At 42.1% G+C, this 65998-nt stretch overlaps 4 protein-coding genes and 1 long non-coding RNA gene across 16 annotated transcripts in view; 2 read left to right on the top strand and 3 right to left on the bottom strand.

Moving 5' to 3' along the window:
- Positions 1-12020, bottom strand: part of zgc:123258 (uncharacterized protein LOC641502 homolog) — a 12516-nt gene extending 496 nt beyond the window's left edge. Inside the window, exons 1-18 of one of the 4 annotated variants that reach the window (XR_005074865.1) lie at positions 11802-12019; positions 10699-10809; positions 9891-10070; positions 9417-9506; positions 9144-9277; positions 8776-8921; positions 8571-8667; positions 7443-7544; positions 6302-6383; positions 6013-6087; positions 5619-5675; positions 4983-5036; positions 3059-3158; positions 2759-2839; positions 2133-2293; positions 1557-1672; positions 735-768; positions 1-46 (exon numbers count right to left, since the gene is read on the bottom strand). The exon at positions 1-46 is cut by the window's left edge and continues 496 nt beyond it. Coding sequence is in view for 2 of the 4 variants with exons in the window: in XM_037096762.1 (XP_036952657.1) it covers positions 6-46; positions 735-768; positions 2133-2293; positions 2759-2839; positions 3059-3158; positions 4983-5036; positions 5619-5675; positions 6013-6087; positions 6302-6383; positions 7443-7544; positions 8571-8667; positions 8776-8921; positions 9144-9277; positions 9417-9506; positions 9891-10070; positions 10699-10809; positions 11802-11855 (1599 nt within the window). In the remaining 2 variants the exon portion in view is untranslated. Of the gene's footprint in view, positions 47-734; positions 769-1556; positions 1673-2132; positions 2294-2758; positions 2840-3058; positions 3159-4982; positions 5037-5618; positions 5676-6012; positions 6088-6301; positions 6384-7442; positions 7545-8570; positions 8668-8775; positions 8922-9143; positions 9278-9416; positions 9507-9890; positions 10071-10698; positions 10810-11801 lie in introns of all 4 variants that reach the window. The other 3 variants (XR_005074866.1, XM_037096762.1, XM_037096764.1) reach the window with 3 other exon arrangements.
- Positions 12021-22475: 10455 nt separating this feature from the next.
- LOC119018794 (putative gonadotropin-releasing hormone II receptor) lies at positions 22476-29723 on the top strand. Of its 4 annotated transcripts, XM_037096767.1 has the most exons (5): positions 22476-22716; positions 24031-24119; positions 24477-25392; positions 26661-26865; positions 28378-29723. In XM_037096767.1, exons 3-5 carry the CDS (start codon positions 24844-24846, stop codon positions 28902-28904), a joined length of 1281 nt encoding a protein of 426 aa, XP_036952662.1. In that variant the 5' UTR covers positions 22476-22716; positions 24031-24119; positions 24477-24843; the 3' UTR covers positions 28905-29723. The 4 variants fall into 4 exon arrangements, with proteins under 4 accessions (XP_036952662.1, XP_036952661.1, XP_036952663.1 ...); XM_037096766.1 differs by lacking the exon at positions 24031-24119 and having other exon boundaries at positions 24789-25392; XM_037096768.1 differs by lacking the exon at positions 24031-24119 and having other exon boundaries at positions 24565-25392.
- On the bottom strand, positions 26929-38230 carry wdr93 (WD repeat domain 93). Of its 5 annotated transcripts, none has more exons than XM_037096759.1 (17): positions 38098-38230; positions 36596-36692; positions 36308-36509; positions 35941-36005; positions 35666-35744; positions 35496-35581; positions 34705-34789; positions 34371-34515; positions 34177-34247; positions 33852-33941; positions 33628-33759; positions 32980-33187; positions 32796-32856; positions 32537-32693; positions 32188-32377; positions 31897-32004; positions 26929-27331 (listed from the first exon to the last, which is right to left on the bottom strand). In XM_037096759.1, exons 2-16 carry the CDS (start codon positions 36689-36691, stop codon positions 31908-31910), a joined length of 1764 nt encoding a protein of 587 aa, XP_036952654.1. In that variant the 5' UTR covers position 36692; positions 38098-38230; the 3' UTR covers positions 26929-27331; positions 31897-31907. The 5 variants fall into 5 exon arrangements, with proteins under 5 accessions (XP_036952654.1, XP_036952653.1, XP_036952652.1 ...); XM_037096758.1 differs by lacking the exon at positions 26929-27331 and adding an exon at positions 27727-28004; XM_037096757.1 differs by lacking the exon at positions 26929-27331 and having other exon boundaries at positions 30778-32004.
- An 846-nt stretch (positions 38231-39076) lies between these two features.
- On the bottom strand, positions 39077-65589 carry LOC119018790 (RNA polymerase II elongation factor ELL2-like). 2 transcript variants are annotated; one of them, XM_037096755.1, is made up of 12 exons: positions 65401-65589; positions 64735-64782; positions 51247-51374; positions 49492-49655; positions 47472-47716; positions 45909-46033; positions 45330-45432; positions 44670-45153; positions 43772-43823; positions 43088-43259; positions 42941-42985; positions 39077-42556 (listed from the first exon to the last, which is right to left on the bottom strand). In XM_037096755.1, exons 1-12 carry the CDS (start codon positions 65536-65538, stop codon positions 42446-42448), a joined length of 1815 nt encoding a protein of 604 aa, XP_036952650.1. In that variant the 5' UTR covers positions 65539-65589; the 3' UTR covers positions 39077-42445. The 2 variants fall into 2 exon arrangements, with proteins under 2 accessions (XP_036952650.1, XP_036952651.1); XM_037096756.1 differs by lacking the exons at positions 64735-64782; positions 65401-65589 and adding an exon at positions 54044-54179.
- LOC119018795 lies at positions 42070-44668 on the top strand. The gene is made up of 2 exons (XR_005074867.1): positions 42070-42201; positions 43963-44668. It is a non-coding gene; the product is annotated as an uncharacterized LOC119018795 (long non-coding RNA).
- Positions 65590-65998: the final 409 nt, after the last annotated feature.

Genomic DNA, 65998 nt, shown 5'->3' with positions numbered 1-65998 from the left:
GTAAGTCAGCATTTCTCTCTGTCTATGGAGCAGTCAGTTCTTCCCTCTGGAGGAAAAAGGAAAGAAAAAGTTTTAAAATTCTTCTATTTAACATTTTGGTTCACCATTTACCAGTGATAAATGAAGGGAGATTGGTTAAACGTACTGCACATACAACAACAGACAAGGGACACCTTCCACAAATGAAAAAATCAGAGCGATAACACATCCCAACATCCATGCCACAGCCCTCACAGGTAAACTGCAAGCAACAACATGCAGAGGGCAACATGAACATGTTGGCGACTGCATGAGACGAGAAGTTCCCGTTGCTTGGAAAAGATGGATGAGTGGGGAAAGAGAATGATAAACACAAACTGCAGAAATAAAGAGGTGAAGTTAATGCTATTCCAGGGCCATGGCTTTAACGCAAGTGCACGTTCAAGTAAAGCTGAGAAGCTCTTCTGACGTGTGAAAGGATTATATTCAATCATATAGAGACACCTAGTGGTCAGTTAATGCAAGACACTGTACAGTCCAAAACTAAGGTCCTCCAAAGATCTTTGTATTTCAGAAAGGTATACCATATTGAAATAACACACTGACCCTGGAAATCAAGGGTTAAAATCAAAAGGACAACAGAAAAAAAGGGGACAACAAGAAGTTGGTGAGGAAAGATAAGGCACTGCAGTAAGCGACAATGTAAAATGGCAGGAGAGATGCAGGGGAGGGGTCTGAGTCTGAGGGAGTCACACCTGGCAGCAAAGGTTCCCTGGATGAGTCCAAGACCTGGTGAAGATGAAGCAGGTTAGAATTACATCCAATCCCTTCGTCCTTCTCGCCTCTCGCATACGTTTCACATGAACTACAAATCTCAACTTTGAAGCAGACCACGCTGGCTCAATTTCATCACGTCCAAGCTGCATTTGATTCACTTTGTACCAGTTGGGTTTGTAAGCTTAAAGAGATGTGAAAAAAAAGACTAGAACCAGCTAGACTGTGCTTAAGGAAATTAAACTACATGATGTGCAGCTACAGTTGTGTGACTTTGACTGTGACGGAATCAGCGTCCAAGGACATTTCTAGTCGGGGCAACTTGATGAATGGCTGGAAAATGTGAATAGAATCTGAAGTCTTGAAGAATGATTTGAAAAATGAGCAAAAGAAAAAGGCATGCTTTGTTTTTCAATTAATGCTTTGGCAAAAAAAGGTTTCTAAGTTGTCTCCATGGCAACCAAAGACCCCCTGCGATTTTTACACTCCGAGCGTCGTTCAGTCTCCTTTAGTGAAGAGAAATCTGCACGGACGACTGTTTAAATCACACAAATATATCGCTGTTTTAACTTATTCACTACTTTGACTGGCTGTCTCCCAGCCTGTCTGAGAAGCAGATTCCCCTCACTCACTATAGTAGGTCGGGGAATAAAATCTATTTCTAAATAAAAGTCAGAAAACAAACTACACATCAGAAACTGAAAGCGCAGATTCTACTCTACGTGAAAAAAGAAAAACGTATCCGTCTTGTGCCTGCAGATCATTCAAGAGAGCAGCACCTGCACCAAGTTTTTAACACTCACAGTCATAACTGAGTTCAACTGCACTAACATCTCTTGACGCTGCCATTAAATTCATGAACCCCTTCCTCGCAGGAGCCTCGGGTGGGGTCTGGTGCGACCTCCGTCCTCTCAGTTACCTTAAATGACAAGACAGTTTCTTGACAAATTGGGGATGATTCAAAGCTACGTAGCTGCAGCAGGGGCAGCAAATGTTACAGAAACTAGGAGAAAGAAAATCTGAAGGCAAAAAACAACTTTATTGACCTTGTGGCGATGCAGCAAAACCTTGGGGCTGATCAGGATATGTTTTTTTTTTTTTACCATTTTATGTTTATGTTATTTAGAATATCCTCCACGTGACTAGTTATGAGCGTTGGTCTTGGCAAAATGCCTTGGTGTGTACTTCAGTCCCTGGAATAGTGCTGTGCTGAAGTTCCAAGAACTGGTGGTTGACAAACTTACTTAACAGAAGGCAGAAACAAAAAGTGTGGAGTTCTTCAGGAATACAATGAAACCTGTTTGAAAGCACAAAGGAAGCTACCAACACAGCTGCCACATGTCAACACTGCGCCAAACTGGTTTAGAAGCACCCCTCACCTCATAGGTGGTTCCTGCCCAGAACTGCCTCATCTCACCCCTGCACCCAGCCACCACGGCGGAGGTTATCAGGGTGAATGGCACCAGGTAGAGTAGGGCAGGTTGGCCCATCCCTGACAGCAGCATCACAGCAAATGTCATTATCATTCCCAGCAGATAGGCTACAGGGAATGAGAGAGGTGGACAAAAACAAAACAGAAAGAGAGAGACAAAGACAATCAGAACTTGAATCCAGTAAAAGGCGGTGAACTGGTTAATCTGGGGAATAAACAAGACCAGAGACACTTGGTGGTCAGAAAAATCAGTATCAGCATTTCACTAAGCAGAAGTATTACAACGACTCACACGGTCGACTAAATATTTCTACACCGATGAATAAGGAAGCGTATGAAATTCAGTGTGAAGAATGTGTGAGCAGCAAAACTGATGTGAATACAGGGAATTCATACAAAACATCATACATATGCAACAATAAAATGGAGAGTATTTTAAAATATAAAGAAAAAAAATTGTGAAATACTGTGAACCTACTTCTACAATATAAACAATACTATGAAACACACATACAAAACCTTCAAAGCGTTACTACATATGAATAAGAAAACAACAGTTAAGTAGTGATGTACCTATGCAGCAGCTGACGAAGTAGATCTTCTTCCTGCTGTTGATCCAAACATCAAACCTGCTGCAGTAGGCCACCAGGAGACCTGTTGAACCAAAGAGGATGCAAAGGGTGAGTGACACACTGGAGATGCTGTCATAACATATATTACAAACACATACCTCAACAAACGAGTGTTTTTCTGACTTATGAAAAAAAGAGCATCGTGTGTTAGGTTTAATCTGACTTTTCGTCTATGGGCTCATATGTGTTTGATACGCTGTGGTTAAACCAGCTGCCACAGTTGCCATGTCAACGTCCTCACCTGGAACAATGATATCTCCATAACCAAGAATGGAGAACTGTATCCCACACAGGTTCTGAGCCCAAGCTGAGAACCGGGGGACACGCATCACCACTGGCAGCTGAGGAAATAAAACACGTTATACATTAAGTGTGATAGCACAACGGTCATGTTGTGTGCAGCCACATACAGTGAAATGTAGACTCTTTCCTTCACATTCATTTGTCAAAGCTGTTGCAGACACATTAATGTACATTGCATGAGAATCTGAAGCTGTAATGTCTAAATGCCACATCAGCTATGCAGTGGCTTTCCCAATTTGGCAGAATCTGCACAATAAGGAGGCAGTTGATGCACAAATTCAGATTGTTTGAAGTTACAAATTACTGGATGCAATTCCGATAAGAGGGACAGCTCTCAATGTCTTGCTGCTCTCAAAACTAATATAACACCAGGAGATTTTTTTTTCAGTAAGGGTGTCAGTAACCGATGAACAAGTTCTGTTCTCAGACTTTTGGGTGTTTTCTTGAGGTTTGATTACTGGCATTTATTCAACTGCAGAAGTTTCAAATTAGTTTTGCTTTCAGCGTTACTTGAGACTGTAGAAACAAACCGCTGGTCCCAGAAATGCTCACAAACACTATGCATATCCAAGAGAAAAACTGAAAATCCATGAACATAAGCTCTGCTGCAGGAGGAATCCTGGGTGAAACACTATCAGCTATAAGCGGTCCTGCAATGGCTTAACATTCCTCACTGAATTCTCGGGGCTCCTCTAACTGCAGAGCAAAAAAGAACCTGATAGCAATCATGCTAAAACAATGTTTTTCTGAAATGGAATATAAAAACTTTTCCACACACAAAATGCAAAATGGAACACCCTGGGGGCCAAATCCATTAATAAGATCACTTATAAATAAAACACTGCTCATAAAACTGATTCAGCTGAAGCAGAACTGCAATGTTCAAACTCAAGTGACTTCTCAGAACATACCACCTGACATTCACGTGAGATTCTTGGTGTGTGTTTCTTTCCCTGACTTCACATTTCATTATTTTTTTAAGGATTAGGAAAAACCATTCATCAGTACCTTGTTTTCAAGGTTACAGATAGAAAAAAAAAAATGTAATGAACAACTTAGACACACAGGAACTAGATGGGGACCACAAAAAATAAGAGGTACAAACAACTGATTCAGTGAATAATTATATAGAGTATATTATTTTAGTTCAAATAATGTATTTTAGTTATCACCACAGAAAGACAGTTTTTAACTTGTCTGAATGTTTTGTGGGTTTCTTTTTCATGTTTTCCTTTAAAAGGTCGAGTGTGTAGGGTTTCTGGGGTATTCTACTGGTAGAAATTGACTATAATATCCATAAGTATGTGTATAATCAGCTGATATTAAGAATAATTGTGTTTTTTCATTAGCTTAGAATTAACTTTTTATACCTACAGAGTAGTGCTGGACAACATATATGTGATATATACTCTATATCATCTTTGATTTTGGAAATTGTTATATTGTGATATGGCATAACTGTTGTCTTTTCCTGGTTTTAAAGGCTGCATTACAGTAAAGTGATTACATTTTCTAAACTTATAAGCGCAAGTAGTCATTATACTCTCTTTACTGATGTTTATTTCTCAGAAATTCTACATCATACCTACAATAATGTTGTACCATCGATACTTGTTTTTGTTCCAGATGCTCCGTGCAAAGTAGAAATAGAAATATAGCATGAATGCATGCATGTCTATATAGAAGAGTAAACAAAAAAAAGACAAACATCTTCTTCATATTTTTATCAAATATTTGTCTGAGAGAAGTGTGAAAGTGGGACTCTATCTAAGACCATGGAACTACAACCCCAAACCCTTCCCATACACCCAAGGATGTAGCATTACAAAAAGGAGAGGATGCGTAAACATGTCAAGCCTTACTTTCTCGGAGGGAATCTGGGGTTCAGCAGGGACCTCCACCATGTTACCTTGTGTCTACGACAGAGCCCACCCAACCCCAGCGCACAGTTAGTCAATCAGTCCATCATTCCCCTCATGGCATCAAGAGCAAGCAATGCAAATCAGCAGGAATGTTAATAAAGCCAGGGCAAACTTAACAGGGAATTCCACCAAGCTCTGCTGTTAACTCGTACAGGACTTGTGTGAAAAACTCCAGAACTCTTTTTCAGATCAAAATCTGCTGCACACCACTCTTCTTGAACGCAAAGTTACTCCTCAGATTAAATTTATTCACAGACCAACATAAATGTCTTGAACGCAAATTTTCCCACAGGAAAAAAAAAATAAAATCCTTGGATAGTATAAAGTGTTTTACAGGAAGTGTTTTAACAGTGATGTTTCTCAGGTGTAAAAGCAATAATTTCTTTGTCATAATTCTAGATATTAAGAGGTTGTCCTTAATTTTGTTTCTTCAACCATTCCAAATCTTAAAACTCACAAAAACTGTGAAACAAGTGAATGTGGAATCTGCTGCTAGAGCAAATATTTAGAAAATGCCTCGAAAGACAATTTGGTGGAGTTCCCCTTCAAGGCAGGTTGTAAAGCAGAGAGACTTACCTTCTCTCCAGATGCATCCGGGCCCAGGGCAACCTGCACCATAATGCTTACTCCATTCTGTTGACCGAGAGCGAGAGGTACCAAGCTATTATATCGTGTTACCTGTCAGTTTGTAAAAATGCACTATACTGCAACACTAGAGCTGCAAATACATCTCTTATTGTATAAAATGGGGTGCCTGTCTGCACACCTTGAGTTGCAAATAAGAACATGATATTTTTAATTATTGTGCATCAATAAAATATGTTTACTGGATGCCATGACACTTTACACTTTTGGGCTACAAAGGGTTGAACGTAAAAGCACGAAATACTAATATCAGCAACAGTTAGGTTTGTGGAACCCTATCACTCAAAAACAAACAAAACCATTAAATAAATACATATACACATACCTTTGTGAAGAATGGAGTGATGAAGACAAAGAAGACATCATACACAAGCAGGAGGGTCAGCAGAATCACGCAGATCTATAAGATAATGGAAGAAAATTCAAAGCTGAGGAAAAAGATCTAGATCTGGTACAATGTGGTGTACTGATGGCAGAGGACCATAAATATAATAATGATAGCACAAGAAGTCCTTATGCCTGACAAAGCAAGAGAAAGGAGCCCCTGTTTAGGCAAAGGCACATGAGCAAAGGGAAAAAATGTGATTCTCAAAGGACAGTGACTGCAGTGGTACCTTGAAGTTGGACAGTGAGATGGTCTTCATGAAGTTGAGGCAGAAAGCAATGCCAAGAAGGTCCTGAAGGATCCAGATCCATCTACAAGGACACGAGGAGATCTATTACCTTGTGTTTCAATTTAAGCCTGTGCTTTTCACTTTTATGCGAGCAGGTTCTGCTCTATCCTTCCTATTTAAAGAGAAAGCAAGGTTTAACAGCTTCCTTGCCATTACATTGCAAGAACATTTGGCCTCTTATATTTTCCCATTTATAAACTCAGACTAAGCTGTCTGAAAAAGATCATAAAAACAACACAAACAAGTTATGTTCATGGTGGTGTGTCAGGGAAGATGAGAATACCAGAAGTACTATTCTTGGAATACTGACCAACATCTAAATATAACTGCACAGTGCAGGGACAACTGCATACAGAGACACTTAAGCTGTAACAACATCAGAGAGTGATTTTATTATCCAAGATGATCCATTTATCATCATGTATATACTTTAGCTGACACTAAAGGCCATTTATGTCTCACAATACATCACCATGGCACCATTGAGAAATAATGTCTTTCTTACCATGTACAATGGTGAATAAAAAATGAATGAATAAAAAGCCCAGCAATCATCTTTCTGGCTATAATGAGTTTACAGTTGGAGATAAACATTTAACATAGGGCTGCATTTTTTATTTTTTTTGGCTGTATTGCGATTCAATTTCATATTATTTATTGATATGACTGTTGGTGCTTTTACAAAACAGCAACACAATGAGATTTTTGATAAATAATCACTAGTACTGTGGATATAAGTGCAAGTATTGGAACAAGTAGATCAGAATGCATCTATTTAATGTAATGTAGTCTTTACAATCAGGACATAAGATAACAATATCCAAAATTTAAGAGGAAATGTAGTCTCTTAACAAGATATAATACTGATAAAGTGCCCAGCCCTAATGTAACACCAGTGTGGAAGGCTGGAGACACTACCTTTACTGTCAAAAGCACTGCTGCTGCCATGTGGCCAGATTATTATTAGCAATAAGCACTTCCTGCTTCACCACAAAAGCAGTGGCAGCCATGTTAGAGTGAAGTGAAATAGACAGACGGACTAAGGTTGTGTGTTTTGTGTTAATGTGTCCTCTCACAGTACCTGTCTTCATTCCTGTAGACTCCCCAGATCACAGCAATGGTAATGCACACACTAGCCAGTATGATAGACCTCACTGAAAGCTTCCAACTTCGGACAGAGAAGCTAGACAGAGACAGAGACACAGACATTTAAATAAACTCAGCAGTTGAGGCTCGTCTGCCAGGATGTGTGATTCACAGACACACATGTTAGGAGAAGGAAGTAACACACAGAGCTCTGTTTCACATCTTCACACTGTGACCACAAGTCCATCTTGTTTAGATGGAAAAAAAAGCGGTGGTTCGCCAATTCTCCACTGTTTGTTTGTTCACACAGAGCCAAGCAACTCCGGCGTAAAGACACCCCAATATGTAATTTACACAACAAGCTGGCGCTGCAGATCCATAAGAGGTGTGATGGTATCTGTCATGATGAAGATGTCTGTGTGTCCTCCTCTTAATCTAAACATATACCTGCTAAATGTTTATCATCATATATATGCTGTTATACTGTGTTGTGATTGAGATCCTGACCCACCATGAATCATGGAAAGTGACAAAGTTACGTTTTTTGCGCTAAATAACATAATTACATCAATAGGATGCTGTCTGACTCTCACTCGCGGGGAGGGGGGCTGTTTTCTTGGGGAAAGTTCACTGAAGTTTCGGTCGGGCAGGGAATGACCGTTGCAGTGATTTTTTCAAGACAGTGACTACAACAACACAGAAGTGAAGGAAACAAACACTTGGTGAGTTAAAAGATTTTCGCTGGGGACAGACGCTGTTTTTCAGGCAGAAATGTGATGAAAAGTTGGTGGGACGGACAGAAGGACAGACAGGAGGACAGACACTTCTCCACGTATAACTGCTGTATTTTTCTTCCTCATATAAGTTGCCAAAGACACAACCAGTTAGTATGTTACTTTTATTTGGTTCTGTAACGTTGCTTTGGGTCATTTCTCTTCATACTCTTGAGTGAAGGATCTGTTTAATTATCACAAACTAAAGGGTGTGGAGAATTGGTGAAGGATCCCCGCACTCAAAGAGCAGTATGAGTGGGGCTACTGTTTATCTAGATACCTGTTCTGTTTAGATTTACCCAACTCAAGTGGAATATGTGTGTGTAGCTGTGACAGACAGATTCTCATACCTCACAGTGCCACAACCAATTTTTTCCATCACTGCATCGAAACAGCTGAACAGTGCAGAGGCAGATGCCAGGCAGAATATGGCAATAATGACGTAAACTGGGTAAAACAAACAAACAAAAAAAATAAATAAATACATATCACATCAACAAAACACCCGATATTATGACTTCTTCATAGTACTGCTTTGTTTTTTGCCCCACTCACCAAGGACGTTATAGAAGAAGTACATGAGGACCAGCATCCCACACATCAGGGCAACAAAGAAAACTATTTTGAGAGGAGAGTAGAGGAAAATCTCAGCTTTGTTGCCTCCCACTTCTCCCGCGTCTGCACCCCCATTCAACCGGTCCCTACCACACAGACAGAAAAAAAAAAAATTTGTTTGTGTTTCAAGCCAATTGTTTACTATACTGTACAATTTAATGCAATAAACAAGACAAAAAATTAGACCTTTGGGAAAGTACATAATGCTTTTTCACAATGCATTCTATCAAAACTAAATGTTCTTGTAACATCTGCTCTAGTTTGACTGTATAAAGTACAAATCCGGCTCTGTATGTGCATCGTCTAACCTCTCGCATGCTCCACTCCAGAGGCCGCCCAAGGCAACCGTGACAATAGCAATCAGTAGCATGACTGCTATGCTTGGATCAAGCTTTGACTGAGGTGGAGCATAAAGCTTCACCTCCATATTTTCGCCAAACACCTGAGGAGACACACGAAGATTCAAAATTCAAAGAGCACCTTTGCATCGGGTTCCAGCTTCTTCGTCCAATCAACCTTTACAAAAGAATCGGTACGTAACAAGAATTCAGTAGCAGCAGAAAGAGAAAAGACTGTCTGACCTTCTGTGCTTCCAGGAAGTCCCTGTACCTCATGAGAGCAAGAGGAATGTGGACCTTTGCATACTCGGAGTCATTGGCTGATGGAGTGATCTGTAGGTAAAACAGATATAAATATTTGGATTTGCCTTTTCTACAGTTAGACTTGGGAGCATGTCTTATCTGGCTTTTGGTGAGTCATTTTTGCATTTTGTATACTGTCAAAATGTAAACGATGACATAGAAAATACCTATATTCACATGGAAACTCCACCTGTATCACTTGTATGTCACTTCCTTATTTCTGTATCACTTCTGCATGCACATCTTACATGGCACATTTATACACCTGACATGAGCATTATGATCAGGAACAACAAATAATATTAAGTTCTGCATTTGATTTAAAAGTAAAAATAACATCACAAGGAAAATATCAAATCACACCTCTTAGTTCTTAATCCACTAACAAAATACAGATTTATGTTAATGTCCCACCAATGTTTTGTTGCTGGCAAGGAGCAAAGCTGTTGCGCCGAGGCTCTGAGCAAGGAGAGCTTTCTGGCTGAAATCACAGTCTCCCCTCATCACCACCAACGCTTTGCCCTTGACATCCGGAAAGACCGTTGAGTTGTTACACAGCATAGTGGAGGTCATATTCACCAGTGGGTACTGCAACTGGAAAAGTGAAGAAGATAAATGGTTTAACAATTAGGATAGGAGAAATATTTTCTGTTATTCAGAAAACATAATAAAGTTTGACTTTAACACGACTTATAAGATATGAAATACAAGTCTGATCGGAAGCTTGCAAAGTATTCTAAGCTGAACTGGGATCGTAACATTTTTTGCCTATCAATGAGCGTTAAGGTTTTTACTTTGTATTTTGAAGCTGCCCCGTTAAAATCAGAGAGCTCTCTCAGTGAACACAGTGAGAGATCCTCCAGTCTGACTCTTGACAGAGAGTCAATTTTAGAGTACAGTTTATCCCACGCCAACTGTATTGCACACACACATTGTTAGACACACTTAAGTCCTGAAATACGAGTTTAAATGACAACTTTATGATTAAAGAGGCTAATTTTTGACACAATTTATTAACCTAGGTCAGTTTAGGACAGCCTTGACTTGGTTTTACATATCAGGAGAGGGATCTGATTATTCATTACTTTGAATACCATTTCTATATATGCAAATGTATCAAATAGACACAACTGACTTAAACGCTTGAGAAGTTAATGAAAGGCAGACTTATTTTTGTGTTCTGATACGTCACAATATAATAATGTTTGAAAATAAAACTTACAGCAGCATCAAGGCTTTGTGACAGGGGGGTCCAGGAGTGATTGTGGACAATGCAGTACTCCCTCTCTGTGTTTCCATTTGAAATGTGCAGGATCGCCTCTTGGCAGTTTATCTGTTGGGAAAGAAATGTTAATCTTGAAAAAACGTTCTTTATTCAAAGTGTTGAATAAAATATGCTGAAAGCAGTAGATGAACTATCACTGGCCCGATGTACAGCTTAATATACGCTGCATACCAGTGGGTGTGTACTGGGTGCTTTGAGTGTCAAATGTCATTCAAATAGAACCACACCTTGATACCATTATGTCATTCACAATCAGGCACTGCTTTTATTTTAACCTGTTACTGATCAACTTTGAAACCAACTTATATTCACTAATTTCAAAGCATTTTAAAGTTGATGCCTCTTTCGACATCATTTCCAGACATCATCTTGACACTGAAACACATTCTCAAATCATGTAACAGCTTTCTCACGTATTTAATTGTAAGTAGTCGCTATCCAAACACCATCAACCTCAAAGCAGTGACAAATACAGATCTGTAGGATCATAAATATCAACCTGTGATCAACAGTCATCTCTGCCCTGCATCATGTAAACGTTTCCTTATTGGTGATGGTGACGTATTCACGGTCGTCGGGGAAATCACCCTTCCTAACCTCCAAGTATCCTAAAATAGATGCTGAAGGTCTCTGCGCGAGTTCTACTTTCGATGTCAGCTTTTTAAACACCGACATTTAGCCACATTAACGCCGTTAGGTAACAATAAAGCGCCGCAATAACACAAGTTTTTTTTCCAGCTTTAACTACACTAGCTGAGGCTAACGGAAGAGACGTTGAAATGCTAACGCTAGCTTCAAGGGACACACGTCGTTTGTCTCGTCGAAAACAGGACAACTCTGTGTTTCCTGTACAAAAGTCAACACCCAGTGTGTCGACAACATACTAAAAATACAAGTCAGAGGGTTAAAAGTAGTAACAAGTGGCGGTGCTTTTCTCTCGGAGGGTGAGTTCAGCTACCGGGGCCCCTCCGCGGCAGCAGCAGCAGCTAACGCGCACACACACGGAGTCCAGTTTCTGTCGTTAGGGTCCGTAAACTCACCTGCGATGCCAAGAAGACGAGCGACAAAATGACGACTGTGACAGCTCTTTCCATCTCGGTAACATTCGTTTTTTGGCACAGGCTGGAGGCATCAACATTGGTTGACTCGTGTACGGCACGGAGACTCTCTAGGTTCGCCCAGTTACTCGTATCTTCATCGCTGTTGTTGTGGCCAGGTACTTCCTGGATTGGCTCGTGACACCGTGACGCGCCGCCGGTCCACTGCTTTCTGTTTCACCTCGCGGCGTCTCAAACACACACACACACACACACACACACACACACACACACACACACACACACACACACACACACACACACACACCACATTACAATGAGTACTAATGATTTAATTAATAGAATAAGTAAAAGTAGCAGCACCACAATGTAGATATAGTCATGCAGTGGAAAAACTTTTAGCATAATGAACTTTAATGATTGTACACAGGCTGTAAGTTCACCTGTCAGGTTACTGTAAGTGTGCACTGGTGCTGCTGACATTAACTTTGGCTCTGCTCCATTCAAACATAACAGTAAGACCCCGGTCATTTTTTTTTTTTTTTTCCTGTGGATGGAAGTTTTCAGGTTTGAAATTGGATCCTTCTTTGGAACTGATTCATTTATTTCTTTTCTCCTCCATCACCCTCCTCCTGACTTCTCACTGCACTTTCTTTTCTTTTCTTTTTTTTTTTTTTTTGGCTGATTTCCTTCTCTCCTCTTACTCCTCTTCATCCTCCTCCTCCCTCCTGTCTTCGCCCTGCTTTTCTTTCTCTCTTCCCATATATATCCTGTACTTCCTCCCTCCTCCTCTTTCTGTTTCCACTGTGTCTTGTCATAACAGAGACTCTTCTTACTCTACCTTTATACGCTTCCACAGCATTGTAGCTAAGGAGGTAGAGCAGGTCATCCAGTAATCGGAAGGTTGCTGGTTTGAATCTCTGACTCCCCCGGCTGCATGTTGAAGTATCCCTGATGCATGCACCATCAGAGTATGAATGTGTGTGTGTGATTGGGTGAACGTGACAAGTGTCGTTAAGCAGTTTGAGCGGTCAGTAGCTTTGAAAAGTGATCGAGAAATGAAAGTCCTTTTGATCTTGCTTGGGTCCGCGACTAAGGCGTGTCAGGGCAGATTCCTTGTGACTTTGTTGGTATGTTTCATCCAAGTATCACCAGGGTTCCCACACGTTCTCACACACCCGATTCAGGCACTTTACAAGGACCTTCCAGGCCACATTCCCTCAGATTCAAGGACCATTGTTAAGATTTACACATTTTCATTTCAGCCGCCAAAGTACCGTCTGACCACTGTGACGTATTACTATGCATCTGTGACCCCCCTGCCTACTAAATACTGTGCATTTATCTATACCAGTCATAAATACCGTCATCCACATCATCCATATGTCAGATTTATGTATCTGTTTTGCAGTCTTGAACACTGTGCCTAACACTGTCATGTACCAGCAGGATCTCCTCACACCCATGAACTTGCACACTGTGATTCAGTTGCTATGATACAATAAACTGAACTATTGATTGTCTTTTCCCACTATCCCACATTATTAAAAGAGTTGTACATATCCTGTTGACAAATGAGATAGGTCAGAAGCGTTAGTCCTTTTTATGAGGGGCTAAGACGTAGGAGAGCAAAGCCAGGATATGAGAGAGAACACATTCGCACATTTCACACATCCACAGCAGAGGCTTCAAGGTCAGAGACACATAACACTTGCTTTTCCCAAAACCAGTGAGGTGTGTGTGTCAGGGAGTGAGCCATGAAAATTTAAACAAAGTGCAGATGTGCAGAAAGACAGGACAGGGACGTTTTTTTCTCCAACAGGTCACTGTCTCCAGGGGATCAGGTTTCCTGCTGCCAAGGAAATGGGACCAGTTTGTGCACCAGCATTGGCAGGGCTAAATCTAAACCACAGTTCCTCCCCACCTTTTTATGACCTGTTTGCCCAATGAAAGTTATTCACCTTATCTATTTGCTTTAATCAATGAGAAATTCTACATCTTATGTAACTGAAAAGATAAAAAACATTGCAGACTGGAATTGTGCATCTTTTTCTGGGCAATTGGTTGCAGTTAACAGCTTTGCTGCCTGCAATCTTTAAAACAGAGAAAGTCCTTGATATCAAGCTTTACTTAATGATACAATTCTACATAAATGGTAAAAGATATGTTGTGGTTCGTCTTCTCTCAAATAAACAAATACGCCTGACGCCAACATGGGGTCAACACTTAGATTTTATAGTGAGAACAAACAGGCTTTACTAAAAACACATTTCAAATGAACACTTTCTATTCCGCACCAGATAAATAAATTCAAACACTTACAATGATCCATGTCCATTTATGTATATTTTCAAGAGCTTTCAAAGCCTTGATTCCCTACACCCTACCCTTAATTTCACAACCTTTTAAAGGATACATGCAAACCCTATATCACATGCTGTCTCTGATGGTCAGGAAGAATGAAAGAGAGCAAGAGTTACGAATGTAACAAAGGTTCAATGAATTTTGGAGGACTGGACAACTGGATGCTGGGTATCAGGCCACATGTTGATATTACTCACATGGCCCGATCCGTACCGGAAACCTGATCTGCTCCACGCACCTTTAAGGGTTCTGTAGCTTGGTACGTATTTGGCACCATCAAATGGTTCTCTGCGGCTAGACAAAAAGGTTCTATATAGAACCATTTTATTTGGCCACAAAGAACCATTGGGGATCTTTGTGGCCAAACAAAATGGCTCTATATAGAACCTTTTAAAGGTTCAAACAATATCCCAAACGTTTTATTCCCTTACTGCTTTGGTTGGTCACAGTTTTGTTAAAAAATTCTGCATATGAAGTTAATTTACTACTACTACTAGTACAACTAATTTAGATAATGCATCATGTCATCACAATCTAAAAAAGGGTTCAATAAATGTAAACTGCTCATTGTTTTTATAAATGTCTGATATGAATCACGTCAACAGATTGCTCTTACATGTTCTATATGACATGTTTTACGAACTGTCCTCGAACTGTCACAGATTATGCTCTCTCGCTGAATACTCTTCGTTCTGCCCTTTTGTCCCTTTAGCTCTGCTCGAGTAGCCTTATACGTGTGACTCATGCTCATCATGTTCTCCACGGCGATGGACCCTCGCATGATGTACAATCCCCAGCACCAATTAGTTAATAGCCAGTACGGCCGTTTGTCAGGATGTAATCAGACGCTTGCTGAACGTGACTCTTCAGATTCATCAGTTTTTAACCAGCTCTCCAAAGGCAGATGGACAATTAGTGAAGAATCCTTTTGACAATTACTATCAGTGCTGCCAGGTTTTGCAGGACGAGATCATTTGGCTGATAAACGTGTTGGTCTTTAACATGAAGTAATGGGCTGGATATAGCTAGTTACCTAAGTAACCGTGGCAATGACAATGTATGTGGATGTGAAGTTCTCACGTTAATATGCATTCCTGTGTTACCACATGCAGATTGCTTTGAATACTGTGTGTTTCTTTTTTTTCTCCATTTTTCCACCTGCATTGCTGAAGAATATCTCATCTGTAATGGAGTCGTGCGATCTCGCAACAGTCGCTGCATGGCAGAGAAAGGCTGAGGAGCTGAAGCTGACCATATGGTGATGGATTTTTAAGTGTTCATCCTTCCTGGCTCAGCCCTGAAGCTGCACAGCGCCAAAACTTGAGTCAAACACAGCAGCTGCTTCGCCTTGTGTGACCCTGAGCCGAGTACCCGGCTGCTGGAACTGCTGCTCGGGATCTGTGCTGTGAGTGTGCACGCCAGCTGCCTGGCTGCTGCACATTTACTTTGCAAAACAATGTCATGTTGCTTTCTATGCATTTTGAGTGCACAATATTGATCTGTGCATAGATGTCATAATTTATGTCTATTTAAATGCTATCTGTATGCAAATCTATGTTGCACAAATGATGGTGCTCACTGTCAGAGCGGGAATTTCTGACATTAAGGAGTGTAGACTGCACACACACACACACACACACACATCCATCCAGCTGAAATGTTTAGGAGCCATGTGGTGCAGATTTACTTACGCTCAGTCCCTCTGGGCGTAGCTTCAGGGGGTCTAAAAATATTCTACCGGGGAAAAAAATCAACACACCAATCACTTTGCCTCTGCTTTGCATATTATTCATTAAATGTTATTAATGGGAGTAACGACAGGAGGGACAAACAGCAGAATTTTAGACGGCAAGTTGTTGCAGAGAGATGCTGACTGAATCATATAAGTTTCTTAAAGATCTCCATCAGATGTGTCAGTCACATATGCTTCACTGCACAACTGACTAAGCAGATGTGTGTCATTTCACAAGCTGAACTACCTGCTGATCAATCGCTCAAACTTTATCTGAATAGCACCTTTCAAACAAATTAAAATGCAACTCAGAGTGGAAAAGAGACCTTTAGGAAACGAAAGTGGATTTAGAGTCTAATGCACGCCAACAGCAACAAAAGGAATATTTAAAAGAATGAAATATAAAGAATGAAAGATAAAAACAAGAAAAACAAACACTGATGAAGATAAAATGTTATATTGCAGGTTAAAAAGTGATTATAAAATCTAAAAGTTAATGTAATGTAACAAAAATAATTAAAATAAGATATTTGAATAAGACTATTTCTAAAGTATAGATATAAAGAGGAATATAAATAAATTCAAATCAGTATAAACATTAAAACCAAACAATTATAAGACTCTACATCAAAGCCAGGCTGAATACATGGGATTTTAGTTTACAATTAAAGATATGACTATTTCCAGCTCCTCTCTGATCCTCCATGAGGCTGTTCCAGCGTCTGGGAGCGTTCTGGCTGAAAGCAGCATTACCAAATGTTTTAGTTCTGCTCTGTGGAACAGAGACGAGTCGGAGGATCTGAGGGACCTTCCTGGCTCGTAAACTGAAAGCATTTGTGTGACGTAGTCTGGCACAAGGTCATGTGGTGTCTCATGGCAAATACAATCATTTTATTAGTAAAATCATTTAAAAATCAATGTGAGAACCAACAGGCAATCAAGAGGAAGACTTTTGCCTCATACCTCTACGTAAAGTCCATCTCTGTGTTTGGGACATCTTCGGAAAAGCCTAAATGATTTCAGCATCATTTTTATTTTGTGGCTTCTGAGCAACTTGGAATTAGACACCAACCATATAAATCACCAACAGAGAGAATAAGAGAAAATAAAGCACCAGCCAACAGCAAAGGAAGTGCACGTCACTACTTTCCAGTGATCAATGGCGGCCACAGCCTTGACCGTGTCTCAGCTCTGCGCTGAAGTGCTCCTTTTAAGCTAATTGTCAAACGTTTCTCTGCTGTATGCTTTCTACACAGTGAGATAGGACATCAATTTGACTGTGATGAAGGTGAAACGCTCCAGTTCAGGAAATGACATGCTGCTCCAGTCGAGAGCGTTACATGTGCAGCTAGAGTTTCACTCTGCACCTGCATGCTGGTTTAAGGTACTGATTGTCCGTTCGTGGCCTGTGAAATCAGTCCAACCATGCAGCTTGCATGTAGAGATGCCTATAATGAATTTATGTTCCTATTTCGGCAACTAAATATATAATCATGCCAACAGGATCAGTCTATTTCATTCACTGTGATGATGTCAAACAACACTTGACATGTGAAACAGAATAAAATACTGTACTTCTGATTACTGATTCTGCATCAACATAGTGAAACTTGTTGGGTTTGTGAACATTTCTTGCTCTACTTTTTAAAAAAAACGTTTTCACTGCTGTTGAATAGTATAAAAATGCACACGCTGTTATCTGATGTGTGACCCTCGGTGAGATCTGAGAACCAAAAGCCAGGTCAGGAGGCTGGAGGAAAGTCTGGAGAAAGTACTCAACCAAACAACCTTCATGTTCCATTTCAATCCTGTTAAAAATGCTGTATCTCCTCATGTGAATCCCCTCAAAAATTCATTTAAATAGAGAACGTTTTCACCAACCGTAAAAGGACTGTCTGAATAATAATCTGAGAGCACAAAGTTTAGCAGTGATATCTGGTTTAAAGGGAGAAAGAGTTGTAGGGAGGCGACGGTCACAACACAAACTCCAATGTTCAAATTCAACTGCTGATTGTGTAGAAAAAAGTGGCCGGCCAGTAGGTTGTTGGGGCTACAGTTTAAGTGCACATTTGCTTCTATTCCATCAAAGTTCAGTCTTCCTCTGTTTCTTTTTTTTTTTTGGGAGCTTAAAAACACGACTGAGTGTAAATTTAAAGCACTGTGTTTTGTTGTGAGGTGATTTTTGGCTCACGACGAGTGGAGCCGGAAGACTGAGGTGACAAATTAACAACGTGTTTTGGGTCAGCGTGTTCTCTTCCTTCCTGACTGCGAGGAACAAACACTGCATGAACGTCTATTTCGAAATTGGAACCAGGGAAAAATAATCCGTCAACAGATCCTGCAACAAGCAGGACAGAGTTTCTAATTATTGAAATGTGTTTCCTAGGCGTCTATAAACTCGACTTATGTATATTCAGCTGTTGTGAACAATCAGAAAGGTTTAATATGATGTCAATAGTAAGTTTAGGTTCAACAGATACATGAATATATTGGCTTATATGGTGTGTTAGAAGGGGAAATGGCTCACACTGTTCGACAGCCTTGACTGTGATGACTCATAGTGACGTTCATCCATTACATCTCTGGACAAACACTGAAGACCGGGTTAAACATAGAGTTGAGAACATTTTCCTGGCTGAGCAAACAGTCATCATACTGTACATATAAGTTATGATCAATATACTGGTGGCGGGTAAGATGAAGACACGTTCTGAGAGGTTGTGAGATGACAGAAGACGTAGAAGAAGCAGAGAAACATACTAATGCAACATGGAAGAAAAGTTTGGATCATTTTCTCTCATAATGGAATCAGGAAGGCACATCAGCTCGGACGCCACTGATTGCATTTCAACAAAATTTCCCTCAAGCGAACCCTTGAGGAGCACCACAAAATCTGTTACATCATCTGACTCTGAATTTACACTGCAGCTAACTGAATATAAACCAGAAGAGCGTCCTGTATGAACTCAGACACGAGCACTTTGCAGTGACAGACTAAGAAACACACAGTTCCTGTTTATGCGCAAGTAACCAATTACTCATCCAAATGAGTTCAATCCAGCACCGGCCAACATCTGTCCTCAATGTAGCACATAAATTCAAAGAAGGGATTCAGGATGATGTACGAATTAAAGATGCTTTAAGAAGATGGTTCAAAATGTTTCTCTCCACACTCCAAAGACTAAAATTGATTGTGGTGTGTCCTTTACACGTGTGGTTCATCACCTCACTGATTTGCAGTTGAAGGTTAACGTACACTTGGAAGGAGAAGATTTAAAGCTGACGAAGATAACTCGTTGTACAAATTGTACAAGACAGAGAAGAGAGTTTCTCATCCAAGATGTGAAATCACATTGTTTCCATTTCTACAGCAGCACCATGTAATGGACATTCGATTATGTAATTACGGCCTGAGGCTGGCCCTCACTCCTCCCTTCAGATTAGAGTGGAGAGGGAAGAGCAATGTGCTGAGAGAGTGGATTAATTATTCCCTGTCAGCCCGCCTCCTTACCTTGACCTGTGTGTACGTTTTAGTAAGACATTACCATGGAAACAGAGCAGCCTAGTTAGCTCCACTCGGATACGTATCTATCAGTTCACTGTAACTGTTTTAATTAGACAAAGTGGAGGGCAAAGCTCTGCTGGTGAACTACGTCAGTGAAGAAATGTCAGATCTACAAGCTACTTGACTGCTGGCGACATGATTTACATGAGGTGTAGGTAAGATAAACAGCACGTTTACCAGCCCATTTATAAACTGATCATTATCAGAGTTATAGTCACGTGATTGTGTAAACAGCATGATGCTTTATCTGATAAAAGCCAGTATAGGATTACGAGAAATCTGATAAAAAGAACTTGTTTTTTGCCCGATAATCTGTTTTATTGGGTGCACGTACTCTGTTAATCCAGTTTATTTCATTCTTTTATATCTGCGCATGTGTGGAAATGTAGAAAAAAAAACCAAAAAAAACCAGATGTTGCTAACAGTTTTATGTCATGTGTTTGGAAAGAAATCCAACTAATTGACTGAATGATCTAAATCCGTTTTTTGTACGGTCGTAAACACGTCAAATGAGATTATTATCATAACCTGATTATTTCCAGTTATCGGATTATTGCGGTCATGTAAACATACTCAGTCAGTGACTAATGGTGAATGAGAAATCACTCATAACATGCTGTTTGGTGATGTCGGGTTTTTTTTTCTCAGATCCAGTCTTAAGCCTCGTGAAACGCTCACGATGACATCAAACATGTTTGATATTCACCATTTAAAATCGGAATGATTAAACTTTCAGGATCAACAAAAATGATGGAGATTTTGTACTGAAATTTTACAGTGAATTACAAAAATTTAACTTGGATAGTTTTGCATCACTGAAAACATCTTGGTGCACTTAAAGTGAACCAAGAAACATGGGAAGACATTCTGCAGCTGCCCTCCAGAATATCTACATGTAAAAGACTCTGAAACATGCAATATAATGTTTTACACAATGTCTACATATCCTCATATATCTACAGAAGGTGGAGCCTCTCCAACCTTTCCCAAATGTAGGATGTAGGAACCAGACTGCACTGTCTTTGGATCCACTTTATGTGCCTACTGGGGACGCACAAAGACCAAGTCCAGCCTCTCCTGATGTTGGAGAGGAAGACTATAATGACAAAGTGGGTTGGGGACGACCCAACTAATGTCCAAATTGTGGAAAATCCCTGGTATCTGATGTCATAACCTTGGAGAGACGGAGGTGTTGTACTGGTGGGACAATTAATCTGCCTTTGGAAAAAAAAAATGGAAATGGCCTCTGGAGCTGTTAGGGATTATGTGTAGCCTGTCATGGAGGAAATGAATGGATTGCTCCACTCATGTGCGTTGCCACCGCTATCTTATGCTTTGATGAGTGCTGTTTGCTACTTCACTGGACCAATAACGTATGCGTGTGTGCTAAAATCAATACAAACCTGAATGATTATGTCGATGCTTTCTGAGCTGGACCATCATGACCAAACGGCAGAGGCATGCCGGAGCAGCTGACGGCGCTGCAAAGCAAACGACAAACATTCCAGCCCTTGAGGCTAACGTTAGCTGGCACGCTGCTGTCGACAGAAACACGCTGCCTCCCTCCACTCATCCAGACTCCTTTAACCCTCTGCTTGAGTTTTTTTCTTTTTTTTTTTTTTCCCCACTACAGTCGTCACACTATGATAACCTCTATTTTGTTCGTGGCCGCTTGCCCATGAAATCACGCGAGAAGGATCACATGTGAGCCGGGCTTCAGTCTACAGAGCCGCGGAGCCAGAGGCGTTGAACTCACACTCCCGCTGCTACACAGGGCGGTGTGTTTGCTGTCTGTTGGAAATGTAGTTTTTAGCGGGTGTTGTGTGTCCAAAATGCACAGAATTTGACGCGGCGCTTACTTGGGTCCCAATTGATAAACCTGCACAGTGTGGAATGGATCGGAATAACAGTTCTTGCAATATGTGAATAGCAGTCAGACAGACAGACGGACAGACAGAACCTGCTAGTTGTTGGGAGTCAGTCAGTGTTTCTCTTAACCAACATGGTTTCCCCTCTTACAGTTTGATTGTCATATTATATCCATATATTTTTTTTAATTCCAGACAAAAACTAAATGATAAATACTTTGGATTTTGGCTGACCAACTATTTCTTAACCAACAAAGTCTTGTTTTTGCACTTTTTGTATGATAAAACACGAGACACATCGTGTTCATGAAATTTAACACTGCTCATAGGTGATTTTATCAAGTATGGGCAGGACCAGTCTAGACATTTCTCCCTGTTTTCAGCCTTTGTGCTAAGATAAGCAATTCGGCTTTAGCTAATATGCACAGATGGTGAGTAAGTGTAATTCCCAAAATGTCCAACCGCTCCTTTAAATACATTCAGCACCAGGACTTCTGGCAAGAAGCTTCAAAGCCCCAAATTTGGACAAAATTCCAACCTTTTCCTCGCTCCATGACCAGATTTTTAGTTTTCTAAGTACAGAAATACCTCCAGATCCATTTGTAATGAAAATAATCTCACATTTTTCTCTTCAGTCTTATTTTTAACATACACATTCTCTTTAATCTTCAGATTTTCATGGTCAGTTAATTATTGTTTTTTTTTCTCCCCCCCAGCAGCTCTGCCTCTCAGCTCATGAATCACGTTTTATGTAATAGAGCAGCTTCCACTGGAGGATCTCACTCAACACAGACTCATCACAAATGATCTTATAATTAAACATTTTAAAAACATTTTTAGTCAAGATTGCGACTTTTTTTGTCTTTCTGGCTTCATTTTGAACTGTGCAGTTTGTGCGTTTTTGCCATGTGGTGATCACCAATCACAGATTACTCGCCCTCGTGTGTGTGTGTGTGTGTGTGTGTGTGTGTGTGTGTGTGTGTGTGTGTGTGTGCCTTTTTCTTTTCTGACACATTCGTCAGGAAATATTGAGTTTCTGCTCAGTGCACTACCCGGGGGGGGGGGGGGGGGGGGTGTTTATTTTGCACGGCTCCGGTTGGTGTGTGGATAAAGCTGGAGCGGCGGGGCAGGAAGCGCGCAGGACGCAGCGGGTGGTGGAGGAGCCGGACATCTGTAGGAGCTGCCAGCGAGACTGCACGCTTACAAAACTTCTCATCTCATCCACGTATGGAAAGCAAACGGACACTCACAGCCAAGACGAAGAGTCCGTCCTGTGTGTGTGTGTGTGTGTGTGTGTGTGTGTTTTAAAATGGGTTCCCAGGAGTGCGCACAGGGCGAAGCGCACCGCACTTCTCACTGCCTGTGAACGTAAGTTTGCTTCTTTGTGTTGTAAAATCATTACAATCAAAGTTGGACTGGATGTGCGTGAGTAGTTTATTTTTTTTTTTTTTAAATGTGGGAACATTCAGCGCGACCAGGCTGCAGGGCGGGAAAAAATGTGTAATACTCCATGTGATATTCTCGATGTTCCTGACGAATCACTGGAGATTTCGTTCGATTCTATGAGTTAATCTTCGCACGGATTTAAATTCACATATATAGAGAGAGGCAGGGAGGCAGGCTGGGTGACTAACAGGGCGTGTGTTCATGTCTGTTTGTTACATTTAACTTAAAGACTGTTTTTTCCTCACCATTTTTTACACAGAACACGTTCACATTAATATTATTCACATGTTTTTGTTTTTATGTCATGATGAGATTTTTTTTTAACATTCAAGCGTTACTGAATCTTTGTGAAACATCACTGTTGTTTTTCCTCACCTAGAATCTATAAATGTTTCCAAAAAGCCCGTCTGGGAGGTGAGAATCTGTCTGAGAGCAGGATGGTTTGATAGTTTGTATTCTTGGAATCAGTCTAAAGCCAGTGATGCAGCTGTGATGCAGCTGTGATGCAGATGTGGGCTGTAGTATGGTGACAGTAAACACACAGTCGGCCATCCAGTTATTAAATGCACCAGGATGCTGAGAGAGGTCGACTGAACTCTGTCTGCGCGCGTCTCCTGTTTGAGATCCAACCAAAAGTCTCAGATGTAAAGATGATTTATTTCTACTTGTTGCAGTTTATCGGGAAATGTTTATTGTTCATTTGGGCTCTCACAACAAATATCAACTCTCGTGTTCCCATTTTTAAAACTGATTTAGAGATCGACATTGTTTTTATTTGAGCTCGCCGATTGTTTTGTCGAGGAAATCGTTGAGTCTGCAAATTGTCAAGAAATTGTGATAAATACTCATCACAAAAAAAAGGCGCCTTTAAAGAAACAATATGTAGATTGTGATGTGGTGCCTCCCATGTACGTGGTTAATACAAATCCTGAGTCTGTCACAACTTATATTTACATTTAGCAGATGCTTTTGCCCAAAGCAACTTAAAGTAGTTCATACATACATTCATACACTGATGGTGGGGCTGCCATGCAAGGTGCCGACCAGCACCAGTATCTTGCCCAAGGCCACTTCAATATGCAGAGCAGGGTAACTGAACCAGCGACCTTCCTATCACAAGACGCTGGTTCTGCCCCTGAGCCACAGCCGTCTGATAGTGATCACGTCGTAACAATGTTGTTTGTTGAAAGCTTGTGTCATGAAGTAAACGTGTGTGTGATTTGATCCGACCCTCAGGAACAAGTGACAGCGAGGCGGAGCGGCTGAGACAGAGACGCTATTCACTGTACCGTCAAAATGATTTAGAAGCTGTTCTGAAGCTGAAGGTGAAAAAGTCAAATAATGTTGCTTTAAATTGCTTCTCAACAGCCCAAAAACCAAAGGACTTTTTACATTTTTGTTGAAAAAAGACAAGGAAAAGCAGCAAATCCTCACATTCAGTAAGCTTAAACCAGCAAGTGTCTCATGTCTCCACTTGAAAAATGACTAAAAACGAACACCTAATGAACAAAACAGCCGTTGATTAATTTCCTTTTTGACTTGACTAATCATTGAAGCTCTAGTATTTTAACATAATAACAGCCTTTGTTTATTACAACCACTACTAAATCAATCCTTCCTGTTGTTGTGCTGTTGTAACTCTGAACAGCACATGACATTTGTAAATTGTCGTCCGTCATCAGCAGGATTACTACGAGCTCGAAGAAAACATGGACTTCCATTTCATTTGAGGTAATCTACTGTCTTCATGATCTCCAACGTCCCTCACAGTTTGTGCGCTCCAGCTTTCCACCACGCTGAGTTGGAACACCAATGAGACTCTTCCTATATGCATATTACTTCCTCTTGATGAGCCGCTGTATTATTCATTCATGGGATGGTTTGTATCCTCTTATTACGCGTGTTTGGATGATCCGGGCCCACTCCCCGGCCCCTGACTCATCCGTCTTGCCCCCTTGCTGATTCCCTCTATTTGCTTTTCCTCTCGTTCCCAGCGCTGATCTTCATGGTGGATGAGCAGAATGTTTCTCCCTCTGCGGGCGTCAGAAAATGAACACCACTCTGTGTGACTCTGCGGCGGCCATGTATCACCTGACGACGGACCACCAGCTGAATGCCAGCTGCAATTACTCCACTCCCCCGTCCAACTGGACGGCGGGGGGTGGCGGCCAGCAGCTGCCCACGTTCACCACGGCCGCCAAAGTCAGAGTGGTCATCACTTGCATACTCTGCGGGGTGTCGGCCTTCTGCAACCTGGCTGTGCTGTGGGCGGCACACAGCGATGGGAAGCGCAAATCCCACGTCCGGGTGCTGATTATCAACCTGACGGTGGCTGATCTGCTAGTGACCTTCATCGTGATGCCCGTGGACGCTGTATGGAACATCACAGTCCAGTGGCTCGCCGGGGACTTTGCCTGCAGGCTGCTGATGTTTCTGAAGCTGCAGGCGATGTACTCCTGCGCATTCGTCACCGTGGTGATCAGTCTGGATAGGCAGTCGGCCATCCTCAACCCTCTGGCTATCAATAAGGCCAGGAAGAGGAACAGAGTCATGCTTACTGTGGCGTGGGGCATGAGTGTGCTCCTGTCGGTCCCTCAGGTAAGGGCAGGTGTTCCCGCTGACCTCACGGGGCCAGAAGTCAGGACTGATTCCCATTAGATTAGACCAGAAACAGGTTTTCATTTAACATGTACTGTCAAGGAGAGCGTGGCCACCTTTGGTACTCTCATAATTCTAACTTTGGTGTAAGTCGTTTACACTGAATGTTGTTGACATTCAGTGTTCTGCTGAGGGGAAGTTCACTTTATTTCCTTTGATATTTTACTTAAATTAGAAATAGTGACACATCACACAGTAAAGATACTATGTTGTAAGTAAAAGCCCCCCGTCGACGTTTTAGCAAGAAATACAACTTAAGTATCAAAAGTAAAAGTACTCACTGGGCAGAAGAACAGTTCTTAATTTAACTTAACAGTTCTTCTTTAATCTGTTAAGTGTTGTAAGAATAACTACAGCTGTCAAGTGAATGTAGTGAAGTATCAGGTAGCTTTACATAGAAGAATTCAAGTAAAATACAACAAAATTGTACTTAAACTGTCCATTTTCATCATTTTATTTACGAGGTATGGAAGTAATGTAAATATCGATTGCACAGAAATGACATCGTGTAGAGATTCCAAGCAAAGTACCCACGCAGATATAAACATTTCTAAGTATGTATTACTGCCCTATTATTACTGTAAATGATACCTTTCTGAGTAGCGCACCTTTCACATCCAATTTGTATTAATCACCAAGGGGGAAGTTGTGCAGGCGAGGACGAACATGAACAAGCAGGGATGGAGGGAGGGGAGGATGGATATATACTTGGTGCAGCTTTTAACCGGATCGTTATGAAACGATTCAAGTGACACACAGTCTCAGAGGAACATCAGTGTTTCAGCTGGAGTGCTCATGTGCAAACCTGTGGTGAGGCGATAAATGTAGATGTGTCTTTATGGGTCATCATAAAGACATGAGACCCACGTCCTCACCGCAGATGTAAGAACTCATGTAAGTTGGGTGTTTGTCTTTCTACAAACGGAAATGATGAGGCGTGAACTACTTCAGTGGAGCATTTTTTAGTAGTAGACCTAAAAACACATGTTGTCACTCATTCTCAGTGGTATAAAGTCACACAGAAAACAAATTTCTACCATAAAATACTCCTGGTTATTTCTGGAAAGTTTTATTTTATTGATATCTATTTAAGATATACAGGATATTACATTTCATGCCCTGAAGCAGCCTCTGGGTTGTGGAAAGTCATCAATGAAAGATGGGGAGTAGACGCAGTTGTTGTAGTTATTTCCTGGTTTCCTCCTCAGATGTTCCTTTTTCACAACGTGACCATCGTCCACCCCGAGGACTTCACTCAGTGCACCACACGTGGAAGTTTCGTCAGGCACTGGCACGAGACGGCCTACAACATGTTCACCTTCTTCTGCCTGTTCCTGCTGCCGCTGGTCATCATGATCACCTGCTACACCAGGATCTTCTGTGAGATCTCCAAACGACTGAGAAAAGACAACCGTGAGTCCAAACTGCGCCTGAAACTCTGTGGATCAGTTGAAGTCGGTGATTACACACAGTCGCGGGGTGATTTAATTGGCACAGAGCTGTAGAGGATAGGTTACAGCTCACAAATACACAAACACACCAACTGGCTGAATAAGTACATGGTCCCTGTTGCTGATATTCTACTGCCAGTCCATAACAAAGAACCTGACAAGTAATGTGAGCGGCGTTGAAAAATGATCCTCCCAGCTGTAAACATTATGGCTTTTTGAATGAAATGTTGCGGGTGAGGCTCGAGGGAAGACGCCGCAGATCTGTTAGTCTTGTCCACCACTTTGTTCCAGACTGATGTAGCTCAACAACTGTCTGACGGATTGCCATGAAATTCACGGTGTTCCCTCAGGATGATTCTGACTGACTCTGGTGGTCCCCTGACATTTCGTCTGGCTCCATCATCTGAGCGGGTTAATTGTAATGGAACCTGGCACAGACATCCAAGGGATGGATTTTAATAACATAGCTGATTCCTTAACATATACCATACTTTATTTCTGACTCAGTACTTCCAAAATTTATTTCTTGTACACCTCAGCTGTTCTTGCTGCTAATTAGCAAACATGCGCTGGACATGGTTAGAGGTGCAATATGTAAAAATTGACCACCTGTCAAATGGGGGGCAGCGTAACACCAGAGTAACTGCTAACTGTAGCTGTCCTTAACTCATTAGCTCAGTTAGCCATACAGCTAGCGGTGCCCAGGGACCAGGGGACTGTCAAGTGTTTACACTGCTAGCACAGGAGCTTTGGACCTGGACGGGCTGGGACTAACTGGCTAACATGCTCACGTAGAGTAGATATCACTGATTCAGAGATGTCATAATGTCAGAACTGGCATTTATTCACTCTCTGTTGATACTTTTGATTAATTTATGTTTTACACAGTAATTCTATTGTTCATTGAATACTGCACCTGCCAAACGGACGGATGCTATCATTGTAACTGTGTGCATGTTAGCATACTGTCAATAACATTTAGGTCTGTATTGTAAGTGGCACTTAAAGCAGCTTTCAGGAACTTTAATTTTGTTGACTGGTGGACAAGGACCACTGGCTCCTGTGGTGAAGATCTGGATCGGGGTAGCGTTTGTGCATTTGCTGTGGAAGACAGTGAGAAAAAAAAAAGATGTGCATTTGTAATAATGCTGCACAATCAGACTACAGAGCAGCTTCTTTCCTCAGGCAGTGAGATTCCTTAATTCATTCTCATCACTGCACCTCAAAATTGTTTTTCATTAACGGAATCCAACCCGAAGGCACTTAGAAAACAATATTGAAAAAGCCGATGGCCTCGCTGATGGTCCTTCACTTACGCAGGTTGTTTGGCGGCAGCGGTATTTAATTGAGATTTTCGTTTTTTTCAGCAATTTGGATGAAGCGACCTTTTAAAAGCATTGCAAAGAAAACTGTGTTCATTGTTTGCAATCAAGCCTTCAGAATTTAATGTTTTTGTCATCCGTTGTGCTCCTAGTGCCCTCCAATGAAGTGCATTTGCGGCGTTCGAAGAATAACATCCCCCGAGCCCGGATGAGAACTCTAAAAATGAGTATAGTGATCGTGTCGTCCTTCATCATCTGCTGGACTCCGTACTACCTGCTGGGCCTGTGGTACTGGTTCTTTCCCGACGACCTGGAGGGGAAGGTCTCCCACTCGCTGACCCACATCCTGTTCATCTTCGGGCTCGTCAACGCCTGCCTGGATCCGGTCATCTACGGCCTGTTCACCATCCACTTCCGGACGGGCCTCCGGAGGTATTACCGCAATGCCACCACGGCGTCTGACCTCGACAACAACACCGTTATAACCGGATCCTTCGTGTGTGCCGCCAATTCTTTGCAGCTTAAAAGAGAGGTGAGCCCGGTCAGCCAGGAGAGGTTCATGTTGTGCAGCGACAGCCACAGCAGAGAAGAGTCCACTCCGTCGAGAAGCAGCTTTTTAACAGCGGACAACGACGCAGAGAGAGATTCTCACCAGTTCTGCTCTGACAGCATCATATGAGGACATCACAGGGCCGAGGCTCCCTGACAACCGTTACGTCCTGTGTGTGACTGTTTTATTGGTTCAGTGTCTAACCGGGTCGTGTATTCCTTGAAAACCACGTGTCATTTTGGCTTACTTCAAAAATCGTTCCACATTTCTGTAGTCAACACAAAGCAGGTTGAAAACACAGAGCTCGAGGGAGGAGGAGGAGGGGAAGCTTCATAAAACACATTCGACTACACAAAGATAACAAGCTCCTGTCATGACGGAACGTTTGTTGCTCTGTAAACTCGTGTTCATCTTGAATTAAATGTATTCACTGTACTTTGGAGTTTTTCTATTGTGAATTCATTGCTGCTGGAAAATGTTCCCCGTGGGGAGCAGCAAAGCCGAGCAATTTCTGTGCAGATCTCTTGTGCCAACACATTTCTGTGTCTGTAATGATGTGTAGCAGTGGGATCCCTGGGGATACTGCTGCTTATAATCAGTAACGAGTCACACAGTCGAAATGGAAAAGGCCGTTTCTACCCTCGAATTGTAACAAACTGATGTGTGTTGGTGGACTTGACAAATTACTCTCAGCTCTGTGGAAAAAAAAAAGAGTTTTTTCTTTTGTTCAGAACAAAGACGTAGACCGGTTCAGGTGCAGCAGCACTGTTATTCCATGATTAGAGGAACCTTGGACGCAGATAAGTGGGAGATTGAATTTTAGTGTTCTAAGTATTGTATCACTTAAATTGTTGCAAGTTGTGCTTTTTTGTGTTTTACAAAACCCATAATGCAGCTTGAAAAATGTATCTCATCTGTGCAGTTTGTAAAAATACAACAGTAACAACAGCTGCTGTATTTCTTATTTGGAAGATGGTTCTGGTCACTTTGTCCTCTCGCCTCAAGACAAAATCATTTTAAACTGAGGTGAAAAACTGAAACCACTATCTTACCCAACTGTTTTAAGGTAAAACGTGGTGCGCCAACAGGAACTGGAAAATTAGATACAGCTTTATTCCATTTTATTCATTTCCTCTGGGATGCACCCGATTACTAATTTCATTAATTCATCAATGTGTAAGAATCAATTAGCTCAACTGATTAATTACATGATCTGCAAAGCCCATCACATGTTCCCAGAGCCCATAATGAACCCCTGTCTGATCAACCATTTAAATTCAAGTTTTTCAAGAGGAAGACAAAGAAAAAAGAGGAAACACATCCAGCCATCATTTATGGAAATGTGCTGAATCGCTTTTTTATACCACCGATGGTATAGCGGTTAGCTTAATTTAGCAAAAGAAAATGGAGAGACGGTTAGCCTTCGTCAAACATAATGTAGTTTACCCACCAGCTCACAAATCAACATGTAAGGCCTGTTATATTTTGGAGTATATTTATGAGTGTAAAAATGACATGTTGCAGTTTTAATGGTAGGTTATTTTCAGGACCATTTATGCTAATCTAGCTACGCTAGCTGTCACTTCATGTGTAGCGTAACATTATAGACATGAGCAGTATCACTGCAAATAACCATCTCATTGTACTCTTGACAAGCGACAAGGCACAATTCACAACATGTCCAACTTATTTTCATCATTTGTCTTAAAGTTAACAACGTAATCTTAAAACTTCGACTTTCGAGCTTTTGTAACGTGTCGCCTTCAGAGGCAGACAATTTGCAGGCACCTGAGATAGCGTAGATCCTCCAAAGAGGCCCTGAACATTTATATGAAAAAGTGAATATTACAGTTAATTAGATGTCTCTGGGAAAGGGAAAAGGTACCTTGATTGACTTAGATGATGATGACACTTTTTGTTTTGTAAAGTAAAAGAAAAGTTTAAGATAGCAAAAACTTTCAAAGCATAACAGAACATAACAAACCCAAACAGTGACAAGGAGTTAAAGTCTCTAGTTGTAGGTGCTTGGTTTAATTTGAGACAGATTTATTACCGACAGATTGTTCTCACTGTTGACAGTCATACATGCCAAACTCTTTGTATAGAGCACCTGTGCTTTCATTATGCTCTCAGTGGCACGTGGCCCTTTGGCATTAACCCCTCAGCAAAGCTTTGTAGAAATTCAAATGAAGCTTTCAGGAACTTATTAAAATCAGTATCAGTCCTCACTGACACAGAGAGAAGCCACAGTATGATCTGATAGGACTGGAATAAAAATGATAAATGTCTCTGTATAACATACAGGTGAACAAAAAAAAACCCTCACTGAAATAAACAACACGAGCAGACCAGGGTGCCAATCTGGAATAATTCTCCAGCCGCACTGTCCTGATTGGTTATAGAGAAACAATATGGCCTCTGATGGATAAGGATCTTCAACAACTATTTCCATAAAATTGTTCGTTACCCAAACGCTGGCACTCAGACAGACAAACATTATTTATCTGGGTTTAATGTAAAATTTGCCTTTACAACGGAAACTGAGTGATTATTATTGTTAACATTTCGCTGCATGTTGGGATGACTGACTCAAAGTGTCCAAGAATTGAACACAACTTCCGTAAAATTAAAGACATGTAACATGTTTACCACTGTTAGGTAGCCAAGAACATACTGTCTCAGGATAGATAGTCCTAGTCCTGAGTGTGTTTTAAGAGCATCGCGTGCCAGATTATAAAGTTTTAATCAACCTAATCAAATTAAGAAAAACCTCTGTACTCTGTCCTAGTTTTTCCTGACATTAAAAACATGAGGTATGAAACATTCAAGGACCCCAAAGGCAACGAAATGCTAACGTTCCATGAATGAATTCAACCCTTTCGTAATGAGCTTGAATACACCCATCCTTTTAAAATACATATGAGACACGACCTACCAGCACCACAGATCTAAAAATGTGCCCTAAATTAACCCAAGAGACACCATGATGTCTTTTTTACAGAAAGACACCACTGCTAAAGTAACAACCAGCTTCTGCCACAACAATCACACAATCTTTACGCATTTGTTTAAAAAAAAAAATGACATGAAATAAATATGAAACAGTACAGTAAAATATCACCTCAGTGCAAGTCATTTCTTGCTGCAGCTCTGCTGTGTCTCTGCAGTTTCCTGTAGCTGCTTCCAGGTCTGTGATATAGCTTTGTTCCTTTCATCCACAGACCGCGCTCTGCACATGAAAACATACAGTAAGAGACACATAAAAAGAAAGTGTTTCAACAATCAAACGTGTACTTGTTGTGTACATTTTGGTAAGAACACTGTCTTTTAACTCATCTTGAGATTAAAATTTCAGAATAACTGGACACCACATATTCAGATTATCATAGCAAAAAGAAAAAAAGGAAACAACCTTTGCTGAAGGTAGAGATCACAGGATTCCTCGAGAGTGACACAGCTCAGTACTTCTTGTTGCTGCGGAGCAACTGGCGGTGGAACAATATACTGCTTCATGATATCAGACTCTCCAAAATGGAAGATAAAAAGCTGACTCTGGCCTCCTCCTTGAGAAGATGACCTGCAGCTGGGGTCCTGCTCACCTGCTGAGACATGAAAGCTTCAGTCACAGTGGTTCAATTTCATGTCACCTTGTTTGTGCAGCTTTGATGCCAACACATCCATGCCAACACGAACTTTCTGAATGTCACTTTATCTCGACCATCACCAGTGATGCCCTTCTAAACTTCCCTCCAGTGTGTTACCTTTTATGAGGAGAGATTGCAGTTTGGTGTTCAGAGCATAAACAGGACTGCAGGGCGCAGCAACCAGATGAGATGTGGGAGGAAGCAAGAGGCACACAGTGGTTTTGTTAACGACATCTTGCAGGAACATGTTTCCATTTCTTTGCACCACAAGTGACTAGTTGAGGTGAGAAAAAAAAGACAGATGGACCAAAAGTGAAAATTACAATACTGTAAGTTCTGTAACAAATCCTTTTGTACGTTGAAACAGTGTTTTTACCAAGCTCTGCAGGAATGGCACTGATGCAGTGACAGTCAGGAGGTCCCCACTGTGTTTTGGCCTTTAGAGATAAAGAAAATAATGTGTGAATGCGTTTTGACCAATACAACAGAATTGCGTTTCATCTGCATTTCAAAAGTTCGATGCATATGTTAAATATAGAAATATGTAAAACTCAGGTCACCTTTCAGTGACCTGCACTGTGCAGGATCGTGTCCCTCGCCCTGTGGTGACTGCGTGAATTGCTCCACCCTTACACCACACCAAGAGCTGGACCTCCGCTGTGGTAAAAGTCTGGGAATCATCAGCAGACACAGGCCAGTCATCCACAAACTGCATCTTGGTAAAGGGACTGCCTGTCACTGACGCAGGGACGACAGACAATGGAGACGCTGAGGGAAAGACAAGAAAAGGAGAATTTAATGGAATAACCAGACGAGCACTCATAAATACAGACATAACAGTATTTTGTCACAAAGCATTTTGTTGGAATTCTGTTGGCTTTGTTTGCTTCAGAAAGGGTTTATTTTTACTATGTACCCTTTCCTAAACATAAACCACTGTGATTCCACTGCTGTCATGATTTCAGAGGAATAGCCAGAAGAGCTTAAAAAACACTGAAATGTTTATTTGTGACATGTTAAAACATAGTGAAACAGAAACAACAAGTACTTCAAACGTTTCTTACTGTTCCCTGTAAAGTCAGCAATGTGATGTTTTGCAGATTTCACAAGTCGATGTTGTTTTAGTGTGGCTTTTTTAACGACATAACAGCGAAATCTAATAAAATGTACTGTTACACCTGAAATACCTCACCATTCTGTGTGCTCACCTGATTTTCTGTCCCAGACAAACACCAAACCATCTTGGAGCCCAGCAGCTATGTAACGTGTGCATCTACTGACAGCAGAGCAGAGGATTTCCTTTGCATTTGGCCACAACACATCTGGCATTGGTTCCACATCTGCTTCAAAAAGCAGACATGAGCTCCTCTAAACAGGCAGCATATTTTTTTTACATGCAGCTGACTCATAACTGGATAAATAAATATCCTACCTGGTTTGTTCTTCTGTGGTTTCTGCAGCAAATACTGAAGAAGATTATGGCTGCCACTCCACCACACACAGACAGCAATAGGCAGTCCTGCTGAGATTAAAGATGACATTAACAGGAGTAGAGCCCTGTCACTACCTGCTTTAATAGAGGCTTAAATGAATACGACAGATAAAATCCACAGGAATTAGCTATTCATTAAAACACAAAGACCCAGTTTATGATCTTTTACTCTGGGAACTGCCAGTGCTGTCATTTGAAATAGCTCTGAAAAAGAATCAGCCAATTGTCCATCACTAAAAATTTTAAATATTCCTCATTTACAAACCTGGCTGGGATTTTGCTTTGCTCCCGCCAGGATTTGGACCACAAGGCAGAAGAAAGTGGTGGGTGCAACGTCTGAAAGGAAAATTCCTGAGAATTAGCAATGCATTTACATTTCCATGGGCACAGTTTTCTACAGTCTGCAACATAGCAGCTCGACTGTGAATGTGAATTATATTTGTGTCAACTTTATTGGACCTTGGGCTTTCATTTGTTTCCTTTGTCTCTCCTATGTCTGTATTAAAAGCCTGAGGACTGCAGCTGGTGTTCACGTCCAGAACCAAACAGTGTGTCAAAAAGTCCATCGTCTGCAAGACCTCGAATGGACCGTCCACAGCAGCGCCTGCAAACAGCAGAAACGTTGATTTCTGACTCAGCTGCATTACACATGTTCATAGTTTTACATTTATTCACAACAAAGAGGGAACTGGTGTGACACTTATATTACACACACAAACAAAATACATTTCTGCTCGGATCAATTATACCATGCTGCAGTTGTGCCACAGTTTTGCTCCAGATAAAATCTTACCTGCTGAAATTTGAAGTGGCTTGATTTTAATCACCATGGCAACTGGAGACCATTTCATATACACATCTCCGGATGAGTTTGAGTGCTGAGGATATATATGTTAGAAAAAAATCCAATGCTGTTAACATTTAAGTTACACATCACAGCAGAAATATTCTTACAGTAATAGCTTGGTCTGTAATAACAAACGAGAAAGGAGGAGAAATTGTGTACAAATGCAGGCATTAAGCAGATACATTTGAAGCGTGATTGCAACACATTTCAAGCTTGGTGCTCTTTCTCAGGCAGCATCAGGTGTAAGTTCTTTGTGTTCTTTCTGCCATTACATACCTGTATTTGTGCACACATGCTCTGCATTTTCTCACCTTGCAAAATTCTCATCTCCATTTTTCTTTGTTTTCTATCAAAAAGTAATGACTTTGATAAAGAATAATAATCAAAACTAAGCTCAGATTCAGTCGGTAATCATATTATATTGTTTCTACAATGCCCAACACACAATCGTGTTCAACCCAGCCCATCAATTTCACTGTGTGTTTGTCAAGATAATCCATTCACCTGAAAGGTGTGATGTATCAATATGCTGATTAAACAGCGTGATTATCACACAGTGAAATTAGGGACATCTTATGGCAGTAAAATTAACATTTAATTCACAAGCAAATGCTCTTGTGGTTATTGCAGCATGTCAATTGCACACTCCCTCATAACTTTACAATGTCTATTATATTGTTTAATCAGCTTCTTGATATGTCACACCTGTATTTTGTGTGCGTATTTCAGCACAATACCTGTTTCTGTGAGAGGACCACCTCTAACTCTTTCCGCCATGCTTCTATGGGGAAGTGATAGACCTCGAGCCAAAGAGCACCGTTGCCTGACAGAAGGTGTGAAATTCAAATGGTTCAGTTAATTAAAATCACATAACAAGCACAGCTCAAAAAGTAAAGTCGTTACTTACAGCTGATTGATGCAGCTCCATAAACTCCCCCTTCAAATACTTCAAATGTCAAGCAAATGCTCCTTTCATTGATGTTTTCCTGATATTGAAATGAGGAAAAGAAGTCAAAAATAAATCTAAATCTATAAATATTCTCTTCACATTTATCACGGTTTTATTCTGAACTTTCTATTTATATTTTCTTTCTTTCTAAAATATGAAAATTTGGTGGTGGACAAACATTACATGACAAGGAATAGCTAAAAACAAAATAAAATGACAATGAAAATACACACCATGATGTTAATTACATGCAGAAGTTGAATGTCTTCACAGTGATATGCAAAGACTCTGGCAACACCTGCAGTGGAGGATGATAGCAGCTGATATCAGGATGATGACGATGTTACATTTTTCACACACTACCTTTTTCGACAGGTTTTGTAAAATCATTCTCTTTTCTAATTGTCCGGTGTTATTGTCTCAGTTTGGTGCAGCAACAGTTCATGACCTCAGGATCAATATTGAGCATTTAAAGTGTACAAATGAATGCCAATCTGCATTTGTTAATTTGTGGAAATGCAACCGTTTATCCAGAAAAGAATATAAACACAAAAGGAACTAAAGAGAAACACAGTGGCTGATCATAGACGTGCTACCCACCCATATCATCAACGGTGCAGAGCAGATAGGCCGTCTCAGCCATCCTGGTCATTTGAATAGACGTTATCTCGACTCTGTCCTGCAGCCATTCTGCAACACAGATCAGAGAAGATGCACACCACACGGACAAGCCCTCGCAGTGACCCAGACTGAGGTACCTGCCGTCTTCTGAGCACGTCAAGCAGTTAGTGCCCTCTGGAAGCTGAGGGGAAAATCACAACCATGAAGAATGAATACCTACTTTCCACCCACACAATGACCAGATACATTTAAACTCCTTCTCTGTACCTGTGTCGCACTGGATGGTTCCAATGTAGGTGTTTTCGTTTCGCAAGCTGCTTCCATGTCTGAGCCTGGGGTCCCTTTTCTGGTGCACATGGACATCCTATGACCAAAACCATGTTCAATTTACACAAAGTACTGTACAGGTAATCTACAGGAGTTGTCATCATACTTATTGTTAAAGTCTAATCATGAAGACATATTATGTGGCCATTATCATCAAAGCCCACACAAAGAATCAGACAACTTAGAAGAGTAACCTTCACACAGAACTGTGTGTTCAGGAATATTACTGAGGCATCACTGTGCAGCAACCATTTTAATGTTAAAGCTGTTTTATATACTACTGAGTGGTTTAATTTGTAACAATGCTTCATATTTTAAACATTTCATAATCATCACACATATTTAGCAAGTTTCAATTAAATTTGAATCTAAATCTATAAAGTAGCATACAGTAGCATACAATGTAAATACTCTTCTGATCTTTTACTGAGGTAAAAGCAGCAATGCCGCAGTGTAAAAATACTGGAGTCTGACTGATATTTGATTTTACTTATATTAGCAAGGAAAAAATTCCGATATTGATATTTGGGCCAACCTACAGATGTTTTTTTGCAAGGATCCCTAAAATGTATTTATCAAAGGATGCATGATATGTTCCAGTTTAACAATAAACCTTGTTCAGTTTAACAATAAATGGCATTAGTACACTGAAACTTAATGGGAATTTGATAATCATAAAATATCCCATGTATGTGTTTCTGCATTAAATTATCTTTAAAAAAATCTGTTATATTTAGCGGCATACATCGACAAACACATAGCAGAACAAAATAATAAAATAAAACATAAAAATGTACAGTACGGCCCACATCAGAATAAAATATATTACTGGATGATTGCTGCCTTAATGTGTTAAAGGCAGTGCTCATTTTAATTATACTGCATATACACAATACATCCCTTTGTTTATTCTGTATTCTGTAATCTGCAATAGAACTAAATAAAAGTATCAAATAACCTTAAAGGTGTGTTAAAAGTACATGTTTGCCTTCAAAATGTAATAGAGTAGAGTTATGGAAATAATTTAGTGAAGTACTGTGAACTACCTCAACTTTATGTAGTGGTTCCAGCCATGCTAACAATACAGAATACCAAGTAAAGACAAATATGTGTTCTCGTGTGTCGGTGCATCACAATAAATACATATATTAATACTGTGTAGTTTTGACTGAGACTCTGACATTTTGCTGTTGTTTTTATACTCTACAACCTGACTAAAACAAAGCTAACGAGCGGTGTAGCTTTTCGTTTTTGTGGTGGTGGTGGAGGGGTAAAAAGAATTAGCTTATTAGCCAAACTCATGCTAACACATCTGACGCCAGCTACAACCTCCAGCGGTGGAACGTCTGGAATCACAGTGACCTTTGGCTGGCTGTTAATTAAAAGACACAAACACTTCTTTAAATGTCATTACATTTTATTTAATTAGCCGGCGGTCTTACCTTTATCTGGCTGCTGGTTTATTACGGACACATTAGCAGCCCCGGTGCTGAGTGCGTCACGGTCGTCATGGCAACGGCGCCTCCATGGAGACGCTCGCCGGTTAAAGTACTTTGAAAGGTGGATTTACCTCCATGGCCAGACCGATACCATCGATTTCTCCACTTTTACGGTTGTTTTTCAGGGGTGGTAGTTTCTTCACATGACTCTTTTTTAATGTCCAGCTTCTCAGGAATCGTCTTAGGGTATATACATCTTAACTACTTGGTTTTATCAGTGGTAAAGCAAGACAGTCACTGTTGCTTTGAGGGGTGGTGTGTAGTTTGAGAAGAAACTCAAACGCAGGATTTTAATATTTACAATATTAATGAGAACTCAGAAAAATATAAATTTTTCTATAACTGAGCAAACAAGCTGTTCAAAGAGGAAGATAAGGTCCCCACGATACTGTATGATGCAAGAAAGGTGGCAGGGTCTGCCACATATAAACAAAGTAAACAGTATCAAATTGGGTCGTCCTTTAAGGTCAATTGATTTAGTTTAGTTTGTACAGGCATATCATTTAATTTTTAATCTGTCTTTTCCGATTAAAATATCTTTTCAATGACCTTTAATGGTTATAGCATAGACAGCCATTATGAAAACCATCTCCCACATCCTTTTCTATTAATGTTGAAATGTGTTAAATGGGTAATACATGTATTTCAGTCTAGGTTTTTTCAAGATGTGCTCCATTATTGGGTCCTTTTAAAACACCTGGCAACCCAAAAGCTGGCTCATACCAGCTCTGTAAGACATCAGTACATCTAATTAAAAGAGGCTTTCTTCGTAAAGAAATCCATCATCCAGCAGCATTACACAACTTGAGTCCATAAGCAAGTCATTCTACATAACCAGACAAGCTGCTCTCCCTGGTCCATGATGAATTCATGATGCAGATTACCTGAGAAGCGTGCAACACAGTAAAATCTGAGGCAAAAACGACTTTGATGTTTTTATTCTGTAGAACTTTGCACAACTTGGAAAAGAGAAAGTATACATTTGTAAAATTCAGTTCATAGTGCATACTCTGACTCCTCTGTGACCAGGATGACACTTTCCCTTCAGCAGGTACATAAAAACACCTACTGTGCAGCACACACTGGTGCCTTGTTAATATTCAGCACCGGTCCAAGCGACAAAACGCTGTATGAACTCGTGATTAAGACTCGCTCAGATAAATACAATTCATGTAGTGATTTGGTAAGAGATCTCAACCATTTCCCCACTTTGAAGCCTTCTCATGGCGCACATGCGCTACCTGAAAGTGATTGAGCATTGTTATTTTAACAAAAGGCCTTTTATGTGCTTGAGCCACGGAACCACCGTCATCCAATTAAACTGCTTCGTGTGCTCAGAGCCAAGTAAGATGGGTTGTAAATTGGAATATCAGCCGCAGTATGAACCAAAGTGATATTCCGAAAGATAAATACCTGACCGTGTATCTTAATGGCGATTATGAAAATAAAGAGTACCAGAAGGATTACAAATGCAGCTGAGGAGAAAGCCACACAAACTGTGCACTAAACACTATTTTACATTAACAATAGAAACATTTTCCTCCAGAAAGTAAATATTCGAACGTGTGAGAAAGCCACTGTTGGCGTTCATTTGAGCAGTGAAATGGCGAAGATGTGTTTAAATATAACAGCTAGCAGTAATATAAGGCAGGTAACAGATGTGTGTGGATGATGAGTCCTTGTTGATATTGGCAGTTTGAAGAGATATATTTTTTTTGTCCTATAAAAGTGAAATCTTAAGGCGTCTACGTCATCGACTGCGTGGTAACATTCAGTACAAAAAACTGCGACCATAGTGAACAATTACAATCTGGATGGGAAATTTCAAAAGCCTCTCATCCCTCTTTTTTTCAGACTGGGTTTAGTGCAAAAAAAAACAAACAAAAACAAACAACAACCCCTGAATGGGCACGGATTATTAAACAGAATAATATAAAACCCTCCAGACTAGAGTTTAAAATACCCAAGTACCACAACTGGTTAGGTTATTGGAAATGTGTAATTTTTTGGCTCCATGTTTCCCTGAAGAACAAATATCTGAGGACTGTTTCTGAAATCATTCAACATCCACAACGAAGTCCCCGATTTAGTGTTGTAATGGTGTTGACTCCAATAATCCCATAGGAACAAATACGTACCACCACGCTTTCCATGGTTTCCTTCTTTCTTGTGAATATGTAGAACGATTTCAGAAACGGCGTGGGTTGAAGGGGCTGCTAACCTCCCGTGTGAGGCCCTTTGTTGCAGTTTCAGCACAAATATTTAAATGACTTCATCTTTAAACACAGTGACTCTCCGCAACTCTGTTCAGGCGGACGGAGAGAAAATCATGAAAACACCAACCCTCTCATCTACTCACAGCCTCCCTCCACCTTGCTCCACTGGCTCCTTTGATACAAACACTTTAATGAGACCTTCGAGCCGAAGAGACCAACAACACAGAACAGAGGAATGTAGCTCAAAATAAATACATCAGTAGTTCAAAAAGATAAGAAAATAAAAAGTTGGGTAAAATACTTGAAACTAGACTCGGTGCCTGATTAACGATGTCAGTCGTGACATTTGGGAGGAGAATCGTCTGTTAAAACCAAACTGTTTTGGTCCCTTTCACCAGTGATTCAGAAGAGAGGGGCTGTGGTAAGTAAATACTTTCAACACAAGTGCGTTTGGGAGACGGCATGTATCGCAATGTATTGTACGAGAGCCTTAATCCAGTTTTTCCTCAGTGTATTCAGCCACAAGCATTCAGTGTACTATTTGTATTCGTTTTACTGCACCAATTATATATTACTGAGTTGTAAAATTATTATTTTATGTTGAAGGGTGAGATTATTTCACTTGTTCCCAATATGAAATCCATTTTTAAAAGGTCCCATATTATAGAAAGTGATCTCTCCAGTTGTTTTTGTGATAATAAAGCAGGTCTACATTCTATATAAATACTGTGGACATATAAAAATACTCAATCCATGGAGAGATTGTTTTCAGAAATGAAGCCTTTTTAGTGGAATCTGTAAAAAACACGACCACTTGCTGAATTAATACTCCACACCCATAGAGGGCTGCACATCACCATGTAACCACCAGCTGCTTTTAACTATGGCTGCCATTAGCTAATTAGCACAGTAAGCCGTGCAGGTTGCAGTCCACAGAGCAGTGGGGGAGCCAGTAGAGCGTACACAGTAGGCTAACTTCTGGTTTAGTACCCTGCAAACTTGAATGGGGATAAAATGATGTAATTGTGCCTCACTTCTAGACATTTTTTTTCCCTATTTTATTGGAGTGGATTTTAAGTGTCTTTTGGCCCCAGTGCATCGGGTGCGATGAAATTACATGGTTTGGCCACAACTGGCTTCAAAACTGGCAACTGTTCTGGAGGCCTGACTGTGATGGGTCAGAGCTAGCGGGTTAGCATGCAAACCTCAGTAGATACTGTATCTTTGCAACAATGCGTAGATGTCATAACATCAAAAATGTTAATTCTTCACATGCTGTTGATAATTTCAGTTATTTATTGGTCGCTTTCAACTAAAACTCTCACATGTTTCACCTTGAAAAGGACTGAAACATGCTGAAACGTCCTTAAAGAGGAGAGCTAAAATGCAGCATCTGAGGGCGAATAGAGGTGCTGCAGCAATGCAAATTATGCAAAAAAAACCAAAAAAAAAAACACTGAAAGCTTTTGTTTCTACATGACACCTAAAATAAAGGTTTGAAGATTATCGTAATATGGGCCCTTTAAAAATTGTTTTAATATATCTAATGCAGAAACTGCTTTAAACTAGTCTTCATTAATAGAAACTGAAATGGGAACAAGTGGAATGTTCTCACATCATTTGCATAATAAGACATGAAGGCTGAACCTGAGATGAAATGACTTGAAACATTTTTTTGCAGACGCCTGCTTTACTCATATGATGAATGAGGTAACTTTGATGTAGAATTGAGATGTACGCTACTTTTGCGATCCATATTGAACATGATGGAAAAGAAAAGGGGAAACCGTGCCTGGAGCAACGTTTGACTTCACAATTTTTAAAAGACAAAGTGAATAAGAATAAGTCGTATCTGCTACATTTTACATCCAGAATCTCATTACTTGCCTTTGTCTCGCCTTTAAAACTTTTCAAATCAACAAGACATCTCTTTGTGATAAGAAGCAGCCCATGTTGACATCTGCAGTCTCATCCAAAAACATTTACCATCACTCTCAACAAAAACGCTTCGTTTGACACCTGTGTGGTTGCAAAGAAATGGGTTCCACATAAAATAAAAATCTGATAGGCCGATGCTACGAAGAGGCCTGAGAGACGTCATAGTCTATGATGAGCTGTTTGATGTAGGACAATTTCTCGTGGAGATATTCGCACCTCTTCTTCTCTTCCCGGTAGCCTGGGAACTTCTGTAGAGAGAGGAGAAAATATTCTTAGTAAAAAAAGTGTTTCACATTAATCACGAAAAGAGATTTCCTGCAAATAAACTAGATTGCTAACTGCTAAACAGGAAGTTAGCTAAAACCTAGGTTTAATCACCTACAACTAACTTATATGGATTTGTTTCAGACATCACACCTTATTTCAAGAACTTAACATGTGAAGTGTCACTTGTTCTTCTTGTGCACAAGATATCAGAATGAATTTCACAGAATTCAGTAAAGTTTTCTGAACATGTCAGATGTAATAAGGAGCTACTCCGAATAAAAGAGCTGTGTTTAATTTCTTTACACAGATGAAAGCAACCCAGTGAACAACAAAAACAACTGGAATGATCCGAATGTTAGACTCACCTTTCGATACTTGTTGTACTTTTCTAGTATTTGGTCTTCCATGATCTAAATGGTAAAGAAAACCCCACAATTAAATCAACTGGAACTGTTCATTTGGCTGCAGAGAATATCAGCAATGTGCTGTGTTAGTATCAAATCAAGCGGTACCTTGTATTCTTGTGTCCCCGGGGACAAGCTTTTGATCTTGGAGCCCAGCTGAACAAACATGTGAGTTATGGTTGCGATGCGGGAGTGGAGGTCTTTGTATTCATCGTACTCTGCACAGAAATCCTCCTGGTACCTCCGACGTTGCTCCAAAGTCATGATGGGGCCGTATGTGCTATGAGGAGACACACAGACACAAGAGCTAATGATGATATCATACTGGCTCATATCACAGACAGTCACTTGATCCTGCTGTAAGATTACAATAGTCACCATTACCTTTTAATATTTTGCCAACAGAGGCTATTACTCAGAATCTGATTCCCTTTTTTCTGATATAGTACCTATTTCTGACACAAGGTGGCAGTGTAAGGCCACACTGTCATGCTGCTACAGTACGGGTGCCCCCAGACATTAATATGAAGACCATTGTTTACTGACTGTTATAATAGATCACATATTTAAATGACAGCGCTAAACACAAATATTAATGTTCGTCTGCTCCCCCATGACAAGCGCATTCGTTTTAACTTCTACTCGTTTAATGATTCTTTCACGATCATGTTTTTGTTCTCAACACGTTATTCTAACAGCTCATATCTTAAACGTGTAAATAGGAAACAACGCCAAAGCGACGCCGCATGGAACAATCACAACCAAACAATCTGGAAACATGTTCACACTCACAGCACATAATCTGGCTTCTCCTCAGAGGCCTCAGCATTTGTGATGTCAGGATCTGGATTTGAAAAAAAAAAAAGACAAAACACCAGACAAAGAAAATGACATTAGCTCCAGTTGAGTCCGAGCAGTCACTGAAATGTCACTGTCTGAATGTTAAGCATTGTGTGTTTTTGTTTTGTTTTGTACGCGTGTAGGCTAGCCGAGAGCTTGAGGGTATCAGGAGACATGTCAGCTTAGAGACCTACAGCGCTGCTCGAGATGTTGTTGAGTCAATCAGCCACATAACACAGGGAGGACTCAAGAGAGCGAGCTTAAGGGAGCAAACACAGACGTGCTCTTGAGACAATGCTGCGTAAGTGCACCAGCGGGCTGTCGGACAGCTGCTCACAGAGACCTCAGGCTCATGTACCACTGGTCACCAGCTCCACGTGTTTGAGGTTAACCTGTTATTTTTGTTGCTCACTGCCATATAGTGGGTGTAATGCTCAAACAAAAATAGCCAGAGAAGCAAGAGAGTGATATTTGCAAACTTTTTCCTTGTCGTATTGCCTATTAAAGCTCGGAATGACTCACAAAAACAGGAAAGACTTTGTCTTTTTTGTTTTTTTTCTGAGGGGGAGGGGTTTTCACAATTACAATTTTACAATTTGAAATATCAAGAACACTCAGAATGAAGTCTACATGAACTAAATGCAGAAAACTGTCTTTTAAGTTAGATGCTGATGCGACAAAGCGTTTGTAATTTACGAGCAGCCCCTGAATACATCACGTAGTGTGCAGTCAGTGGACAGAAGCGGGCAGCTGTTTTGGTTTCAGTACTGGGTGTCAGATGGTATCTGAGAAAATGGAGGCTTACATCAGTCACAAGAAAAATAATAAAAGTGCAAGGAAAGATCCTTACTGTCGAGTTTGTCTGCTTTCTGCTTGAGATCAGGACTTGTCTCTAACCATTCGCTGCCCTTGTTGTCTTTTAACCTCTCCCGCTCCTTGTCTTTGTGCTTTTTGGACTTCTTCTTCCTGTGCTGGCTGTTGGCGGGCTGCTGGTGAGTGCAGTCGGAGTCACCCTGCGGAGGCTGGTAGCTGCTTACTTTGGGTTCTTGCTCTCTGCTCTCTGAGACAGGTGTGCTAGAGGTGCGAGACGGCTTGTGCATGAGAGGGAAGCCACTGTGGCCCCCTGGTAAGCCAGCTGGGTTTCCAGTATGGTTACTTGTCCGCTGAAACTCAGTCTTTGTGTGGAAACTGGGGTTGAGGGAAGGAGCTGCAACGTCGTGTCCTTTATTGTTTGACAGTCCGTTTGCTGCCGGCTGCTGCTGCGACCTCTGGTCCGCAAGTCTTTGTCTCTTAACGGCGAGTCTGTCCAGTGAGTCAAAAGGCACGGGGCGTTTCTGGTGAAGGAGGAAGGAGAAGAGGGAAACTGAGCCTTAATCACTCATATTGTTTCTAGGATTTCAGTACAAATACTACAGAAACCTGTTAAACATCATACACAGTATCATGAAGAAGCAGCATGTTTTGAAGATTTGTTAGAGTTGATTGAAAAAAGAAAAATACGGCCATTTACCACTGCAGGATTTTTCACTGGGCTGTGATGTGACGATGCGTCCTCTGGGGTCTTCACTATTGACACATTTGCTGATTGTTGGCTGATGTGCGTCTGCAACTTCCTGTTGGAGGGAAGGAAGGAAGGAAGGAAGGAAGGAAGGAAGGGAAGATGAAGACGGGGATTACCATTGTACCGATTTATAAAGCGACTTCTTACTGGCATCGCTGCGAGGTCATGTGGATTTTTGCAGCAGAACTAATGAAGTTGAAAATGAAACAGATTCTTGGTGTCGCGGGTACAGACGGGAGTGTTGATTAGCTCCAGCACAGAGATGTGTGGGGCTGAGAGAGGAAGATGGGGAGGAGAGAGGAAAGACAACGAAAGATGCCTGAACAAAGCCGTGAGAAAACAATCCGAGAGTTTGAATGTCCAATTACTACTTTGTGGGCGACAATCAACACCCTGAGGGGAAAAGCGAGAAGATGTGTGTTTGAGCACCACGTGTCACTGAGAAACAGGCTGTATAAACAGAGATTAAGATTCAACTTTCAGCATATCCAACATATCCGCCTGGTGCAGCTTGTTCCTTTGACCCACCTGGCCAGCAGCCTGCCGATCAGCTGCCTCTCCTCCTCGCTGTAGCCCGGCCAGTCCCTCTGCACATGCTTGTAGAAATCATCCCTCAGCAGGTAGCTGCTGTCTTTGGGATTCACTTTTGCCACCTGAAAGACAAAAAAAAACAAAACATCTTCACACCTTCCGTCTGCTGAGCAGGTTGTGTACATTAAGTCTGTAGAGCTTTATTACTGAAAACAGCTGCTGCCAAGAAACGACCCCATGACAGCCGTGCAAATGAAGTACAACAGTAAAGATGCGGCCGGACAGCTAGTCAAACAGGGATTGAATTCTACAATATTACTGTTACTGAATGATATATTTTCAAGTTCATCATTTGTCAGGACTTAGTATTGTGTGGAATTATAATAAAGCATTATAAATGGTAGTAATACTAATAATTGTGTAATACCATATGGTTGGGATGGTTTTTCTCATACAGCTGCAACCCTAACTGTCCTGAACTGGAGGCGTGGACTTGCTGAAAGTGGCACATCTACATTCCTGAAAAGCAAAACTCCTTTTCTGCGTTTCTGCTCCCAGCTGACAGCGTCAGGCTTTAACCTCCTCCCTAATCTTGTCTGACTGCCTTTCTCTGCAGACATCTATCTTTCTGGGGGCCTCCTGACACAGCGGCCCGCCCCACTGCAAACACAATCTCTGCAGAGACAATTACAGCATCAACCTAATTACACACAAGCACGGACCAAAAAAAAAAAAAAAAACGCATGCATGCACTGCATACCCATCAACATACGCACACACACACACACACACACACACACACACACACACACACACACACACCAGTGATGACAGTACAAACATCATTTAGAAATTACCCTGAAATGTATACAGGAAAGTCACATGAAGTAAACGTTTCTAAATTAGATAAGTTAAATTAAAGCACAGCTGGCTCCCCTCGTCAGTTCCAGTACACGATGAAATGATTTTATGTTGCTTCATCTTGGTTTGTTGTTGAAAATGTGAAAGTTCACCTTGGTATGAAACTCTGGTGCTAGTTGCAACAATACTAGTAAAACAATGCAGGCACTGTGTGAATGCATGGCTGCTGGGACAAACACAAGCAACGGCGTCCACAGTGTTTTTTGTAGAAACACTGTCACATAAGTCAAATAAATGTACAAAACCCACATATGTAAACCATTTGTGTGTGATGTGATGTGTTTTAAAAGGTGGTTAGAAACTTAAATCAAAACGTTTGAAAATTATTTTTAATCATCGACACAATATAAAGAAATTTAAGTACTGGTGTTATCTCAAAGACGTCTATGTATTGTGTTATAGAGATATCTAGCCAAGTTAGCATGCTAACCAGCTAGCCCTGGTCCTGAGAGCCTCCATCTCCTGGCGGTCCAAAGCTCTTATGCAAGCAGTATAAACAGGACTCTCCCTAGCTGCATGTGTGCTGCAGCAACAGTCAGTGATTTGCAGAATATTCTGATGAGTTCAGTTCTTCAAGTTGCAGCTTTAAGTGTGTGTGTGTATGCATGCATGGGCGTGTTCCTGGGTGCATGTGCGTACCTCCTCCAGTATGGCGCCCAGCTTGGCCTTGTCACTGGGGCCGGCTCTTTCTCTTTCCAGCCACAGCAGCAGCTCCGGTTTCCTGTAGGGTTTGAGAGCTAGCAGGTGGATGATGCGCTCCCTCAAGGGCTTCTGGGTCGCCGTGGTCACGCTGCCGTTCCTCCGATTGTTGGCAGCCTGCTTGTGGAAGCCGCTGTCTGACGCAGACGGAGGAGCTGGCCTCTTGTGGAACTTGACACATTTACCTGAGTGGAGAAAACCAGATATCAGGAATAAATGATACTCAGTCATACCTGTGTGAGATAAGATAAGATTTGTGTACATATCGATAGTCGCTCTGTATTTTACATCCAGAACAAATAAGCTGCCTTCAACAATGTCTCACTAAGTCACACAAGATCTAATCTTAGGAATGCACTGACATTTAAAGAGGCTCATTGGAACTAACCTGGAGCCTGAGCAAAAAAAAAAAAATAATCCACAAGAGGAACGCAGTCAAATGTGTCAAGCACGTGATAAAAAATAAAATTTTATGCGAAGAGAGTTAAAGTCAGCCAGATTTCACAACGCTCCAGTTTCTCCACACTCTCCGGGCTGCAGCATCGCGACAAGTAGTGGAGTAACGAGGACACATTCATTAAAACGTCTTCCGCTAACCTTTACCTCTGGGTCACATGTAGACGCAGGCCTGCAGCTATTTGCCTCAAGATATAAACGGCCCATTGATCATTGCTTACATCTCCGCTGCAGACAGATGGGACATGTTGGAGCAGAGAAAGCTATCTCTCTGTGCTAATCCCATTACAGGTTAATCTGCGCTTTGAAGGTTACAGCGAGGCGGAGGTACAGGAAAAGAAGGCTTTCCTTTCAACCGCAGAAAAAAAAAAAAAAGTAATGTCCTGCCAAGTGATAATAACTACAGGTTAGTTATCATTGCTCTCCCAGCAGCCATTAATTATGATGACAATACACTGAATATGTAAACTTATGGTGCTCGATGGGTTTTGACACGTCTGATTACACGTGCCGTGTTCTTCAACGTGTCCCGAGGCTGGTAAGGGGGGGACGTACGGTGCAGTGCAGTTATTAAATGTTTCTCTACGGATATTCATGTTGCCAAGTCATCTTCACCTGACGACCCGATGTTGCACAATCACGCAACGTCTGAATCTGGTCTAAACCAACCCCCGGAGCTCCAGCACCGCCGCTGAGGGTCCAGAATCGTGCCAAGAAACACCACTGCATAACCACAGCGAGGGTTGGCAGAGAGAAATAAGAGAAAAGCAAAAAAATAGGGAAGAGGCTTGCCAGTTCATGCCTCTCCTCTTGTGATGAATGAGAGGTACGTATCTTATTTGACCATTAAAACTCTGAGAACACACACACATACCTCTGGGTTACCTCTCTTATCAGATTCTTGCGAGGCGTTTCTGCACGACAACGCGAAACAACAACTGACTGCTTCCTGCAAAAATTCATAAAAAATACTAGACGTCACGTGGAGCTTCGTCCTCACAAGACACGTTACAGAGATTCACTGCAGTCAACAACCTGGTTGTCGATCGGTGAACTTGCCTGCTACGTCTTAAATTATGCCGACTGTGACCAGCACCAAACTTCCATTTCAAAAGCCACATGTGAAAGGAGAGATGAACGACAGAACTGATGACCGAAAGCCAAAAGCAAAGAGTACAAAATAATAAAAAAAAGAAATTGAGAGATGAGGGTTTAGCTTTTAGTCTTATTTGTACAACTAAAAATACAGTCTGCACATCTGGTTTCATTACACACCAAAACAGGAAAATATCTGGCTTTTCATTTAAAGGAATGAGTACAGCAATGTTTTCTCATGTGAGGCAAATATTCCAATTACTTTCATAGGTGCTATTAATATTTCTGTTTTTTTGACTCTGCTGATCCTCCTCCAAGCTTGAAGCTGTTTGGCCTCTCCCGCTTTAAAAATCTGCACATGCATCATCCTCTGATCCCCAGCCAGAGACCTCTGACAGTCTATTCTTACTTGGATGTGTGGCTCCGGGTTTGATCTCGATGGCCGAGCGGCTCCAGCTGTCCTTCTCCACCTGAGACATCCTCTCACGGGTCATCTGGTAGGAGTCGTCGGTGGCGCACACGGTGATCTTGTCCTGGATGATGCCCTGACCTTCCAGCTGCTCGCGGCCGTCGCTGCGAAAGAAAAACACGGAGGCATTGGACCGCAGGGCTTTTCTGCTGGCTGTAAGGTCAGCACTGTAAAACACACACGGGCCTGTGAGCTAACTCAGAGCGGCATACCAGCGGCGACTCCCAGCAGCATGAAGTGGCTTTGTGGTGGGAGCTGGCTACGACAGGTCTATGGTTACTGTATGTTATGTCACAGGCCAGATATAGCTCCGCAGCCTTGCTATATGTGAGAGAGCCAGATATCCTGGTTCAAAGCAGGACAGAGCCTGTGGAAAACCACCAGGATTAGCTTGGCTCCAGCCTGCAAACTTACAAAACAAGGATCATCTTGGACAAAAGGGAAAAGAGTTTTTAATACATGAACCTGGGCTGTGTTGATGCTGTTAATAAATCAAGGGCTTACTGTGATGCCAGATTCAGTTTTCTTTTTTCTTTTTCATACATAAAAAGAAAAAAAAAACCAAGCCTTTCTCCCCTGATCCCATTTTCACAACACAATTACATTTGTGGCCAGAGATCGTTTCTCCCCTTTATCCTCTAAATATCAAAACAAATGTGGGGGCAGCGAGAGCAGGATTTCGCCCTCGCGCTCTCTTACGCTGTTTCTCTTGGCTGCGGCTGCTGACTGGAACCGGAACAAGTTTGTGTTCGGACCACAGTTAGCCATCTGGCAGCAGGAGGCAGCAACGGAGCATAACCCTCGGTCTCCAAGCATATCCACTCCAATAAACAAGGCATCGCAGGTCTCAGTAATGAGAGGGCCAGCCCAGAAATATACAGGAAATTACAATTGCCCCATCCTGTGTACAACAAGCGGTAGGCTAAGCGTCTCTCACGACTCCCTTCAAGATGTGGGAACAGCGAGAACTCAACCTATGATGATGTCAGAAAGGTGTCGTCTGGGGTCACAACCAGCAGATCAGACTGAACACTTGCATTTATAATTGCTATTACAGATGAAGCCACATAAAAGTCATATTTTCTAAAAAATAATGCATTTACAGAGCTTGTAGAACTGCGGGGAATAAAAGTATGTGTTTCGTTAGCATCGAAAGTCTTGGTAGGCAATTTTTTGGAGAATTTATAATGACCCAAATAAAAATGACTGGCTAATGTGTGGGCAAGTTAGCTAGCTAGTGTTAGTGAGGTTAGCATAAGCTACCTAGCATTAGCCACAACAAACTGGCAACTACTTGAGGGGGCAGATGAAGAAAAAAAAACAAAAAAAAAACAGCGGTTGTTCACATTTATTGGCTGAAAGTTGTCAATAGCAATCTTTAGCAAAAATACCTTTACTGTTAACTGAAATCACCTTTCGCTGTTTTTCATGCTTTGCCGATTTATGTGGAAAAATTATATTCTATAAAATTCTGCTGCAAATTAACCTGGACCTACAGTAACGTGTAGGGCAGCCTAATGTTAATGTTTAACACAAATTTAGATAAAAAAAATGTCAAACAATGTAGTTGTGGCCCCACTGCAGTAACTGTGAGGACCGTCTGAGAGTTGCGACCCCCTGTTGAAGCCCAGAGTTTGAGATAGTTTAGTCTAAAGTTACTTAGAGATAACACGTTGAAACTGACTGACTTCATACCTTGACACATATTGATGGATGCAGTCGAAGCTGGCTTGAGGTTGGTCTTTGCTGTCGCTGGACAAGTAGAAGGAGAAGACGCGTAGCGAGGAAGGTGACTCCGGTGTGGGAGCTGGGATCTTGATGTACTGTGCAGAGAAAACAGGAGAAAAAGTCAGATTTTATGACAGACAGACAAGATAAACAACATAAACAACGCCAGAAACAACACCAAAGATAAATGCTTCCAGATATTAGCGTTCAGTCCCTCACATGCCGGGCTCCTCTTTTTGTTCCCATCAGGCTTTTGTCTGTATATACAGGCGTGTATAAAACCTAAGGGATGGTTTTACTGTTCTAACTTGTCAGTATTTCCCATAAACCTCTTGAGTTCACGTGTCTTTCGTTATCTCTCAAACTGTCATCTCATTGTCGGGAAAAGCAATTACCATCTCAGCAGAATTTTCAGAGAGACACTCTAATGCCAAAACGCATTGTAGCCAAGAGCACGGGGCCATCCAACGACAAGGCTTACGCAATCAGCGTCAATAACCTCTTTTTTTTCACAACTTGCCTGCAGCAAAACCCAGCACTCTGACAAAAGAAGTTAAAAGACTGAAAAGAGTAGTTCATCCTGAAATAACAGTAAATGTTTAAAAAAAAGGGCTGTTAACAGCTGTCAGAGGCTATCTCATCGTAGATCTAACAATACATACAGTATAAGTCACATAATCACTGAATGTGAAGTGGTTTATCCTCTTGGGAGCACAAATGTACCCTGGCAGGCTGTCAGCCCAGTAGATTATGAGATATGGTGTCTGCCGAGTTCACATTTTGGCTTGATTACTACTTCTACTATTAAAAAAAAAAGGGGGGGTTCATCCTTTAGGGAGCATGAATGTAAGTTTCATGGCATCAGATTAAGAGATTTCTTGAGTGGAAGGTTTGGAGAAAGTTCGATCTGATGGTAGTAGAAAGAGAAAAGGTCACAAGTTCACCAAACAATTAACCACTTAACAATCTTGCTTGCAACCGGAATATCAAAAACAAGATTTATGAACATCGGCCAACATTTACTGTTCTGTACATGTTCGACCCGCTTGAGCTCTGATCATACGAGCTTTCCCGGGTTACTCCCTGGACATTTAGATAAGAATCATCATTGATGAGTGTTTAACACAAGTTGTGTTGCAACATAAAAAACAAAAACAAAAAGAAATCCCCCCCCCTATTGTTTGTGATGATAAAAGTCTGATTAATGGTCCTCAGAGGTCGGGAGGGGAGCGCCGTATTGGATCCAGATGTCCTGCATGCGAGTCCTCGTCAGAGCAGACGGTACATGCGTGACCCGATCACTGTCGCTGAGAAATATCTGGGAGATAGTGAGAACTTGTGAACATGGAGGTTGGCTACAAAGCTCTTTGTTCAGGATGGATGAACTGTGGAGGAAATATTCCCATTAAATGAACTTCCATCATCATATATGCCTTTTTAAAATGGCGAGGAAAGCACTCGGCACAATGCTGCACTTGCACATCTTGTTTTCAGAGAATCTCATCCCAGGCTTGCATGTGTAAATACAGTACGACACACACACGCACACACACACGGATCTAGAGTGAGACTTTGTGCCGCTCTGTAACTTTAAATAAATCTCCTTGGGTAAACAGTGTTTTTAAGAGTCCGCTCCACTGAGGCGTCCATGAGATCTCCTGGCAGACTCAGCGGAGCGCACCAGAGCCAAGGCTGCAACCTCCAGGGCAGACGAGCGCGCACACGAACACACACAGAGAGGCGCATAATAACAGATCAGGAGAAATGAGGATCAGGAAAAAAAAGTCCGAAATCGGCGCTGATTCGACCGCCGAGGAAAGATGTAATTGCACGTCTCTGAACTAATTCTGAAAAAAAAAAAAAAAAAAAAATGGTATTTTCGTTGAGCTTTATGGGAAACTGTCGCAAACAGAAGCGCTGCATGAGCTGTGGGGGCACACGAGAGAGAGAGAGAGAGAGAGAGGAGAGACTCAGCAGACACTGTAAGTAAGTTAAATCTCTGAGTGAAACATCCATCCTGCAGAGGACATCCACACCGTCATCACAAGTATTCTTCAGCGCTTCCTAACTGCGGCGCGGAGGTCAGCAGTTTCACAACAATCCCATTCTTCATGCTGCCGGCAGACTCTTCTGGACTGGGGAGCAGCAGCTTTAAGTGATAACGTATCGTGGTGTGGTGGTGGTGTAGGGGGGGGGTTTCCTCCACTTTCTCCAGTTGTCGTCCCTCTGCTCCCACATGGCTCTGCTCTTCTTGTTGTTTTTTTTCAAATCCACTCAGTCAGCCGTGTCCAGCTCTGCTCTGATGTTCCCACCTGTACGTCTGTACGACACACAAGCTGCAGACGCAGTGTTGCCTCAAAATGTAACTGTTACAGTTCACATTACCTTTGACTGTTTAACATCAACCAGAAAAAATAGTAGACTCTGCAATGGTAGGTATTTATCGACGTGCAGAATAATATCCTTACTGCCTTTAAAGCTATAAATAAATAAGCGTTATGTAAAAGTAGTTCCTGCAGATAATAATCAACCCAGAGAGGCATTTAGCGTCTTTTAAAACCCCTGAATACTACCAGCTCAGCTCCATATGGCAGCAGTGTTATCTCTAACTTTCTTACTTTCTAACGCAGCGAGTACTGGTGTATGGAAAAATGGGTATTCTCTCAAATGCATGTCATCGGGGTTCCTTGAAAGACAGGTAGGCTACTGCTGTTAATCACCCTCCCTGGGAGTTTGCCTAACACCTTGATTTCACTGGGCTCACGTGTGCGACGCTGTTTCGTTCCGTCCTCCACTTGGACTCGTGTCCCACCGGAAGCATTGCAGAAGTGAAGGGTCATCCCAGCCTGGTGCTGCTGACTTGCTCAGATTGCGTTCATTTCATTTCCTTCCCTTGATTTTCGTGCTTCTACCCATGGTTGAATGGACGGCGTGCAGTTTTATTGTTTAATTGTATATTTCTGTAAGTATATATATACTCTTAAGGTCTGCGACTTTGTTGTGCTGTAGATTTGTCTGTGTTTTATTGCACTATGCCGTTCTGCTGTCTGACTTCCTGTCTGGCTCTGTGCAGTTTAACGTGGCTGCTGTCCACTTCTGAAAAAAATGCAGACTTTGCGCTTCTCCGCGGAGCAGAACGGAGAGACTGTAACGCAGACGTGCCCTTTGGAATCTGGGGTTAAGACCCTTCAGCCATTATAAGAGCTTCAACTCATCACCACTGACGTAAATAGCAAAATGAGCTGCACAGAAAGCCAATTATAGCTAATTTCACATCATGAGATTTATTTTTTGTTTAAATCAGTAAGGTCCACAGGCTAATCTGTGTCCTGAACCCTGAATGTTCAGGTTTACATACTAAAAACTCTTAATTCCATTCATGATGCATGATGAATACCTGTTTTGAACTCAATCTGAACTAATGATTTGGCTCAGCGAGGTGTCCCGCTGCTTCTGTGCTGTTTTTCTAAGGTCACGCTGGACGTACTGACGCAACCGTGCAACAAAGCAGCACAGTCGTTGGCTCTTTTCTCTTATCAGCCCGCAGCACATGTCCATGCACGCAGGCGCTCACACAGGAATTTATACAAACTATATACAGCTGAACTCTGACAGCACTGACAGATCGACAGCAGCTCGCGTGTAGCTGGCTCCACACGACTTTTGTTTTAACGCGTCTTCTTCGGCATTATGTAATGTTTGTCTGTGGGCAGCCCTGCAACGGTACACGCTCAAAGCCTGTAAGCTGACACTGGATGTCTCATTGTTTGTAAGAGAAAGAGGTCAGAAAACATGTTGTGATAACAGCTGAGAGCTCACCAGAAGGGATTACTTCTCACCACGAGACGGTTTTGTTAACATTTCACAAGATGATACACGTCCTTAATGACCACTTAGCCGTCCCCATTAACCGAGGAGCAATAAGGTTTTAAAGCTCTGTTATTTCAACAACCTGTGTGGTGATACAAATAAAAAACTGGTGATGTGTATACAGATGTCCAGCTGCACGTCCTCGCTCGTCTTCGTCAGTCCGAGCCAGCTCACACAAACCTGTTAACGCGATCTCTGATGGTGAAACTCTGGATTGGGTGAAGCCAGAGAAACAGCTGGTTGTCAGAGCTTCATAAGCTGAGAGTTTCTGCAACTGCAGAGTGAGGCTTGAGATCATCGTGTTAAAAAGTGCTAAAATGTTAACCAACTTTGCAGATAGTGGTTATGACTGGGAGCTCTGGGACACACAGGAGCTGTGGACTGGGACCGGCCGGGGCTAACTAACTTCAGCAACTATCTCTGTAACACAATACAAAGACATCATAATGTCAAAACTGATATTTATTCACAGAAGGTTGTTCGTTTCAGTAGATTTTTGAATGTTTTTAACTTATATTCTTACATTCTGTCCCATGAATGTGACACAAACTGTGTGTTTACAAAGTGTGATAAATAATGTTTACTTCAGTCATTCTGTTGTCCGGTAAAGGTAAGTATCTCGTTGTCATTTAAGCAGGTTTGAGTAACTTATAAAGCAAAAAAAGTCTCTGGAATGTGAGAATGTATGATCTCTTTTTAGTTTTGTGTCTTTTTTTTAATGGAATACCTCTAGTTCCTGGAAGACTGTTCGGACAAAATGAGCAATCTGACCACTTCAAATCAGCATCTCCTATGATCATAACCAGCGGCGGACTCAGGATGTTTTTTGACACCAGCACCCAGAAAGTCCTGATACATCCATAGTTAGTAATAAACCCTGGGCAAGATTTTTAAAAATATATCACGTGATTGTAACTACTCCACTTCTGTAAGACACAGGGATAATAAACTTACATAAACTTTAAAACTAACCCTACATGGCATTTTAATTTCCTATATCAGAGGTTCACTGTCGACTTCGTACGTGCTGCTCACATGGATTACTGAAAATCCCCCTGACAGATGGTGAGGGAGCCTCGTTGCTTGTTTTGAATTCCACCTCCAGTGAAAGTTTCACAGTAGCCACAGTGTGATTTACACCTCCTGGGACGCATCAGGACAGCAGAGGGGTACAGCTAATCTGGATGCCGGCCTTGATGCTAGGAACATGGCACAGGGGCAAATCTGTAAAAATGCACCCAACAATGACGGTGTATCCACAACGCTCTCTACCTGAAAGCACAAGTTGTTTTAGCAGCATTAGTCTGTGACAGTGCTGACAGGCCTACAAGCTCACACATGTCTCTTTGGGGATCCTTCAGGGCTGCAGTAGAAAAGCACGTCGAGGTGAAAATGAAATTATTTTTTGCGACTGAACCTGTGCCACTAAAATCCGTGATTGTTTTCCCCCACGGTAAAAAAACAAAAAAAACCCCAAAACAGTGAATGATTTATGGACTTCTGCGTTCATCGGATTGCACTGAGCGCTGCCACGGGATTCCAGCTGCAGCGAATGCCCGGTCGTGCAGCGCACTCCGGAGCCCACGCTGGCATCCACCCGGCGGCGGTGGCTGCTCGTGTGACCTCCGTGGGCAGAGCTTCTGGAACCCCACTGTGCAAACTACAACAAGCACTCTCGTTCCCAGTCGCCGGGGCCCAGCGCGTTCTCCCGGCAATTCACTCTTACAAAACAAAAAAAAACAAAAAAAAAAAAAAAGGACTTGGCACTAAAAGAACTCGACTGACCATGAATAATGAAATATTTATTGTCTTCCTTTCAAGTAAAACATTCAGGGAATCTGCGGGTCGCTTCTGATCTTTGTGATTCCTGAATGGTGTGGAAACTGGAGCGATAAATGGTTACCGAGGCGGTTAGAAACACTTGCTAGCAAAGGGTCAACGCTTAAAAAACATTAATGTAATAAAAATTGGTCCGAAGCCGAGTGACTTATGACCTCAGCGAAGCTCAGTGACCCCTGCGGAGGCCAAAGGTAAAGAGGCGACCCCAAGAGGAGCCTGAAATTTAACAAGTGTTTCAGCGTATAATTCATTCTTGTAACCCAAACAAGGGCCCCTGATGCCCCCCGACGTCACACATTCAGCCCCCATACAGTCCAGTCTAATCCCCGAACCCTACATGTCCCCATTCTCATTCAAATTAGACACAGCCTCGTCCTGGTTGCTCTGTCTTTTTTCAACAATTCCTCCTCTGTCTCCATCATCAGAAAAAAGAGGCCTATGCCAGTTTCACCCTTCGCTAAAATATCTGCCTGTTTTGTTTTTTTCTCTCTTAGTCTCCATCAATCTCTCTCAGAGGCGTTACTCCCGGCGGACGCCCACGTGTCCGTCTGTTTTCTCCGTCTGCAAAACTTCAAAACCCCTTCTTTTTCCTCAATACAGTTGTTTCCGTTCGTCTGACAGACTCCTTTCAAGTCTTATAATGTCCGTCAAAATCAGCGTTCAGAGCAAAGAAAAATCAACAACAGAGTCGTCTAAGGGTGGAATCTGTCGCAGCTTAACAGGAGCGATCAAGTTTATAGGAGAGATACGTCGACCGATCGAAGGCCCACAGAGTCAAACAGCAAAATCATACTGCCCTCATAAAAAAGCTGCATTTTCTTCCACAGTGTTCACTGAAATATAATTTTCTGAATGTTCTCTGAGTGAACAGGACGCTCCCTCCGTGTATAAATCAGCACACTTGCGGGCCTCCAACATTTTTGGTCGTGATCTCGTCGTATTCATCATCTTTGGAAAAATAGGAACAACTGTGAGGAAAATTCAACTTCTCGTCTGCCCTGTTTATATAAAAGAAGATAACAGCAGCAGCAGTTGAAGGCTTGGTGAGTTTTAACTTGCAGTTCTTGGGGTTTTTTTTTAACCTGAATGGCACCTTTGTGCCAAAACCAGAAATACCAGTACGCACAGTGATATCTCTGATTGTGTGTTTGCACTTCATTCTGTGGGTGCATGTCTGCATGTGTGTGTGTGTGTGTGTGTGTGTGTCTTTGGTGATTGTAAATTCACTTGCTTTTTGTTCCATTTGACTTTGGGAATTTACTTTTTTGCCAGTCTGCATATTCACAAGGTTTCAAGCCAACTGTGGCGCAAATTTTCTGAGGAAACCGACGAACTTTTCAACACACTTTATCGATACACCAACTTTATGAACCTCTGCCGAGAGTCAAACCACCAACGTTGGTACTAGAGTAAAGTACTGCCCACTGCAATAAGAGAAAATTCATGCAAAGACACAATTCTAAAAGGATTTGATGTTAAAAAATACTATCAAGCCTCATGTGGGTGCAAAAGAAGCTGCGTGTAATCTGGTTAGTTTCCTGCAACGCTGTCACTCCGAGGTTAAGTTGCATTGTGGGTAATGCCAGGTTTTGAAAAGCAGTCCTAGCATTGCTCTCCTATGACCCTGTCAGACTCTCTACAGACAATTTTTACAAATGATCGATACAGCACTTACAGTTATATTACCCACAATGCATCTCAGCCACTCAGTGACATCTCTTTAGCGGATTATGTGAAGCTTCTTGTGGAGCCACAAAAGGATTTATATTACTTTTTTTCCCCCCACATTTCCCATTCATGCAGTAGTTCTCCCAAACACACTTCAACGTGAAGAGATTAAGAGGACAAATAGAAAGTTCTCATCTTCATCCTTGGACAGCTTAAGGTACTGGTTCTATCTTTCCCCGGACCCAATAACCCCAGTTTAGATGAGGTGTGCGATTAGCCGTTCTACAGGAAACATCAGGATAACAAGGGAAAACCCAGATCGTCTTCGATGTTTTTTCAAGTCAGTAAAAGTACTTTTATTTTCCGCCATTACTAGCAACTACATTGCACGAGCCTCAGTCTGACCCCTCTGTGACATTTAATTACAGAAAAAACCTCACGTGCTGAAAAAAAAATGTCCAAGGAAAATTGGTTAATTGTAAAGTGAATTGTGGATCCTTCGATTTCAAAAACCTCATGAAATCTGTTTCCAAGGCAGACACACTGACCGAAGCACTGCCTTAATATGGCTGAAATTAAATTATAAGTGTGCTCATACAGACAGATAAGAGTGAAGTCATTACTCACTAACAGGCCGAGTCTGTGCAACTGTTTTCTATGAATCTTATTCTATGCATTACACATACGTCTTATTCTTATCTGGTCTTTCTGGAGTCACAAGCCTGTTGAGGTGACCTTTGACCTCACATAATCACAAGACTTGCACTGACCTGCATCAGATTTCAAAATTTCCACCAGACAAATGCCAAGTTACACCAGAAACCCCACACTACCATTTCTTTAAAAAAAAAAAAAATGTCAGGAGCTGAAGTTTTGACACAAGGAAAATCCCGACTGTCAGCATGTGTGGCGACACTATCTTAATGAGCCACGGCTCACCCTCGACTGTCATAAATGTCTCCACGCGCCGAAGACGCAGGACGGGAGAGGCTCACTTTCCTGGCTTTATCGAACTATAAAGTCGATTGAACAAAAACTGTGAGAGACTGCTGTCGGTGCACATGGCTTATGTTTCCTGCTAGCTTTTGGTTGAATGTGGGGTCTGGGTGTAGATCTCATGCAGGCTATTGTTTCCACATCCTCTGCAGCCTGAGTAATGGCCTTCTGAAAACAGGCCGTCTTTTGTTCTGGCCTCCTCGGCTCCAGAGTGGGATGCCATGGCACTGCTTCCCCTTTCTGGTTGATAGGAGGAGAGGGAGGAGGTGCAGCAGGGAGGAGGAGGAGGAGGAGGAGGAGGAGGAGGAGGAGGAGGAGGAGGGGAGTGAAACCTGTCGCCACCACCGCTGTCTGTTATCAGCAGGAGGCGAGTCGCTCTGGGTTTGTGTTAATCCGGCGTGAGCAGAGAGAGGCTCAGCTCCAGCTCCCGTCTCTACTGCCACTCACGAGGCTGAGGAGGGAGGAAGGCCAAAGTCTATTTATCAGCCAAACATCTATGTCACTGGCTCAGACACACACACACACACAAACACACACTCAACCAGCCAGCCACCACACTTCAGTAAACACTACTTTCTCATCATCTCATCGCTAACAAAAGAGCCGAATCGTTCCCAGGGCCACAAGTTGACACATGCCATTTAAGACGGGTCCCCTCCACAATGGAGGACAGCGATACAAAACACAATGTGCGTCTGTGTCTCTGGCCGGTGGAGGAACGACGCACATGGGGGCAGAGGGGACGCACTGATGGAGGAACGGGAACATTTTGCATGTTTCTGGGTGTGTTCGTGATCCCACAGTCGCTCCGTCAATGCCTGGAGCAAAGCGGCATCTTCTGCTCTGTAGCTGAGTTGCACATGCTGGCACTGGGTGATTAATGTGGCTGCCTTGAGTGGGAGACAGTGCATGTAATCAAGCCCCAGCCTGTAATCACCTTCTCCTCCTTTTCATTTGCAATTTCACAGAGGGACAGAGCTGCTGCCAGAGCTTGCGAGCTCCGGTATCGGGGAGGGGGAGAAGGAAGGCTGGGGTATGTATGAAGGGAGGAGGGAGGACAGGAAGGGTGCCGTGCCACAAGCATCCCCCGAGGTTTCCCCCTCCGATGCCAGGAACGATACGTCTCTGGCAGGTGCCTCGGGGCCAAACTGTCAACTTCAACAAATTGTGGGTCACTGTGTCTGACAAAAGCACCCCTCCTCTGCTGTCCCCCTCCAAGCAAGGTGGGATCTTCCCGAGAACGCTATGTTTCCAGGGCCATACCATGACACACGTGTGTGTGGATAAAACAAGCGCCCTTTTATGGCTCATTAGCTTACGGTGTGGATTTGCTCATGGGGGAATTAGACGGGACACGTTCCTTAGCGAGCCAGGGTTCGCTGCCGTATCTCCAAGCCGCTTAATCGGACAGAGAACGCATTTTTCCAGGAGCTGCCCCCCCCCGGCGGATATCAGAGGGCCGCTTGTCTTCGTCCTGCACACGCACCCGTTTCGCTAAACAAATATGTAATCCGGTCAGCGCACAAGATTTTCATTCTTTGGCTACAACCACCAGTGTTTAAAACACCATAATCCACCAACAACCTCCCTTTTGTGGGTGCGCGCTGATTAACGCGATCGCACTTCTAACAGGTGACATACACAACATGCACAATGTACTGCAGAGATTACTGAAGCACAGTGGAAGGGCTTTCACATACTCACATTCCTAATTGCCGTACTCCCCCCCCACACACACATCTTCTTAAGTACTTTTTAATTTCATGTTTCAAGATGATTTATGCATAAATTAAGAGTGCAATCCGTAGTGCATTCATTTAGCTAACTAGCCAGTTTTGCATGTACTGCATCTGAAGTAACATCAGTGTTTCCAATGTTTAAAAAGTTGAGACTTTGCGTGTGTTTAAAAAGGGGCACTATTTCCGGGAAGAAATTGTAATCAGAAGCGAATAAACTTCATTTTTTTATGCCTGAACAAACTACATAAACTGAATAAACAAACATTAAAACACTGAAAATGGCCTTAAAAGACAACACAGTTTCATACTGTTTTAGTTTGTTTCTATGTGGCGGACCCTGCCACCTTTTTCGAGCTGCAAAAAGTGCTCTTGGGACCTAATTTCCCTCCAAGAACAGCTTCTTTATTCAACTCATAGAAAAATTAAATATCTAGAGTTTGTTTTATTACTTCAATAACGCTGTAAATATCAAATTCCTTCTCCAAAACTACAAAGTGCCCCTTTAAAAACAGCTAAATGTTTGTGATGGAAGATGTTTGCAGTGTTCTCCATTTTAGTCTCCACTCCATTAGAGCCACAGCAGGGAGGTTTTTCTGTCGAGTCGGGCACAAACAAACCCTCGGGGCAGGCCACAACACATCTGGACCGACTGTACACCATTCATTTTGGGTGATCCAAAGAGACTGACAACACACAAGCCTGCATTCCCCCGCTCATTGTTATTCAAATCAGCAGAGACAACACACAATCAAAAGGGGGGGGGGGCTCTGGGGATCTAAGCAAAGGCAACCTAAACACACACAAGCAAAGACACACACACACACACACACACACACACACACACACACACACACACACACACAAAAACCCTTCAACCAAACACACAGATATTTATTGAAAAGCAAGTGATAGAGAAGAAAAGTGAAGCGAGCAAACAAACATAACACACCACACACACGCAGACGGTCCTCAGAGGCTGCCAGGCTAAATACTGCTGCACAATGGGCAGAGGGGGCAGGACATGACAAAAAAGGGAGGTGGGACATGAATAAATCATGCCTTCAGGCCACACAGGACACAGCCTAAACACACACACACACACATAAAAAAAAACAACCATCCACACCCACATTTAACACATGAAATCGCACCCATACACACTGAGCATGCAGCACAAGGTGTGTCCTCTCACTCTCTCTTTCATTTGCACACACGGAGGAAAAAGTGGGACTCCGACCTGGGAATGGGAACAGGGAAATTAGCAGACCAGAGTTCATGTCAGCTGCTATTACTGCAGCAGAAGTGTGTCAGCGCTACACGAACACATATGAAAAAAAAAAACACACATTCATGGATGTCTGAGTCAGGCAGACAGGGAAAGCTAAAGCAAACTGAAGTCATGATGCCTCACGCTGTAATCAAGAGCATTACGGCTCCTGTAATTACCTCTAAACATTCATTTGGCTAATAACTTTAGCTCTCAGCGCCGCGTGCAGGGAGGGGTGTGAAATCCCTCAGCCGTCATAATAACAGCAGCGGTCCAGAGATGCACTGAGATGGTGTCGAGCAACACATGCAGTTATTCAAAAACAGCAGTTTGCATCATTAAATTTCACTGGCATGAATTCAACCGTATAATCAATCTGCCGAACTTCCCTTTTTTTTTGTCTTAACAGGTGGCATTTCCCTCTTTGCATTTGCACAGCAGTCAGTTAACTCGACTGATGTCTGTACAGTAGTTTCCTCTTCTTCTTCAGCTTAGTGTGTGAGCTGTGAAGCTGTGGATTGGATTTCCTCTAATTTAATGCCACGCATATTCCTGTTGGTGTCATGTGCTCCGTTTGGAGTCGCAATTGTAACGGGGCAGCTGACTAACTGACCCCTGACCTCCAACACTTGACCCCCGAGCGGAGGGAACTGCACACATCGGGCAACGGGACGGTTTTGCTCAGGGGGACGTGGTCTGGAAACTTTACAGTAACCGCTTGTTATGATGGACAGGAAGTAAAAGCGATTTAACTGCCTTCAGTCCCCCCGAGGAGAGAAATGAAGGAAATGGAAAAGGCTATTTTTTATTCTAAAGGTGCACGATGCAACTTTTCTCACGGGCCTGTGAACAAACATGGATTCTAGCAGTTTGCACAAGCTAACAAGACGTTAAGATGTACTTTAAAGCCATGTTTTTATATATGTAATTGTAAATATTGAAGCAAAACAGACTTGTGCTGTTATTTATGACTGGAGTGAGAACGAAAACAACACACTGCCCATCCGAAAGCCCTAAAGTTCAAGAATACAAATGACATATTGCACCTTTTATATCTGCGTAACTGAAGAAAAAACAAGTTGTTCTCAGAGGAAAATGAGAACGCTGCGTGAAGCTAGAAAGATGGCAGGGTCCGCCACATATTAACAAAGTAAAACAGCATGAATTTATGTTGCACCTTTTAAGCTAACTTTTTACGATTTGTATCTCGGCTTTAGACCAACGAGGAGCAGCGCACCAGGCACGCTCGCAGGCTTAATCCAGTCTGTTAACCACACAAGCCCTCTTTAAAACTCGCCACCACTCGGCTCATCTTGTCGTGGCAGGAAGGGGAGCTGCACAACTTCTTCTTTCCCTGAGCCAACCCCGTGCAATTAGACTGAAAAGAGTAAAGTACTCCCCAAGGACACAGCTGCTCCCGACTTCAGTCAAAACATGATGCAGATTACGGTTCGGCTACAGGAGCAGAAGAGTTTCTGTTTTCTTACAGACGCATTAGTGTCTCGGTGTGTTTCCCACAGTGGATACACATCCATGCGTGCAGCGTTTATAAGTGTATTCTCCCCAAAAGGAAACACGTTGCACAAGGTTCTAATCTCCGTCACTGAAAGATCCTCATTTGACTTATGATAACTCTTCTCCCCCGCTGCTGTCAGAGTGTGTGTGCAGCTCACTTCTCCCTCCCTCCCTCCCTCCCTCCTCCTCTTGCCTTCTTTTCCCAGAGCCGCTCACTGACCTAACAAAGCCTCTCCACAGTCACCAGCCTGACCCAGTAACCTGCATGCCTCCTATCTGCTGGAGACGGCCCGGCTATAAGCTCCCATCTGAAGCCGCAGCCCGGTGGGGACGTGTGAGTCAACAGCAGTGTGTGATGAACCAAAAAAAAAAAAAAAAAAAGCTTCCCCCTGCAGTTGTGGAAGGAGACGTGACTTGGCGTGCGCTGATTATCTCCTCGACGGCAACTACATCTCGGTTTGTTGCGTCGTGCATGTAAAAACAACCGAGCTGATCCGGGCATTTTGAAACTTCTATCTGTCTTTTTGTTCTGTACTGTCAGACTGGATTTGTGTAACTCACCCCTTGGTTTCCTTTGAAGCAAATCGATGGCTGGCTTGGTAAAGACCCCTGAAGTGAGAGAAAGCAAGAAGGGGAGGAGGGGGCGGGAGGAAAGAAAAAAAATGTGTTTTAAAATGTGAGTTAAAGTTGCACCATCAGTAATGCCTGTGTTGTTAATGGCCTCGTCCAGTGGAGTGAGTTATGAGACAGAGACTAGTGCGGCTGTCATTTAAGATAACCAGGCAGGCTGCCACTCTGAAGCACAGGAAGCAAACAGCTGACAGCCTCGTCCCCCCCCCTTTTTTTTTTTTTCCTCCTTTTTCCCGACAATCACAGGGTTCAGTTCAGCCCCCCTGGTGCAGCCATGGAGCCATGAAGAGATCCAGGGAGGTGAAGTGAGGGGGGGGTAACGCAGTTTAGAAGTGACTGTGAACTAACTCTCGTGTGATGTGCTCACAACGCACGAGACATGCTATTTAAATAAAATATATATATATTTATTACAAAAATGCAAAAAACTATAAAAGAGTTTTAATTTGGCAAAAACGCAGCAGTGGAAGGTTTTTAAAAGAAAGAGAGAAAGAAAAAAGCTCAGGCGACAACTTTGACAATTAATCTCTTAACACACACACACACACACACACACATATAGAAACAAACACACACACACGCGAGGAAAAAGCCTACCTTGAGGTTCTGGTAAGCCTCCAGCGCCCTGATAGCCGTGTCCGTGAGCTTGACATGGTACAGAGTCCCGCTGCAGCTGGTTTTGTTGTTTTTTCCACAGGAGAGCCCGTAGTGCTGCTCCTGCCTGAGCGAAGCCATCGCTGGCTTTTCTCGCTGCCCCGCAATTAAAGCTGCTTTCCTCGCTCGGCTCAACACTCTCCCTGATACGTCACAGTGTGGGCGGGGCCACGGTGACAAAACAGCACCGTGGACCGGTCGGCTCTGTGTGTGTGTGTGAGTGTGTGTGAGTGTGTGTGTGTGTGTGTGTGTGTGTGTGTGTGTGTGTGTGCAGCCACCAGTCGGGACCAGAACACACTGTGGTGGTTCTGCTGGACGTTTCTTCTCAGTGTCAGAGTTCATATTCAGAGATGTCCCCCCCCCCCCCTTTTTTTTTTTTTTTTTTTTTTAAATTACTAATCTTGACATTTGTGACTTTGTCCAAACACAAATGATAATAAACTTTATTTATAGAGCACCTGTGACAACAGCGCTTCGGCAAACAAGCAGAAGCCGGAAACTGAGGAGGACAGTGTGACAGAATAAACAGTTAACCGTCAAG

This window comes from Acanthopagrus latus, chromosome 4, assembly GCF_904848185.1.
Source record: "Acanthopagrus latus isolate v.2019 chromosome 4, fAcaLat1.1, whole genome shotgun sequence".
In the NCBI taxonomy this organism is placed as follows: domain Eukaryota; kingdom Metazoa; phylum Chordata; class Actinopteri; order Spariformes; family Sparidae; genus Acanthopagrus; species Acanthopagrus latus.
The sequence above is the reverse complement of the archived record's forward strand: the minus strand, read 5'-3'. Positions and strand labels throughout refer to the sequence as shown.

Coding starts and splice junctions, on each gene's coding strand:
- LOC119018794 (XM_037096766.1), top strand. CDS start 24,844: ATGAACACCACTCTGTGTGACTCTGCGGCGGCCATGTATCACCTGACG. Junction 25,393..26,660: donor TGCTCCTGTCGGTCCCTCAG/GTAAGGGCAGGT, acceptor TTTCCTCCTCAG/ATGTTCCTTTTTCACAACGT. Junction 26,866..28,377: donor ACGACTGAGAAAAGACAACC/GTGAGTCCAAAC, acceptor TTGTGCTCCTAG/TGCCCTCCAATGAAGTGCAT.
- wdr93 (XM_037096759.1), bottom strand. CDS start 36,691: ATGTCCATGTGCACCAGAAAAGGGACCCCAGGCTCAGACATGGAAGCA. Junction 35,745..35,940: donor TGCATGTAATTAACATCATG/GTGTGTATTTTC, acceptor TTTCAATATCAG/GAAAACATCAATGAAAGGAG. Junction 33,760..33,851: donor ACCACAGAAGAACAAACCAG/GTAGGATATTTA, acceptor TTTTTGAAGCAG/ATGTGGAACCAATGCCAGAT.
- LOC119018790 (XM_037096755.1), bottom strand. CDS start 65,538: ATGGCTTCGCTCAGGCAGGAGCAGCACTACGGGCTCTCCTGTGGAAAA. Junction 46,034..47,471: donor TGGGCGCCATACTGGAGGAG/GTACGCACATGC, acceptor TTTGTCTTTCAG/GTGGCAAAAGTGAATCCCAA. Junction 45,154..45,329: donor CAGTGAAAAATCCTGCAGTG/GTAAATGGCCGT, acceptor CTCCTTCACCAG/AAACGCCCCGTGCCTTTTGA.